Raw genomic sequence first — 72,089 nt, 5'->3', positions numbered from 1 at the left:
ATATAGTACTGGAAGTTCTAGCCAGAGCAATCAGGCAAGAAAAAGAAATAAAGGGTATTCAAATAGGAAAGGTGGAAGCCAAATTGTCTCTATTTGCAGATGACATGATAGTATACCTAGAAGACCCCATCGCCTCTGCCCAAAAACTCCTGAAACTGATAAGCAACTTCAGCAAAGTCTCAGGATATAAAATCAATGTGCAAAAATCACAAGCATTCCTATACACCAATAACAGACTTAAAGAAAGCCAAATCAAGAGCGAACTGCCATTCGCAATTGCTACAAAAAGAATAAAATACCTTGGAATACAACTCACAAGGAACGTAAGAGACCTCTTCAAGGAGAACTACAAACCACTGCTCAACGAAATCAGAGAGGACACAAACAGATGGAGAAACATTCCATGTTCATGGTTAGGAAGAATTAATATCGTGAAAATGGCTATACTGCCCAAAGTAATTTACAGAATCAATGCTATCCCCATCAAGCTACCACTGACTTTCTTCACAGAACTGGAAAAAACCACCATGAACTTCATATGGAACCAAAAGAGAGCCCGCATAGCCAAGTCAATTCTAAGCAAAAAGAACACAGCGGGGGGCATCACACTACCGGATTTCAAACTATACTACAAGGCTACAGTAATCAAAACAGCATGGTACTGGTACCAAAACAGAGATATAGACCAATGGAACAAAACAGAGGCACCGGAGGCAACACAACATATATACAACTATACAATCTTTGATAAACCTGACAAAAACCAGCAAGGGGGAAAGGATTCCCTGTTTAACAAATGGTGTTGGGAAAACTGGCTAGCCATGTGCAGAAAGCAGAAACTGGACCCCTTCCTGACACCTTACACTAAAATTAACTCCAGATGGATTAAAGACTTAAACATAAGACCTGGCACCATAAAAACCCTAGAAGGAAATCTAGGCAAAACTATCCAGGACATAGGAGTAGGCAAGGACTTCATGAACAAAACACCAAAAGCATTGGCAACAAAAGCCAAAATAGACAAATGGGACCTAATCAAACTCCACAGCTTCTGCACGGCAAAAGAAACAGTCACTAGAGTGGATCGGCAACCAACAGAATGGGAAAAAATTTTTGCAGTTTACCCATCTGACAAAGGGCTGATATCCAGAATTTACAAAGAACTCAAACAGATTTACAGGAAAAAAACAAACAAGCCCATTCAAAAGTGGGCAAAGGATATGAACAGATACTTTACGAAAGAAGACATATATGAGGCCAACAATCATATGAAAAAATGCTCATCGTCACTGATCATCAGAGAGATGCAAATCAAAACCACATTGAGATACCATCTCACGCCAGTTAGAATGGCGATCATTAAAAAATCTGGAGACAACAGATGCTGGAGAGGGTGTGGAGAAAAAGGAACACTTTTACACTGTTGGTGGGAGTGTAAATTAGTTCAACCATTGTGGAAGACAGTGTGGCGATTCCTCAAGGCCTTAGAAATAGAAATTCCATTTGACCCAGCAATCCCATTACTGGGTATATATCCAAAAGACTATAAATCGTTCTACTATAAGGACACATGTACACGAATGTTCATTGCAGCACTGTTTACAATAGCAAAGACCTGGAATCAACCCAAATGCCCATTGATAATAGACTGGATTGGAAAAATGTGGCACATATACACCATGGAATATTATGCAGCAATCAGAAATGATGAGTTTGTGTCGTTTGTAGGGACATGGATGAATCTGGAGAACGTCATCCTCAGCAAACTGACACAAGAACAGAAAATGAAACACTGCATATTCTCACTCATAGGCGGGTGATGAACAATGAGAACACATGGACACAGAAAGGGGAGTACTAAACACTGGGGTCTATTGGGGGGAAAAGGGGAGGGCCAGTGGGAGGGGGAGGTGGGGAGGGATAGCCTGGGGAGAAAAGCCAAATGTGGGTGAAGGGGAGAAGAAAAGAAAGTACACTGCCATGTGTGTACCTACGCAACTGTCTTGCATGCTCTGCTCATGTACCCCAAAACCTATAATCCAATAAAAAATTAAAAAAAAAAAAAAAAAGAAATACCCAAGACTGGGTAATAAAAAAAAAAAAAAAAGAAAAAGCAAGACCCAAAAGTATGCTGTCTTTAAAGGTATGCTGCTCTCTCAGAGACAATGACACCCATGGGCTCAGAATAAAAGAATAGAGAAAAATCTACCAAGCAAATGGAAATCAGAAAAAAGCAAGGGTTGCAACCCTAATTTCAAACCAAACATACTTTAAAACAGCAAAGATCCAAAAAGAGAAAGAAGGACATTATATAATGGTAAAGAGTTAAATTCAACAAGGAGACTTAATTATTCTAAATATGTAATGCACTCAACACATGAGCACCCAGATCATAAAGCAAGTTCTGAGAGACCTATAAAGGAACTTAGACTCCCAAACAGTAAGAGCAGGAGACTTCAACACTCTACTGATAGTACTAGACAGATCATTGAAACAGAAAATTTACGAAGATATTCAGGACCTGAACTCAACATGAACAAAACGGACCTGATAGACCTCTACAGAACTCTCTTCCCAAATCAACAAAATAAACATTCTTCTAATCCTCACGTGGCACATAGTCTAAAATTGACCACACAATCAGATATAAAACAATCCTCAGCAAATAAAAAAGAACTGAAGTCATACCAAACACAATTGCTTAAGCAAGAGTATTTCTCAACCTCACAGAGTATAAGAATCACCTAGGGTATTTGTTAAGATCATGTTTGGAGGTAGACACAAGAGAATTGCTTGAGCCCAGAAGTTTGAGAACAGCCTGGGCAATATAGTGAGACTCCATCTTTATAAATAATAATAATAACAATAATAATAAATTATCTGGGTGTAGTAGCATGAGCCTGTATGGGAGGGTAAGGTGGAAGAGTTGCTTGAACTTGGGATGCAGAGGCTGCAGTGAGCTCTGATCACGCCATCCAACTCTAGCCTGGGTAACAAAGAGAGGCCTTGTCTCAGAAAGGACAAAACAAAAAACAAAATGTCATGGATTCTCAGGACTCTCAAGACTACTTAAAGAAAGATACTAATTTATACATCTAAGGTGAGTTCATGAAATCTGTGTTTTATGAAGTGACATAGGTTATTTTTATCATCAAAAACTTGAGAAACACTTCTTAAAGTTTCTGAGAATACTGCAATAAGGAAACCTTTTTACTTTTATTTAACTCAGTATTTGTCAAATATATTTACATATGTATATCTTTTTTATCTGGATCTAATTCTTCTTAAAAAAACACTTTAATAAATGCTGTCTCATATTATTTCCTTTGCATGATTTTCCCCCCAATCTAGAAAAATTCCGGGACATCCTTCACCACCCAGCTTAAAGCAGCTTTCTCCATTATATCTCCTACAGAGCCCTAGTGTCATCATTACAGCATTTATCTAATCACATTATATTATTATTTTAGCAAGTTGATTTCTTTCCCCTAGTTTTTGACTGGAAGGAAAGGAACATGCCTGAGTCATCAATATGTATCAAAGTGCAGACACATAGACACATACTTTACATAATTAATGCATATAAATGAATAAATTTATGAATAACTCCACAAATGAATGGTGAGATATCATTAGGCCTTCTAGAAAATTATGAAACAATTATTGAAATATAATAAGAATCACTGGAATAGTCAAATTTCAATTATTTTTTTGAGATTGAGTTTTGCTTTTGTCACCCCAGCTGGAGTGCAGTGGTGCATCTTGACTCATTGCAACCTCTGCCTCTTGAGTTCAAGCAATTCTCCTGCCTCAGCCTCCCAAGTAGCTAGGATTAGAGGTGGACACCACCACACCTCGCTAATTTTTGTATTTTTAGTAGAGACAGGATTCTACCATCATGGCCAAGGTGGTCTTAAACTCCTGACCTAAGGTGATCCACCCTCCACGGGCTCCCAAAGTGCTAGGATTACAGGCGTGAGCCACCACAATCAGCCCCCAGTTTTGTTCTTTGTACCAACATTGCATATGACTATGGCATATGTTATTTAAAAATAATCTTCACATGTAACCTTAGAAAAATTATTCTCAATTTATGAACCATCACCTCTAGTTATGTCAAATATTTTTTTAAGTTTTTTCACTTTGATGAACTTTTTCTGTAATGCTTTATCACCAAGAAGCAGCAACAGAATCAACACTTTCTTCCATTCTTTTTTTTTGGAAATTGACCACATTCCTTTTGATTTTATACCTTAAGTATACTTTTAGCTTTCATAACAGAGAAGGAAACATCTATGAAGTATTTGCTTAGACAGATGTTTTACATAAAGTACAGAAAAGTATGATTACTCTAATAGTTTCTTAAGGACCTCATATAAACTTGAATTGGTCCCAGTACTTTTAAAAATTTAAATCTCCAGTTTGTTTTCATATTCTTATATAAACATTTACTGAATACCTCTTAGTACAAGTGAAGAAAAAAAGACCTAAAAATGAATATTAATTAAAATGCTGTGAAGATTCTTAGCAAAAGAGAAAACTAAAATGTGCAGTGAAATCAAGTATTCTTGTGGGGTCTTTTTCCCATTATAGTTTCCACAAAGTTATTCCCAAAAATATGCAAGCATAATTGTATTTTTTCTAGTCTGCAGACATGTACCTTAATAACATATTGTTAAATTTTCAATTTAAAATATATTTCAGGAAAAAAATGCAGTATGATCAGTGAATGTAGTCAACTGTACTGATATTCATGAAAATAATTCATTTAAGTTTGAAGACTTTTTCAAAATAATTTCAGGATTTTCTTTTGAGAAATTAACTCTGCCACATGGAGTCTCAAAAATGCCACATTGTCCTTTAATGCAATGTGTGGCTATGTTATCAATAGTTCACACATTTAATAACTTTGTGAAACATATTATCATTTCTCTAAGTTACTATATTACCTGATTTTGATGGAAAAGGCACTCTTATCTGTTTGTATCTTGCAGAATTCAAGTTACAACAGAGCTTTGCATGTAGAAAACAATAAACCTTTTGATTGGTTATCTTTATGCCTCATTTAACTTTCTATTAAGTCACCTATGTGAAACATATGATATTCAACAGAAGAGTTATCCTGATTATGATAAAGAAAATAAATGATGTGATAAAAGGTTTAAATGGTTAAAAAAGTCAAGAGCTAAGAAGCTAAATATAGAAGATTCTGCATAAACAGCAAAAATCTCTGGATTCCTTCCAAATAGTCCAAGGGATTCTTCTGGCTAGAAATTCATAGTATTGGTTCAAACAAAAATGTGACTTACTTGTATATCTTTAATACTATTGCATTTGTGATATGCCACTTATGAGTGATGGTAGCGAACACCCTCACAAGGAAGCCACAGACAAAGAAAGGAAAAAGTCACATTCCATTATACAAATACATGCCTTATTGGCCTGGTTCCTATAGCAATGTGGGTACACACTGAAGGAGGCTTGCAGAGGTCTGTGCCCCTACCCCAACTCCTGTTATTTTTTAACTGGTTGCAGGGAACCACCTGCTGTTGGTTGCAAGGTTATGGGAAGTCACTGGTGGTATTCATATCAGCGTACTTTAGGTTGCTGAATCTCTGATTCCAGCTCCTATTCCTCTATTGTGCAAGACAGGTGTGGTCAGTTTCCTTTGGTTTTGATTCATTGGTTCTTATCTATGAAAAACTCCCTGGTGTTTTCTCCAAAGAAAGGGTAGAAATTCGATAAAATTTTAGCTTTTTAATTTGTTGTTAAGTGGCATGCGATGTCACAGCAAATTATATTATTGAATTCTTGAACTTCCTAGTTCCTTTTCTTTTCTTCAGATTATTTTATGTTAAGCCTGTACTCTGCGGAATAAAATTATTATGTATTTCACACTTGTAAGTGGATATACTCATACAAATACATATTATATGCTCTGTTAGGCATACTAAGAAACCATAAGAAAATTTTTTATGTCTCCTAAGAAACCATAAAAAAATTTTCTTGCTATTTACTGTTCGAAAATAATTGACACAAATTAAAAGTAACTTTGAGTTGAAATTCATTTTTGAGTGGTATTTTAAAAAATACCAAGAGATTTAATAATTTCCACAAAAATTTTATTAATGGTGATTAGAAACTTAAGGTATTTTCCTTTTTTACAAATTCTCATTTTGTATTTTCATGCTTTATATTCTGCCTCTGTGCTTTTTCTATGGTCTTTCTTAATACTCTAATGCGTCATCTAATTTGAAACAGACTGCTGCTGTTTTCAACTATATTCAGTTTGTGGGTTAAACATATGAGATAGAAATAACTGTTCAAAATGTGAATTGCTAAGGCTAGACATTCCAAGTAGGCCTTTGCACTCAGGAATGTGAGTGAGTCTGGGCAGAATTATATCCCTGGGTTATTTTAAAGTAATAATAAATGGGTGGGTATCCCGAAATTAGAAATTCATCTATTTAATTTATATGAAAGGTTGTGTTTGAAGAAGAGTGGACTTGGAGACTTTTGGATTAAATGAACCCATGCACAAATAGTTTCAGTGTATGACATTAAGGCCAGACACACCAAAAGTAAGTGATGCAGAAGGAAATGTGGCTCGACTTCCTCCATCCTTAACCAGCTGCTACTCTCTAGTGTCAGCCACTTTATTTTAGTTGGGAAGGAAACAGGAAATTAAAATGAATGAACGCATACATTTGTTGAAGTAGGACTATGAAACAGAAGTACATGCTGTGGTTGATAATAGCAAAACAATAGGTTTACAATTCCTGACCAGACAAACTCACATTTCTTATCTGAAAAGCCTACTTGGAATGTCTCCTACCCATAAAGCTGAAGGCACAATGATAGACATGGGCAGAAGAATGGCTTCCACCTGCTTTCACTATGGTGAAAGTTTCAGGTGACAGATTAATACCATTAGCCACCTTCATAATTTGGGTGTAGCACCACAAGAGATACACCCTTCACAAATCTAAGTCTATCATTTAAGGTGAAAAAATGGTCAAACAACAAAATTGAATTGGTGTGGTAACAAGAAGTCAAGGAAGCACATTCAGTAGCATATGTATACATTCTAAACAGTAGTAAAGACATGAATATATGGTGGAATAACCAAATAAACTACAGTGCAAAAAATTCTCTAAAGCCATTTCTTCCACTGCTTCAAAGAACAAACTAGTTGTTGGGATACATGAAATAAATGGCAATGCTACTGTTACATGTTCTCTAACATCAGGCAAACAAATATCCAAATGATGCTTCTCAAATCCAATTTATGCTGTAATACAATACCCAGAATAAAAACATACTGCAGAATGAAGCAAATTTGGGCCACTCAGGCTTATGTTATTCTACTTCAGAGAGACAAGAGAGTTTAAGGTCAAATATTTGGCCTAATAAATCAGTCCATATTTCAAACTATATGCTGTGTGTCTTTTCAATCAAAGAGATTCGCCTTTCTAAATTTAGATTCCTGTGGTAAGAAAAGGTAGATTGACTAACCCTGCCTCAGCTCTTCTCTTTTCCTCAGATGCAGAGAAATTAAGTAATATATCCAAGCTTATGCAGAGATGTGAAGATCTGAGAGGATAATTCAGGATATTTACTCCAAAATCTGTATTCTTTCCCCCATCTCATTTATTCCTAAAGTTGTGATTCAATTCCAATTCAGCACTGACCAAACTAATGTAAATCACATCTTCTTTAGGGCTCCCCCATTAATCTCTCAACTCTCACTAGACCAAGGATGGGCCAAAATATTAAATTTACTTGTGATTGGCCACAAAAGCCCTATGCTGGAATGTTGGCAGTCTGAAGTCTGGTTTTAAATTCTATGAATTTACTTATTCCTACAACTATAGCTCATTAAATCTACTATGAGACATAAAATCAAAGTGAACAAACCATCACATCTACCCTCAAAGAGTTCACAGATTTATGACTTTAAAAAACCATTAAAATTAGTTGCCCTAATATAAAAACTATTTACAGAAAAGGTAAGGATAAAATCCCAAATAAAGCTAATGCTTAATGTAAAGCAGATAAAGAGTAATCAGGGAAAACCACTGGAAAGAAGTCTCCAGAAGAATGTAGAGAGCCTGAGTTAGCTGCCACTCTTTCTGTTTCCTTTTCTCTATCTATAAAATAGAAGAATGTGAAAGCTCAGTGGATATGTCACATCCATGTGTTAATAGAGACCCAATGCCTAACAAAGTGATCAACACTGTATTTTTAGTTACTCTTGTTCTATAAAATAATGTCCATATAACAGATTATTATTCAATATTATTATTATTATACAATAATTGGGAAATTGTATTCAGCAAAATGCTTAGACCCTTGCCACAAATTTTATGTTAGAAAACAAAACAGTCAGCCTGTCAATATATTATTTTTAAAATTATATGTGTATGTATAAATATAAAGTTAAGACTATTCCTAAGTAGCTGTCTGTATTTTTTTCTTAAATAGATCACAATTAATAGATTCTGAATTTTCAAGGAATTTTGTTCTATAGCTTTGAATTTCCCTTCCTAGAGTTGTAGAAACTCAAATACCGTACTTGTTACTTGGGATGTAGATCTGGTCATAATACCTAATAATACCTCAATATCCCCTCATTTATCTTTCCACTGTTTCCAGATGGCCAATGGCTCTGTACAACAAAAGAGGGATATTGGAGATTTGGACTCTATTCCCATTTCTGTTAATACTTACCTAAAATCCTGGACAATCCTTGATTCAAGCCCTATATTTATACCACAAGCAATAGCTGAAAGCAAGGTGCTATGTTGGACATTAAGAGTTTAAAAACTGATAAGCTGTGGTATTATCATTTAATAAGTTGGCAGTGTAGCAGGGAAGAAAATATTAGCATAACAATAATACAACCTATATATTAAATGTGATAAACCTTATATACGTAAAATATTATGGTAACCTTTTTAGGAGAAATATGACTTTCAGTGGCAGATACCTGGAAAAGCATGTTAGAGTACAAAATAAGAATACTTCTCTTCACTGCCAAAATGCATTACTGAATTCCTTTAGTGATGATAGAGTTGTAGGTAATGCTATAGAAAGTAGAATATGATTGTTATTTTTAACGGCAATAACTCTAGAAAATTGTAGAAATTGCTGTAAAATTTACTTTTGTTCTTTAAGCTTTTGGGAAGCACTGAACAATGAATGTTAGATATCATGAAATAGTGTTGATTTCATAGGCATTTAAGTACGTAATCTCCTGTATACCCTAGTATTTCACATTTAACAGCTTATAATTTTTGACCAAAGTATGCATATTTTCAAATTACAGCTTGTAAAATAACACTTCACCTATTTATGACAATATTAGGATACCCCAGCTAACTATATCCTAGACCAAATTTCTATGCCATTTTTGCCACTTGAAAATAAGGCAGCTACCTTTTCAGCCCTGAAAGCATACTTTCTTTTAAAGCTATAAGGCTTCTGTATTAATAGAATCCCAAACATTCCATAGTGCTGGCTCAACATGCTGAAATGTGAGTTCAGAAAGCCCATTTTGATCTAAACTGTTTACTCTGATTTTCAGCAGGGGATACTGAACAAGGGGCCACAGTTCAATTCTTGAAACTGTGGTCCACTTAAGGAACCGCAGTGAGGTTAACTGGCAACTTTCAGAATGCCAGGGAGACAGGGCAAAGGGTTGTTCCTGACATTTTTCACATGACTTTCTAAACAAAATGCTTCTATTAGAGTTTTTGAAAGGGTGTTTCAGCAGTTACAGAGTAAGATTCGTGAGTCAGGAGTCTGCTAGTAACATGGTGGAGAAATGCATTTGGGGAGAGGATCAAGAATGAGAAGGAAAAAGAAGAAAGTGGGACAAATAAGGATATAGACTAGTGAAAAATGACGAATACCATTTTTTATCAAAGTTTTTTGCTTAAGAGTTTATATAAAAATCCAAAAGCACCCTGTTAATAACATAGGCTTTTTCAGATGGAAAAGAAAAAATATGTCGTTAGCCAAAATATCGAATTTTACCCAAGAAAATAGCAATCATATTTCAATAGGAAAAGCTGCCATATTTAAAAAATAGGACAAGAGAATATTTGGTTAGCACAACACCAGTCTCTGGAAAAGCTCTATTAACTACCCTTCAATAATACCTTCTTTTCATAGATTAGCAATGGTGTTGAATTAAAAATGAGAATTTAATTGTGTTTTCCGGGGAGATTTGTACTGAAATGACTTTTGTAAAAAAAATAACTGATTCTTTGAACGGCAACAGGCATACGCACAGAAATCGGTTCTTCCCTTATGGAAACTGTCTGTCTATCTCACTTACCACAAGGGAAGTTTCTTATTTTTATTTTTACTTTTAATTAAAAAAATTTTTTTTTTTGCCGCTGTCTCCTTAGACATACATCATTGTCACTTAATGTCAGTAGCAGAACTGGACAAAGTTTTCACCACCGAGGGAAGTTTATTCAGAGAAGATCCTGTACTTAATCCACTTTAGATACCGGGCATTTACCATGATATCCAATAGATATCATGGACGTACGTCATTAAGTGAGACAAATGAAATTGAAGTGTCCATACTGCAGCAGAAATTTTTTCTATGCAATAGCCACCAATGATGAACGTGAAAATCAACACCTTATCTGAAATGCAGAGGAGTCACAGCTTAAATATAGCCCTTTGAGGATCTTTCTGGAGAATGTCTTTCTTCTCAGTTATATCACAAGTCATGAAATTCAGCTTGAGAAAAATCACAACTGAAACATGTTCCCTGCTAATTCAACAATGGAAAGAAAACGTGGCGATGGAGTTTTAGAAAGCAAAGGTTCTTTTACCTACCTGATCAATATAGAATTATCAGTTGACAAACTTATTTCCACATGGTTATTAACTTACTCAAGCAAATGAAAATTTCATTAGTACCTAGAAGTCATGGCAGATGTTAACAAAGTTTGACAAATATATTTAAAATGTATTATGTACCAGTTTCTTATTTCTTATTACAAACTGTTTTCGCTCTACTGACATTAACTGCAGAAATTGTCATGGTTTTTTCTCTTGGCTGTTTGTATCAGTATAAGCTACAAAATAGCTTATTACTTCCTGTTTTTGCCAACTTTGATAAGGTGAAAATATTTACTTGGCTTAAGTATGGTGGAAGAGAATAAGTACCTTTATACTGTATTTCTCTACAAATAGAATTGCTCAAGCAGGCCAAAAATGAATTGAGAATCATATAAAGTGTTCTATATTAAATTATTATTTTTCTTTTTTTTATTGCATTTTAGGTTTCAGGGTACATGTGCAGAACATGCAAGATAGTTGCATAGGTACACACATGGCAGTGTATTTTGCTGCCTTCCTCCCCTTCACACACATTTGGCTTTTCTCCCCAGGCTATCCCTCCCCAGTGCCCATCCCTGCCGCTGTCCCTCCCCTATTCCCCCATAGACCCCAGTGTGTAGTACTCCCTTCCCTGTGTCCATGTGTTCTCATTTTTCATCACCCATCTATGAGTGAGAATATGTGATATTTCATTTTCTATTCTTGTGTCAGTTTGCTGAGAATGATGTTCTCCTGATTCACCCATGTCCCTACAAAAAACATGAACTCATCATTTTTGATTGCTGCATAATATTCCATGGTGTATATGTGCCACATTATCCCAGTCCAGTCTATCATCAATGGGCATTTGGGTTGGTTCCAGGGCTTTGCTATTGTAAACAGTGCTGCAATGAACATTCGTGTGCATGTGTCCTTATAGTAGAACGATTTATAGTCCTTTGGATATATACCCAGTAATGGGATTGCTGGGTTAAGTGGAATTTCTATTTCTAAGGCCTTGAGGAATCGCCACACTGTCTTCCACAACGGTTGAACTAATTTACACTTCCACCAACAGTGTAAAAGTGTTCCTATTTCTCCACATCCTCTCCAGCATTTGCTGTCTCCAGATTTTTTAATGATCGCCATTCTAACTGGTGTTAGATGGTATCTCAATGTGGTTTTGAGTTGCATCTCTCTAATGACCAGTGATGATGAGCATTTTCTCATGTGTTTGTTGGCCTCATGTATGTCTTCTTTTGTAAAGTGTCTGCTCATATCCTTTGCCCATTTTTGAATGGGCTTGTTTGTTTTTTTCCTGTAAATCTGTTTGAGTTCTTTGTAAATTCTGGATATCAGCCCTTTGCCAGATGGGTAAACTGCAAACATTTTTTCCCATTCTGTTGGTTGCTGATTCACTCTGGTGACTGTTTCTTTTGCTGTGCAGAAGCTGTGGAGTTTCATTAGGTCCCATTTGTCTATTTTTGCTTTTGTTGCCAATGCTTTTGGTGTTTTGGTCATGAAGTCCTTGCCTACTCCTATGTCCTGAATGGTTTTGCCTAGATTTTCTTCTACGGTTTTTATGGTGCCAGGTCTTATGTTTAAGTCTTTAATCCATCTGGAGTTAATTTTAGTATAAGGTGTCAGGAAGGGGTCCAGTTTCTACTTTCTGCACATGGCTAGCCAGTTTTCCCAACACCATTTATTAAACAGGGAATCCTTTCCCCCTTGCTTGTTTTTGTCAGGTTTATCAAAGATTGTATGGTGGTAGATATGTTGTGTTGCCTCCAATGCCGCTGTTCTGTTCCATTGGTCTATATCTCTGTTTTGGTACCAGTACCATGCTGTTTTGATTACTGTAGCCTTGTAGTATAGTTTGAAATCCGGTAGTGTGATGTCCCCCGCTGTGTTCTTTTTGCTTAGAATTGACTTGGCTATGCGGGCTGTCTTTTGGTTCCATATGAAGTTCATGGTGGTTTTTTCCAGTTCTGTGAAGAAAGTCAATGGTAGCTTGATGGGGATAGCATTGATTCTGTAAATTCCTTTGGGCAGTATAGCCATTTTCACAATATTGATTCTTCCTAACCATGAACATGGAATATTTCTCCATCTGTTTGTGTCCTCTCTTATTTCATTGAGCAGTGGTTTGTAGTTTTCCTTGAAGAGGTCCCTTACATTCCTTGTAAGTTGTATTCCAAGGTATTTTATTCTTTTTGTAGCAATTGTGAATGGCAGTTCATTCTTGATTTGGCTCTTTTTAAGTCTGTTATTGGTGTATAGGAATTCTTGTGATTTTTGCACATTGATTTTTTATCCTGAGACTTTGCTGAAGTTGCTTATCAGTTTCAGGAGATTTTGGGCTGAGACGATGGGGTCTTGTAGGTATACTATCATGTCGTCTGTAAATAGAGACAATTTGGCTTTCACCTTTTCTATTTGAATACCCTTTATTTCTTTTTCTTGCCTGATTGCGCTGGCTAGAACTTCTAGTACTATATTGAATAGGAGTGGTGAAAGAGCGCATCCTTGTCTAGTGCCGGATTTCAAGGGAATGCTTCCAGTTTTTGCCCATTCAGAATGATATTAGCTGTTGATTTGTCATAAATAGCTTTTATTACTTTGAGATATGTTCCGTCAATACCGAGTTTGTTGAGGGTTTTTAGCATAAAAGGCTGTTGAATTCTGTCAAATGCCTTCTCTGCATCAATTGAAATAATCATGTGGCTTTTGTTTTTGGTTCTGTTTATGTGGTGAATTACGTTTATACACTTGTGTATGTTGAACCACCCTTGCATCCCCAGGATGAATCCTACTTGATCATGGTGGATAACCTTTTTGATGTGCTGTTGCAATCGGTTTGTCAGTATTTTATTGAAGATTTTTGCGCCTATGTTCGTCATGGATATTGGCCTGAAGTTTTCTTTTTTGTTGAATCTCTGCCGGGTTTTGGTATCAGGATGCTGTTGGTCTCATAAAATGATTTGGGAAGGATTCCCTCTTTTTAGATTATTTGGAATAGTTTCAGAAGGAATGGTACCAGCTCCTCTTTGTGTGTCTGGTAGAATTCGGCTATGAACACATCTGGACCTGGGCCTTTTTTGAGTGGTACGCTCTTAATTGCTTCCTTGACTTCAGACCTTGTTATTGGTCTATTCATAGTTTTGGCTTCCTCCTGGTTTAGGCTTGGGAGGACACAGATGTCCAGGAATTTATCAATTTCTTCCAGGTTTACTAGTTTATGTGCATAGAGTTGTTTGTAATATTCTCTGATGATGGTTTGAATTTCTGTGGAATCTGTGGTGATTTCCCCTTTATCGTTTTTTATTGCATCTATTTGGTTGTTCTCTCTTTTCTTTTTTATCAGCCCAGCTAGTGGTCTGTCTCTTTTTTTGATCTTTTCAAAACAACAGCTCTTGGATTTATTGATTTTCTGAAGGGTTTTTCGTGTTTCTGTCTCCTTCGGTTCCACTCTGATCTTAGTTATTTCTTGTCTTCTGCTAGGTTTTCAGTTTTTTTGATCTTGCTCCTCTACCTCTTTCAATTTTGATGGTAGGGTGTCAATTTTGGATCTCTCCACTTTTCTCATATGGGCACTTATTGCTATATTTTCCTCTAGAGACTGCTTTAAATGTGTCACAGAGATTTTGGTATGTTGTGTCTTCGTTCTTGTTGGTTTCAAAGAACTTCTTTATTTCTGCCTTCATTTCATTCTTTATCCAATCAACATTCAAGAGCCAGTTGTTCAGTTTCCATGAAGTGGTGCAGTTCTGAGTTAGTTTCTGAATTCTGAGTTCTAGCTTGATTGCACTATGGTCTGAGAGACTGTTTGTTATTATGTCAATTGTTTTCCATTTGCTGAGGAGTGCCTTACTTCCAATTATGTGGTCAGTTTTAGAGTAGGTGTGATGTGGTGCTGAGAAGAATGTATATTCTGTGGATTTGGGGTGGAGAGTTCTGTAAATGTCTATCAGGTTGCTTGTCCCAGGTCTGAGTTCAAGCCCTGGATATCCTTGTTAAATTTCTGTCTGGTTGATCTGTCTAATATTGACAGTGGAGTGTTAAAGTCTCCCACTATTATTGTGTGGGAGTCTAAGTCTTTTTGTAAGTCATTAAGAACTTGCCTTATAGATCTGGGTGCTCCTGTATTGGGTCCATATATATTTAGGATCATTAGCTCTTCTTGTTTTATCGATCCTTTTACTATTACGTAATGACGTTCTTTGTCTCTTTTCATCTTTGTTGCTTTAAAGTCTATTTTATCAGAGATGAGAATTGCAACTGCTGCTATTTTTGCTGTCCATTTGCTTGGTAAATCTTCCTCCATCCCTTTATTTTGAGCCTTTGTGTATCCTTGTATGTGAGATGGGTTTCCTGGATACAGTACACCGAGCGGTTTTGGTTTTTTTATCCAATTAGCCAGTCTGTGTCTTTTGATTGGTGCATTTAGCCCATTTACATTTAGGATTAATATTGTTATGTGTGCATTTGATACTGCCATTTTGATGCTAGCTGGCTGTTCTGCCCATTAGTTGGTGCAGATTCTTCATTTTGTTGATGCTCTTTAGCATTTGGTATGCTTTTTGAATGCCTGGTACTGGTTGTTCCTTTCTATGTGTAGTGCCTTTCAGGATCTCTTGTAAAGCAGGCCTGGTGGTGACAAAATCTCTGAGTATTTGCTTGTTTGCAAAGTATTTTATTTTTCCTTCACTTGTGAAGCTCAGTTTGGCTGGATATAAAACTCTGGGTTGAACGTTCTTTTCTTTAAGGATGTTAAATATTGGCCTCCACTCTTCTTTGGGCTTGTAGCGTTTCTGCCGAGAGACCTGCTGTGAGTCTGATGGGCTTCCCTTTGTGGGTGACCCGACCTTTCTCTTTGGCTGCCATTAGTATTTTCTCCTTCATTTCATCCCTGGTGAATCTGACGATTATGTGCCTTGGGGTTGCTCTTCTTGCAGAATATCTTTGTGGTGTTCTCTGTATTTCCTGGACTTGAATATTGGCCTGCCTTGGTATGTTGGGAAAATTTTCCTGGATAATATCCTGAAGAGTATTTTCCAGCTTGGATTCATTCTCATCGTCACATTCAGGTACACCTATCAAACGTAGGTTAGGTCTCTTCACATAGTCCACATTTCTTGGAGACTTTGTTCATTCCTTTTTGCGCTTTTTCCTCTAATCTTGGTTTCTCATTTTATTTCGTTGAGTTGATTTTCAACTTCTGATATTCTTTTTTCTGTTTGGTCAATTCAGCTGTTGAAACTTGTGAATGCTTTGCGAAGTTCTCGTGTTGTGTTTTTCAGCTCCTTCAATTCATTCATATTCCTCTCTATTTTGTCCATTCTTGTTTTCATTTCTTTCAATCTTTTTCCAAGGTTCTTAGTTTCTTTGCATTGATTTAGAACATGTTCTTTTAGCTCACGGAAGCTTCTCATTACCCACCTTCTGAAGTCTGATTCCGTCATTTTGTCACACTCATTCTCCATCCAGCTTTGTTTCCTTGCTGGTGAGGAGTTTTGGTCCTTTGTAGGAGGCGAGGTGTTTTGGTTTCAGATGTTTTCCTCCTCTTTGCGCTGGTTTCTTCCTATCATTGTGGATTTATCCAACTTTCATCTGAGTAGTTGCTGACTTTTTGATTGGGTCTCTCAGTGGACACCCAGATTGTTGATGATGAAGTATTTCTTTTTCTTAGTTTTTCTTCTAACAGTCTAGCCCCTCTGCTGTATGACTGATGAGGTCCACTCTATGCCCTGCTTGTCTGTGGTACACCTGTAGCAGCTGCAGAACAGTGAGGGATGCTACCAGTTTCTTCTTCTGCTATCCTTGTCCCAGAATGATGCCTGCCAAATGTCAGTCTGATCAGTCCTTTTTGAGGTGACTTTTTGGATATACAGGGGTCAGGGAGCTGCTTGAGGAGACAGTCTGTACTTTATAAAATCTTAAGTGCTGAGCTGTGAGCTCCGTTGTTCATTCAGGGCTGTTAGGCAGGTATGTTTAAGTCTGGTGCAGCAGAACTCATAAAACCCCTTTTTTTCCTCAGATGCTCTGTCTCGGGGAGTTAGGGCTTTTTTTATGAGTATCCATTGCACTGTCCTGCCCAGCTAGGAGGCAGTCTAGTCACTATTTGCCTGCTGAGGCTCTGCCCTTCTGCCGTGGGGTCCTCTCTGTTGCCATTGGCTTTGCCCTGCTGCCGTGGGCTCCGCTCTGTTGCCATGTGCTCTGCCCTACTGTCGTGGGCTCCGCCATGTTGCTGTGGGCTCCACCCTGCTGTTGTGGACTCCACCCTGTTTCCATGGGCTCTGCCCTGCTGCCGAGTGTAATTCCCTGTAGTCCTGTTTATATGGGTGTGGTTTAAACTGCTGTGGTGATGGTGGCCCTCCTCTGTATTGGCAGAGTCTCTCTGTTATGGCAGGTTGCCTCAGCAATGGCAGGCTGCGTCAGCAATGGGAGTGTACCTCAGTATGGGCGGAATGCCTCGGTAATGGCAGACAACCCTCCCTCACCAAGCTGCACAGTCCTGGGTTCAGCTGTGCCTACAGCAAAACTCTTAATCCCGAGCATTTCAAATCGCCGTTTTGTTTGTCCCTGTGTGAGTAGGACCTGCCGAGCCTGATCATCTGGTTCCCTGCCTCAGAGCCCTTTTTTTTTTTTTTAAGTTGAACAGTTGACTCTCTCCCAGGTGTTTCAGTCGCCTGCTGATAGGGCACCGGGATCTGTGTGATTTCCCATGCAGCGACCCACTGTGCCAGCTAAAACATCACTTCCCAGGAATCTCCTGGTCTGGCTCACTGTCCAAGTCCCGTTTAATCAGTTGGATATGCTAATCTGCCCTCCCAAATCTCAGATAGTTGGTTTAACAGGGCACCCAGACCAGTGCGTTTTGTGCAGAGTGCCACTGGGCTGCGGTGCTGGCTGAAATGGCCGCACCAGCCAAAACAGCTGCACTGGTGTCTTGTGTCTCTCCTACACCTGGGAATTTCCCTGTTCTGTGGGCAACAAAGATCTGTCTGGAAATGCAGCTTGCACTCACCCTCTGCACCTTCACTGAGAGCTGCAATCCTGAGTTGCTCCTACTGTGCCATCTTCTTTTTACCTCACTATATTAAATTATTAATAGTTAACCTTTATCTTGTGATCTCTGGTATAAGAAGGAAGTGGATATTATCTTTGTCTTTTAAAGTAAGGATAAGATACACATTTAGTCAATTCTAATCAAAACAAAGAAGTATTATTTTCTAAATTATTTTGCTTTTCTTTTCCTTAGTTTCTTTCTTTTTCTTTTTCTTTTTTTTGGGGGGGGTGTGGACAGGGGGACAGGGTCTCACTCTGTCACCCAGACCAGAGTGCAGTGGTGTAATCTTGGCTCACTGCTGTCTCCGCCTCCCAGGCTCAAATAATTCTCCTGCCTCAGCCTCCTGAGTAGCTGGGACTACAGACATGTTCCACTACCACCCAGCTAATTTTTTTTTCTTTTTCTTTAGTAGAGATGGGGTTTCACTATGTTGTCCAGGCTGGTCTCGAACACCTGCCCTCAAATGACCCAACCCCTTGGCCTCCCAAAGTGCTGGGATCACAGGTGTGAAGCACTACACCCAGCTCCCTTGGTTTCTTATGTTCATGCACAATCTCTGAGACAGGCAAGGTTAAGGGTTGAAGATGGAGCAAAGGAATCAGGGTTTGAATACATTTGAACAAACATACAGTGAATATTTCTGAGCATCTAATGTGGATAATCACAGGGGACATAGCTTTTAATAAAAATCAACTCCATTGTCTATAGTTTAAAATGAAAAACAAACGTCAAATGTTCTAGCTTCAGATTTTCATATTACCTTTTATACACTGGTGTAATTGAATTCAAGGAGATCATAAGCCTTCAACATGGATATGATATCTCTACAATTGATAGCTTCCAGTTACTAGCTATCCTTATCCAATAGAAAGGCTTCACAAACTAAAACTAATGTTGTGGTCTTGGGTTCTTGAATTGAACAGAGATTGTACAAAAAATATAGCAACACTATCTTCAAGAAACTGAGATTTGAGTTAAATTTCTAGAAGTATATATTTCTATTTATTGAATGGAAAACAAACCAAACTAATAAAGTGTGTCCATTATTGTGTAAAAGAACAAGTAATCAAGTTCTCCTAAAGGTAGCTCTGCTATAATTGGTATCTACATTTTTATATGTTTACTTCTAATGTTATAGCCATTTGTTATGTAATTTGATACAATCTATAATGAGTTTTTTTTTATATTTCTTAGGCGAAAAAAGCTCTTTATCATTTTCCTCATGATCTTTCCCTCCTGTGTTCACACCTTTGTATGATTTCCTCCCCTGTAGTGTGCACAAACCTGGTTGTGTCTAATCCACTGAATCAGCAAAGCTTATGGAATGCCACTCTTGTGATTACCTCACAATATGGAAGACTGTCTTGATAGGAGACTCTCTCCAGAGATTCTCTTGCTTCCTTGATGAAATATGAGATTGTGCAGAAAATGTTCATGTGGCAAGGAACTTAGGTGGCTTCTAGGGACTTCAGGAGGCCTCCAGTTGCTAAGGAGGGGGATTGTAGCTGACAAGCAGAAAGAAGGCTAAGATTGCAGACTCACAACCAGGAAATGAATTCTGCAAGCAACATGAATGAACTTGGAAGTAGGTTATTCTCTTGAAACCTCCAAGCAAAATTCCAGATTGAAATCTTGTGGAATCCTTTGAAGAAGACTCAGCTAAGTTGTGTCTGGGCTATTGACTCACAGACATTTTGAGATAATAAATGCATGCTGTTTTAAGCTGCTAAATTTGTAGAAATTTAATATGTATCCATAGATAACTAACTAACCAATTATTCTGCAATAACTTTCTTAAAGCCTAAGTAATTTCTATAGAGGAGGCAATAATTTGTTTTTACATTCAACAAATATTTATTTAGCAACAATACTGTTCTCATTACTAGGGACATGGTAATAAATACAAAAGACAAAATTTATAAGCCCTCATGGGAGACATGTTAATGATATTTAAAATTGTCATAGAATAATTACATAATTACAGGTGTAAATAATTACATAATTACAAGTATTAAGTGAACAACAGATGATCAGCCTGCTTTGGGGGAATGAGAAAAAAGCTATCTCAGTGGTGTGCTGGTGTGTATTTAACAATGGGCTCTTGGCAGCAGGAAGGGAAGTGAGTCCTCCTGTGTTTCATTCGCTTGTTTCTGTGACAACTACCCCGCAATGGTCAATTTTAAGACACTAATATGATATAACTAATGTGATATCATTGAATGCAGAGTTGGAAAGAAAAGAACACAATCAACTTTTGCAGCTTGGTGCAGACAGGCCCGCACACCACTAGGCTTCTCTAAATATGCAACAGTGAAACTGAGAACAGACAGATGACTCTAACTCAACTAACCACAATGAGAATGAAAAGCTTTTCAGTAGAGCAGGCAAAATATCATAGGTCCTGAACCAAGAAGAGTTTGCTTGTTTGAAGAACCAAAAGAAGTAGAATGTGACTGAAATTTAACGGCTAAAGGAACAGAAATTCAAAGGGGAGAAGAGCAAATCAGGAAGATGGTCAGACCGTATTTTAAGCCTTAAGAATCCAAGAATAAATCATAGACGCAAAGTTCCTTCCTCATGGTGCTCCCACGGTCCTGTATGTAATGCTAAGAATTTTAGAGTTTGGCCTAATTGCAGAGAGAAACAGTATTATTACTGTCTAGAAAATAGTTTGTATTTTTTAAAAATGACTCTTTGGATAAATTGATTTTTAGAAGTATATGACTATGGGAAAACCAGTTCAGAGAATATTATTCACCTGAGTATCAATTCTTTTATCTATAAAATAAAAATAATAGGCCGGGCATGGTGGCTCACGCCTGTAATCCTAGCACTTCGGGAGGCCAAGGTGGCGGCAGATCAAGAGGTCAAGAGATTGAGACCATCCTGGCCAAAATGGTGAAAATCTCTCTCTACTAAAAACACAAAAAATTAGCTGGGCATGGTGGCATGCACCTGTTGTCCCAGCTACTTAGGAGGCTGAGGCAGGAGAATCACTTGAACCGGGAGGTGGAGGTTGCAGTGAGCTGAGATGGCACCAGTACACTCCAGCCTGGCAAAAGAGGGAGACTGTGTCTCAAAATAATAATAATAACACTACCTTCATCATGATTGTTTTGAGAATAATTTAATAAATACAAGCTGTCTAGAGAAGTGATTAGAACACAGTACATGTTCAAGAAATTTTAAGAACTTTTTTATTTTCCTTCTATACTGCCTTCTTCTTTATTATTAGTATATAAAGTACAGGAAGGAAGTTTGTTGCAGATATGCAAATCTGAAAGTGGTCATCATATGTCTACTATGATTTCCAACATCATACGATGTTTGAATCCCTAGTAGACAATAGTGTTAGGGAGTCAATGATATAAGAGAACGAGGAAGAAGACCCAGATTAAAGCTATGTGGAGCCCCAAAATTTAAAGTTTGACTGTAAGTGAAGAAACCTCTTCCTTTGGCAGAAACTTTTGTCATAAAGTCTGGGAATGAAAGGTTCTGTCTGCAGAATTATGTTGAGCTCACACCTGGATTATAGAACTCATTTCTAAGGTCGTCGTTATTAGAAGTATGCAGAAAAACTGGATAGAGTTCAGGGAAAAGTAATGAGAATGATTAAAGACTTGAGGTTGATGGATTTATGAGAAAAGAATAGAAACCAGAACGTGTTTCAACATAGGCTATGGGGAGATAAATATAATTAACCTTCTACAGTTTTGAAAGAATAGGGAAAAATATTTTCCTAAGATTGAAAAAGAAAAAGAAAAAAAAATTAGTCTATTAGCCCAAATAAAAGAGGAGACCCTGAGATCAAAAATATTTATTTTGTGAAGTTTTATACAATGTTTATGTGAATAAATATCACCCAACTATATAATAAAAAAATCTCTGGAAGTCTTTACTTTTAGATAAAATAAAATCTTTACCAGTGCAGAGATTTGGATCTTTTTTACTGATACATCACCAATATCTGGAGCAATGCTTGACACAGAGAAATTGCTTAATGAATATGTGCAAAACTTTTAAAAAAGAAAACAACATCCTTAAGATTTAAACCTAAAGGCTACTCATAGTATCAGGAGTAAGTCTTTGACTGATCTAAGGATAATAGATGCTACCAAATGGAGGTAAATTCAACTGTGGATTACAATATACTCAAGCTCCAACCCCCCACTTATTTTAGCAGACATTCTGTAGAGAAAAAAACTAGGCTACATTATATAGAATTATAGGTTCACATCCTTATCTCTTAATATTATCAAATATTAACTTTCTAAATATTAACAAAATGTCTCACAGAAATTTAGGGTCATAACAAAGACAAAAATTCAATAAAATAATTAAAAGCAATTTCTTCTAAATAGCCACTTGCAAGTGTTATAATGTTGGTTTTTGATGGAAAAAACTATAAGAAAAAATGCAATCAAATATTTGCTTTCAGTTTTAACAAATTAGCTTTTTCAAGTTAATTCCTTAATTTACCTTTCTTGCTGTTGTAATGTCAATAAAATATGAATTCTATTAAATTAACAAAATTTTCAAAGTCATAAGATCTGTATGGTTAAAACCATATGATTTTAGAGAATGGACTTCATAGGATTACAGATCATTTTACAATAATAAAAATCCTATAGAAGGTAAAAACTGTGAGTATTTTGATAATACCAGCAATAAATAAAATCTTAAAACTATCCTCATAGCAGTGATAATAGCACAAATTTTGTAGAAATAGCCTGTGCTAAGTTTCTTTCTAATAACCAGAAATATATAACCAGAAAAGATAGCATCTTTGGGAATTAATTGCTGAAAATGCCTTATAAATTTAAAAACGTGTCATCTTCTATTAATGTACTGAACTGTGTGCTAATGTCAAAAAATGTCAGAATCAGAATTAGTAAGTCGGTGATAAAATAGAGTAATCATGCTGATTTTAGGAAAACTCTGTCAACAATTAGATGTGCCACTTTGGACTAATTTGCACAGCAGGACATCAGAAAAGCGAGAACTCTTCAGAGGAGTAGCTCCAGAAGTCTGCATTGAGATTCACTAGGAGTACGTGATCCAGATGAGATTGCCCATGTACAAGGTGAGGATATGTGTTTAGCAGATCTGATCCAGGGCTAAGAATTAGGTGGTGATACCAGATATCATGCAGTACCAGGAAACATTGAAGATCTTGTCCTCCCAATGTGGAGAGATGTTGCTGAGCATCATAGGCATTCAGTCAAAAATCTAGAAATACTATTCACCTTTGGACTAAGGAAACATTCTAGAGTAGGATACACATTCTAGAACTAAGTGCAAAATAGAAATAACAATGACCTACCAAAGATTAAAATAAATCTTGTTACAGCCAGGAAATCCACAGCAATTAAACCTTCAACCAGCTCAAAAATCAATACCCATTAGAGAAAAACAACATAATCTAGATGTCCAACAATGTATAGTTTACAATGGCCAACCTGAAATAAAATAATTAGTAGACATACAGTAAACCAGAAAGGTATTTTTTTCTTAATGAAGAAAAAAAGTCAATAGAATTAGACTGGGAGATGAGCAAGCTGTTGGAATTAGCAGACCAACATGCCAAAAAATTATTGTATAAATATGTAATTAAATGTATTTATATATGATATAGCAGTATTATTCTTAATAGTAAAAACCTGAAACTGTACATGTGCAAAAACAGGAAAATGTATAAACTGTTATGTGTTCACACAATGCAATATTACACAGCAATAAAATAATGTAACAGACAAATAAAATCATTTTAAAAACATATGGAGTGAAAGAAACTAGATTTTAAAACAGTACATATTAGAGTATTTCATTTATAGGAAATTTATCTGTTTTTAACAGACAAAACTAATTTTTAGTTATATAAATCAGAATAGAAGTTTTTATTTTTAGATAAGGGATCAGAATTGACTAAAAGAGGACATGCAAAAAAATTTTTGGTCATAGAAATACTCTGATTCTTACCTGGGGTATTACAAAAAGAGTCATAGTGGTGTGCTGGAGTTGTCTCTTCTTGGTTTGTGAAAGATGATCATTAAAGATTCAGAAATTTCGTGAACTGCCTGCTAAAACATTGATAACCTGCAGTCAGATATAGTGAGGTTTGCACCTGAAAGCAGGTAAATACTACAAATCAAGGGTTTATTTGCTTCTTTGTTCAGTTTTATTTCTTCTAGAGAGCAGATTTACAAACATACCACTTCATGAGTGTATGAATTTATAAAATTTATTGAATACATTGTGGATTTTATTATTGAAAGTTTGATATGCATACTTTCAGAACTCTACTTTCATGTAATAAATTTGGCTTACTTTCTGTTTTGTTCAAATATATTTATATGCGTAAATAGTTTGGTTCGCTATACATTTCATTTTGTGCATATATTGTGTTTGCTTTGTTTCAACAAAAATGGATTCTACCATATGGTGATATTATATAACGTATACTCTGAAATCCTGCTAATTGGACTTCAATATCAGCACCATGTCTTACTAGCTTTAATATCTCAAATAATTTATCTTACTTCTCTAAGTTTCAGTTCTTTCTTCTGTAACTTATAGATAAAAATGCCGTCTACTTCAGGTTGTTATGGAAACCAAATAGCGTAATACATGTACAGGGTTTAAATCAAGCTCCAAAACATGTTTATCACCCCAAAATGTTAGTTCATGTACATTACCATCTGATAACTTGCTTTGAACAATTATTAACATAGCCTAGGTATTAATCATACTGTTATATATGTTATGTGCCTGGAACAAAGCCTAATTATAGAATTTCAATAAATATTTATGAATTAAAGTAATGAATTATTGCTAAAATAATTCCTGTTATTCTATTGAAAGCCTGTATTTTAATCATATAATTTACAGGTATTTTAACTATATAAATTCTTTCACTTATTCATGCATCCTTAGTTTTTCTCCTGTTGTATTTGCTTGCAACCATTCTGATAACTAAACATTAAAATAAATTTAGACCTTGTATTTTATATGTATATATATATATATATATATATATATATGTAATATAACTGCTAAGCAGAAAGAAATACATTGTGATTCTAAAGGTACATATTGTGGCAATAATCCTGATATGCATATGGCATAATGCAATTAATATAAGTTGCCTACTAATATAACTTGTCTCATAAGATAATACTTTTCTTTTTTATTAAATCAAGAAAGATTCTTTAGGTAGTACTAAACTACAAAATGGCTTCTGTCTTTCCCAAAATCAAATTAAAAAATAAAAATCGCAGTCATCCCAGCCTAAAAAACGGCACAGCTGCATAAAATGAATCCAGACACACCTGCAAATAATACGCAGCTGGGAAAATAATTGATATAGCTGCTGCACATTATGATATAGCACATAACGTGTTTTGTGGCCTCCAGATGAAAGCTATATCAACTATTTTCCCACCTGTATATTATTTCTTCCCCTACAGATGATCTATTATAGTAGCACGAGGAGACGTGCCTAGAGTTTGAAAACGCAATTGAGGGAGACATACTCCTTAGAAACTTTAATTTTCATGCTAGATATTTTAAATTTTCTACTCCATATCTGTACTTTACCTTTTTCTACCCTTCTCTATGCCTTGGGAGACTGATTATGGAACTAGCTGGATAAATCCTTTTGCATTCTTGCAGCTTTGAATTAAACCAGGGCATGAACTAACAAAAAATTGGAGGGTATAAGGAAAGTGCTGGGTTCCCGTGGGTCAGCTGCATGTGTTTACTAAGGTTATTGTCTTGTAAATTATTCTTTCTTATAGCTACAGTTGCTGCTTCTTAGAGTTACAGTTGCAGCCTCTCTTTACGTCTTCACGGCTAGGAATAGCAACAGTTCTTCACTGTCAATATCGCAGGGTGCTTGAACATCCTGGCTGATAATCCCTTAACACTGGCTCCTATATGTAAATGGTCCCTTAATTAAATTCTCTTTAGTTATCTCTTCTAATAATGCTATTTCTTTTCTGGGGGAATCCTGACTGATACAATTGCAGGCAGGAAGATGGAATTTGTGGCAGTTCATTAATCATCCTTGTTGCAGATACATGCACAGCACAAATCAGAGAAAAATACATGTAGGCATGGTTAGTAGAAGGCAAACTAGTAAGTGAAATAAAATTATGGTAACATTAATATACACACTATAGCTGGAACAGAGAAAGTTCATATAGTCTTACAAAAAATGCCTAATAATATTGAATCCATACTGTAATTATGTCAATATTTTTAATAAAAACATTAAATCATATGATTTATACACATGTAATATCTATATATTAGGTAAACAATATAGAACACACCATTCCTGCTGTAAAATATGTTCAATTTTTTTTATCTGCTCTGAGGTTCTCTAAAATGTAGTCTGTTGTCAACGGAGCAACCAAAGATCCTTTTATAAGTAAGCCAGATCATATCACTTATCTACTCTAAACCTCACATCTAATTAGCAGTAATAGTCAAAGTCCAGAGAACCAAAGTCCTAATTTCTATGATTCTTGCTCTTATTTCATCTACTATCACCCTCCCTTATTCTGCTCCAGCCACAAGTAACCAACATGCTAGCCAATGGAACAGAAATGCTTTCACAGGATTTGGGTTTTTGGTACCTATTGGGACAGTCCTCCTCCAAAGAGATTTACACCCCCCACCCTCATCTACTTCAAGTCTAATGCTAAATGTTACCTTTTAGTTAAGGCTTTCCCAGAATACCCTGTTTAAATTTTCAAACTTCTCATTGTAGTCACCTCTACTACCCTCTCCCGGTTTCCTCCTGAGCACTTAACCATCATTGAACACGCTTATGTATTTTACTTAAAAAGTTGTTTCTTATTGCTTCCCCTCTACCAGAACATAGGTTCTATGAAGATGGATATTTTCATTTATTTTATTTACTAGTAGATTTTTAGCACTCAGAATAGTGCCTGTCACATTCATTTATTGTTAGTGAATGGGTTTTTGTATAAGATAAACTGATTTTTAAGTCAAAATTGTGGTACTCGTTATAGATTGGTTTTGAATAAGAAAAGTGCTACTAATTATAAAAGAGCCTATTTTCAATAATTTGACTTTTTGATTATTACTTATGCAAATGATCCTAGGTTTCAGACAATAATATTAATATATGCTTGTCAGAAAAAATTTTAAATGTCAGAAATTATAATGATAAATTTATATTACACATGTGTCAGAACAGTTTTGGTGTATCTTATTCTACTAGCATACAACTACTTTATATAGTAATGTATATACTTTTTAATTTATATTGTGGGTATATCTTTACATGAATTCTAATATCTTTAAAGTTTTTAACATGTACATAAATATTGTAAATATTTTAATGGCTTCAAAACATTCAATCTTATAAATATTTAAAATCATTTCCAAGGGATCCTCTTGTTTATACTTTTTTATTATTATAATTAATAATGCAATTTAAAATAAAATAGGGTTTAAAAACCTTGTAATTATGTTTTCATGAAGTAAGAGAATGAAATAATTCCATGATACTTCCAAATAATTTATTGAAATAAAAAGTTTGTTCTTCTAAATGGACACAAACCACCACATAGGAAAAAGTGGCCCTTTGTTGTGCCAAAACACATTGTGTGGTCACTGTACTTTTATAACCATGAAATATCCCAAAAAACAATTTACACAGGTGAGCCTGACAGCAATTTAGCCAAGTGGAGACTAAATTTATGAGGAATTGAATGTGAAAGGAGGGAGCTAGACTTTGGGATGTTAAGAATATGAGAAATGCTAACAAAGCCTGAATGGATGTAAGCGAAAATAATCAAGAAGTAAATGATATCAGGAGGTCTATAACTGATGATAGTCTGTGGTGAAAGAGTAGCATGTACTTAAGAGAAAGATGGTACACAAAAGCGTTCCTGTATGTAATGCTGCATTTTCTCATTACAAATAATTTTTTCAAGGAACTGCAATATTTGTTCACTGCTGTGTCCTCAGAACCTTAGGAGAGTCATGGCATATTAGAATAAACAATAATTAATTTTTAACTGGCTGATTCTATGTATATAATAAATATGTAAACACTGGTTCATAAATAATTTCTACTAATGCTCTACTCACCTCCCAGAAAAAAACATTGACAGCTATGTCAAATGAAGAAATATGAAATATTAGAGAAAAGTAAAGTAATTTTATTTTTGTGCTATTAAGCTTTATAAACAAAACAGTAAATTTCTACATAAAAACAGACAAGGAAAATAAGGAATCAGATTGTTGATTTCTACAATTTTAGATAAATAAAGATTTGCTCAAGATTCATGTTATTTGCTTGTATAAATGCAATCATGGCTATTGATGAAGGAATTTTGAATTGCTTTGAGAAATAAGTCAGTGATTTCCATAAAACTGATTTTGGATTTGGTCTATGCTTTACTGTCAAAGGGTTATGTATTATAAATGCAGTTTGCATACAGTACATTTTTCTTCTAATATTTTAATAAATTGAAATGTATTTCTCATGTTGAGTTATCCCTAAAGCATCTCACTTTGACACTTGTAAATTCATTGTAATTTGTTTATTGATTCAACAGGTTATTTTTTTCTCTCACTGGATCATTACAGTTAAAATATTTAATGTATTGAATATAATATATATTTTTATAAAATTAAATATCATGCTTTTCTATACAATGCTTTAAATATTTGAACAAGTTAAGTATGAAAATGATCTGTATTTATTCAATAAATTTTGTTTAAACTTGCTTAGTAAAAGACACATGGCTGGTTTTAGAAATAACAAAAATATTTGTTTAACTTTGTAGATCCTGGATATTAGCTCTTTGTAAGATGGGTAGGTTGCAAAATTTTTTTCCCATTATGTTGGTAGCAGTTCACTCTAATGATAGTTTCTTTTGCTGTGCAGAAGCTTTTAAATTTAATTAGATCCCGTTTGTCTGTTTTGGCTTTTGTTGCCATTGCTTTTGGTGTTTTAGTCATGAAGTCCTTGCCTATACCTATGTCCTGAACGGTATTGCCTAGGTTTTCTTCTAGGATTTTTATGGTGTTAGGACTTATGTTTAAATCTTTAATCCATCTTGAGTTAATTTTTGTGTTAGGTGTAAAAAAGGGGTCCAGTTTCAGCTTTCTGCATATGACTAGCCAATTTTCCCAACACCATTTATTAAATAGGGAATCCTTTCCCCATTACTTGTTTTTGTCAGGTTTGTCAAAGATCAGATGGTTGTACATGTGTGGCATTGCCTCCAAGGCCCCTGTTCTGTTCCATTGGTGTATATCTCTGTTTTGGTACCAGTACCATTTTGATTACTGTAGCCTTGTAGCATAGTATGAACTCAGGTAGTGTTATGTCTCCAGCTTTGTTTTCTTTGCTTAGGATTGTCTTGGCTATGTAGACTCTTTTTTGGTTCCATATGAAGTTTAAGGTGGTTTTTTCCAGTTCTGTGAAGAAGGTCAATGGTAGCTTGATGGAGATAGCATATGGCCATTTTCATAATATTGATTCTTTCTAACCATGATCATGGAATATTTCTCCATCTGTTTGTGTCCTCTCTTATTTCCTTGAGCTGTGGTTTGCAATTCTCCTTGAAGAGGTCCTTCACATCCCTTGTTAGTCGTATATCTAGGTATTTTATTTTTTTTGTAGCAATTGTGAATGGGAGTTTGCTCATGATTTGGCTGTTTGTCTGTTTTTGCTGTATAGGAATGCAATGTGCAATTTTGCACATTTATTTTGCTGAAGTTGCTTATCAGCTTAAGGATATTTAGGGCTGAGATGATGGGGTCTTCTAAATATACAGTCATGTCATCTGCAAATAAAGACAATTTGACTTCCTGTTTTCCTAATTGAATACTCTTTATTTCTTTTCTTGCCCGATTGCGCTGGCTAGAACTTCCAATACTATGTTGAAGAGTAGTGCTGAGAAGTCACCGTTGTCTTGTGCCAGAATTCAAAGGAAATACTTCCAGTTTTTCCCCATTCATTCAGTATGATATTGGCTGTGGGTTTGTCATAAATAATTTTTATTATTTTGAGATATGTCCCAGCGATACACAGTTTATTCAGAGTTTTTAGCATAAATCCTATTGAGTTTTGTGGAAGGCCTTCTTTGCATCTATTGAGATAATCATGTGGTTTTTTTCTTTGGTTCCATGTGGTGAATTACATTTATAGATTTGTGTATGTTGAACCAGCCTTGCATCCCTGGGATGAAGCCTACTTGGTCATGATAGATAAGCTTTTTGATGTGCTGTTGAATTCAGTTTGCCAGTATTTTATTGAAGATTTTTACATCAATTTTCATCTTGGATATTGGCCTGAAATTTCCTTTTTTAGTTGTGTCTCTACCAGGTTTTGGTATCAGCATGATGTTGATCTCATAAAATGAGTTAGGGAGGATTCCTTCTTTTTGTATTGTTTGGAATAGTTTCAGAAAGAATGGTACCAGCTCCTCTTTGTACTTCTGGTAGAATTCAGCTGTGAACCCATCTGGTCCTGGACTTTTTTTGTTGGTAGGCTGTTAATTGCTGCCTCAACTTCAGATCTTGTTATTAGTCTATTCAGGAATTCAACTTCTTCCTGGTTTAGACTTAGGAGGGTGTAAGTGTCCAGAAATTTATCCATTTCTTCTAAATTTACTGGTTTATGTGCATAGAGGTGTTTGTGGTAGTCTCTGATCGTAGTTTGCATTTCTGTGGAATAGGTGGTGATATCCCCTTTATCATTTTTTATTGCATTTATTTGATTCTTCTCCCTTTTCTTTATTAATCTGGCTAGTGATGTTTTTGTTGATCTTTTCAAAAACCAGTTCTTGGATTTATTGATTTTTTGAAGAGTATTTTGTGTCTCTATCTCCTTTGGTTCTGCTCTGATCTTAGTTATTTCTTGTCTTCTGATAGCTTTTGAATTTGTTTGATCTTGCTCCTCTAGTTCTTTTAATTGTGACCCTAGGGTGTTGATTTTAGATCTTTCCTCACTTCTCATGTGTGCATTTGGTGCTGTAAATTTCCCTCTGGACACTGATTTAAATGTGTCCCAGAGATTCTGGTACATCGTGTCTTTGTTCTCATTGGTTTCAAAGAACATCTTTATTTCTGCCTTCATTTCATTGTTTATCCAGAAGTCATTCAGGAGCAGTTGTTCAGTTTCCATGTAGTTGTGTGGTTTCTAGTGAGTTTCTTAATCCTGACTTCTAATTTGATTGCACTGTGGTCTCAGAGATGGTTTGTTATGATTTCTGTTCTTTTGCATTTGCTGAGAATTTATTTACTTCCAATTAAGTGGTCAGTTTTAGAGTAGGTGTGATGTGGTGCTGAGAAGAATGTGTATTCTGTGGATTTGGGGAGAGAGTTCTGTAGATGTGAATTAGGTCTGATTGGTCCAGATCTGAGTTCAAGTCCTGGATATTCTTGTTAATTTTCTGTCTCGTTGATCTGTCTAATATTGACAGTGGAGTGTTTAAGTCTCGCACTATTATTTTGTGGTAGTTGATGTCTCCTTGTAGGTCATTAAGAATTTTCTTTCCATATCTGGGTGCTCCTCTATTGGGTATATAAATATTTAGGACAGTAAGCCCTTCTTGTTGCAAAGAACTTAAACAAATTTATAAGAAAAAAACAAACAACCCCATCAAAATGTGAGCAAAGAATATAAACAGACAATTTTCAAATCAGGACATTTATGCAGCCAACAAACATATAATAAAAAGCTCATCATTACTGGTCGTTAGAGAAATGCAAATCAAAACCATCTTGAGGTACCATCTCATGCCATTTAGAATGACAATCATTAAAAAATCTGGAGAAAACAGATGCTGGAGAGAATGTGGAAAAATAGGAACACTTTTACACTGTTGTTGAAAGTGTAAATTAATTTGACCATTGTGAAAGACACTGTGGCATTTCCTCAAGGATCTAGAAATAGAAATATCATTTGACCTAGCAATCCCATTGTGGGGTATGTACCCAAAGAATTATAAATCAGTATGTTATAAAGACATGCACAGGTATGTTCATTGCAGCACTGTTTACAATAGCAAAGATTTGGAACCAACCCAAATGCCCATCAGTGATAAACTGGATAAAGAAAATGTGGCACATATACACTATAGGGTGGCAGCCATAAAAAAGGATGAGTTCATTTCCTTTTCAGGGACATGGATGAAGCTGAAAACCATCATTCTCAGCAAACTGACACAAGAGCAGAAAACCAAACACCACATGTTCTCACTCATAATTGGACGTTGAACAATGAGAACACATGGACATAGGGAGGGGAACATCACACACTGGGGCCTGTTGGGGGGTGAGGGGATAGGGGAGGAATAGCAGGGGGTGGGGGGATTGGGGTAGGATAACTTTAGGAGAAATACCTAATGTAGGTGACGGTGGGATGGATGCAGCAAACTACCATGGCATGTGTATACCTATGAAACAATCCTGCATGATCTGCACATGTACCCCTGAACTTAAAATACAATAATAAAAAAAGATTAGAATACAAATAAATAGTATAGTAAATAAACCAAAAAAAGAAATAACAAAAATAATCCAATGAGTTTATAATTAATTATTTTGTCAAGCAAACTAGAATAACTTCATGCCACGGGACAATTTAAAAATTGGTACCTGTAAATTATCATCATTCTATGGGTGGTATTACTTTAATTCATATATCAATGATTTACATACAGAGCCAACTTGCAATGAAGATACTCATTTTAAAACCATTAAAAGATAACTTTTGAAAAAGAAACCAAGACCAAAATCTACACTTACATAGTTACTGTAATAAGAAAGGGGGAGGCCAAAGAAAGGAAAATGAGGCTGGTTGATTTAAGACAGGAAGACAAGATCAAAGGATAATAATACACTAATATTTAGATAGAATTTTAAAAATTATTTTAACCCCCTACATTTACTATTCAAATCAAAGTATATATTATCGTTCCTATTTTATATGAGGGAACAGAGGCTTAGAGAAGAGATCACAAAGTTACCTAATTGTAAATAGCATGATTGAGACTGAAAAACAATCCGTTTTTTTTAAACTTCAAGCCCAGTTCTCTTTTTATCTATTCTACTAGGTAGAATATGATATTAGTTTCAAATCAATATTGTATCTTGGCATCTTTGAATTTTCCTGGCCTTCCCTGTGGGATGACAGAGACACACTGAAATCTCCTTCTCAAGATTTGCACAGTATTCAGTGTTTCATTTTGTGAATCTAAGGAGAACTGGGGTACAGATGTCTCAAGGGTTTATACCTTTAATGTTAGTTGGCACTAAAGCCTCATCACAGCTTGTTTAAAGGGAAATTGTTTAAAAATAATTCCCTGAGCTAGCAGGAGCTGATTCCATTGCAAATAGTAACATTTAGATGGCCTGACACCTATTATTAGCTAAAAGTAGTAGGCCCAGCTGCAACTATGAAGATGATAGACCACAAATATGGGAAACAGAGTGACAGAGCCAGCTTAACCTGAGCACACAGTGTTGGACTGAACATTTTTTTCTTACCTTGGCTGAGAGAAATATAAGTACTACATGTAAATCCAAATTAAAGCTTTCTGCTCTGATGAGCATTTGTCTATGCCTATACCATGGACTTGGCAGGATGCTTCTGTGACCATAAGAGCTTGCTGTTAGGCCTAAGAACTTCTCTCTACCCTCTTCCATAACCATGTAAAAAATAAAGCAAGGTCACATCATGTAATACTGTTCTTTAGATTGTACTTAAGGCTTTGTGTTGAACGTAAAATGTCCACTTTAAATTCCCACCCATTAAAGCTATATTTTGCATCATACTAAATTTGGTAATGATTTAAACAAATAACGAAACAACAGACACTAAAAAACTTTAAAGGCTCCATTCTAAATCAAGTGGACCTTTAGTTTTTATTAGCTAATTAATGTTTTTTAATGATTATTCAACATCAGGTTTGTACTTCTATTTCCTTAGAAATTTTGGCATGTCTCAAAAAACAAAAACTATAGTATTCTAAGGTCATTGTAGAGATCAACATAATTTCATAAGATAATTTTATTCTCCTACTCCAAGTAAAATGAGAAAATAGCAACAATGTTAGGGACTATGTGAGTTTTCTCTAGATTTAATATAATTTTAATATAAAAAGATTTTATCTTGTATATATTTACTGCTTGCAAACTGTTAATTAATTAAGAAATAAATGATTCAATTTAACTATTTCTTTACTACACACTGTATGTCAACTTTTACATAATGTTTATGAGATTTTTATTAATCCACTTTAATGACTTTTTTACATTAATGGCAATTACCAGTGGATTAACTCGACACGATTTATAAAACTATTTCTGGACTGGGGGGACTGCCAAGATGGTGCAGTAGGAGCAAATCAGAATTGCAGCTCTAAGTGAAGACACAGAGGGTGAGTTCAATCCGCATTTCCAGACGGATCTTTGTTGCCTACAGAATGGGGAAATTCCCAGGTGTAGGAGAGACACGGGAAACCAGCGCAGCTGTATCGGCTTGCGCAGCCTTTTTGGCTGGCACCACAGCGCAGCGGCACTCTGCACAGAACGCACTGGTCTGGGTGCCCTGTTAAACTGGCAATCTGAGATTTGGGAGGGCAGATTAGCATATCCATCTAATTAAATGGGACTTGGACAGTGAGCCAGACCAGGAGATTCCCGGGAACAGAGGTTTGAGCTGGCTCAGTGGGTCACTGCACAGGAAATCACACAGATCCCGGTGCCCTATCAGCAGCCAACTGAAACACCTGGGAGAGAGTCAACTGTTCAACTTAAAAAAAAAAAAAGAGGGCTCTGAGGCAAGGAGCCAGGTGATCAGGCTCGGCGGGTCCCAGCCCCACACGGACAAACAAAATGGTGATTTGAAATGCTCAGGGTTGAGAGTTTCACTGCTGGCACAGCAGAACCCAGGACAGTGCAGCTTGGTGGGGGAGGGGCGTCCGCCACTACTGAGGTACACTCCCATTGCTGACGCAGCCTGCCATTGCCGAGGCAACCTGCCATAACAGAGAGACTCCGCCAACAGGGCAGAGTGCGTGACAGCAGGGCAGAGCCCATGGCAACAAGGCAAACCCCACAGCAGCAGGGCAGAGCCCACGGCAGCAGGGCAGAGCCCACAGCAACAAGGCGGACTGCATGGCAGCAGGGCGAAGCCTCAGCAAGAAAATAGTGACTAGACTGCCTCCTAGCTGGGCAGGAAGGTGCAATGGATACTCATAAAGAAAGCCCTAACTCCCCGAGACAGAGCATCTGAGGAAAAAAAGGGGTTTTATGAGTTATGCTGCAGCAGCCATAAACGTATAGGCCTAACAGCCATGAATAATCAATGGAGCTCACAGCTCAGCACTTGAGCTCCTGTAAAGTACAGACCACCTCCTGAAGCAGCTCCCTGACCCCTGTATATCCAAAGAGTCACCTCAAAAAGGACGTTTGGTGGGCATCATTCTGGTACAAAGATAGCAGAAGAAGAAACTCTTAGCAACCCTCACTGTTCCGCAGCTGCTACAGGTATACCCCAGACAAGCAGGACCTGGAGTGGACCTCAACAGTCCTACAGCAGAGGGGCTAGACTGTTAGAAGGAAAACTAAGTAACAGAAGTACTTCATCATCACCAATCTGAGCTCCCACTCAGAGACCCAATTGAAAAGTCAGCAACTACTCAGACGACAGGTGGATAAACCCACAAAGATGGGAAGAAACCAGTGCAAAAAAAAAAGGAAAACACCCGAAACCAAAACACCTTGCCTCCTACAAAGGACCAAAACTCCTCACCAGCAAGGGAACAAAGCTGGATGGAGAATGAATGTGATGAAATGACAGAATCAGACTTCAGAAGGTGGGCAATGAGAAACTTCTGTGAGCTAAAAGAACATGTTCTAAATCAATGTTAAGAAACTAAGAACTTTGAAAAAATATTTGAAAAAAGTTTGAGGAAATGATAACAAGAATGGACAACTTAGAGAGGAATATAAATGAATTTAAGGAGCTGAAAAACACAACATGAAAACTTCCCAAAGCATGCACAAGTTTCAACAGCCAAATTGACCAAGCAGAAGAAAGGATATCAGAAGTCGCAGATCAACTCAATGAAATAAAACGAGAAACCAAAATTAGAGAAAAAAACACAAAAAAAAAAAAAAAAAATGAACAAAGTCTCCAAGAAATGTGGGACTATGTGAAGAGACCTAACCTACATTTGGTAGGTGTACCAGAATGCGATGAAGAGAATGAATCCAAGCTGGAAAATACTCTTCAGAATATTGTTCAGGAAAATTTCCCCAACCTAGCAATGCAGGCCAATATTTAAGTCCAGGAAATACAGAGAACACCTCGATGATATTCCGCAAGAAGAGCAACCCCAAGGCACATAATCGTCAGATTCACCAGGATTGAAATGAAGGAGAAAATACTAAGGGCAGCAGGAGAGAAAGGTCGGGTCACCCACAAAGGGAAGCCCATCAGACTCACAGCAGATCTCTCAGCAGAAACGCTACAAGCCAGAAGAGAGTGGGGGCCGATATTCAACATCCTTAAAGAAAAATCTTTCAATTCAGAATTTCATATCCAGCCAAACTGAGCTTCATAAGTGAAGGAAAAATAAAATCCTTTGCAAACAAGCAAGTACTCAAAGATTTTGTCACCACCAGGACTGCTTTACAAGAGCTCCTGAAAGAGGCACTACACATAAAAAGGAAAAACCAGCACCAGCCATTCCAGAAACATACCAAATGCTAAAAAGCATCAACAAAATAAAAAATCTGCATCAACTAATAGGCAAAACATCCAGCTAGCATCGAAATCGCAGGATCAAATTCACACATAACAATATCATCCCTAAATGCACCAATCAAAAGACACAGACTGGAAAATTGGATAAAAAAACAAAACCCATCAGTGTGCTGTATCCAGGAAACCCATCTCACATGAAAGGATACACAAAGGCTCAAAATAAAGGGATGGAGGAAGATTTACCCAGCAAATGGAGAGCAACAAAAAGCAGGAGTTGCAATTCTTGTCTCTGATAAAATAGACTTTAAAGCAACAAAGATCAAAAGAGACAAAGAACGTCATTACATAATGGTTAAAAGATCGATACAACAAGAAGAGCTAACAATCCTAAATATATATGGACCCAATACAGGAGCACCCAGATCTATAAGGCAAGTTTTTAATGACTTACAAAAAGACTTAGACTCCCACACAATAATAGTGGGAGACTTTAACACTCCACTGTCAATATTAGACAGATCAACCAGACAGAAATTTAACAAGGATATCCAGGGCTTGAACTCAGACCTGGAACAAGCAACCTGATAGACATTTACAGAACTCTCCACCCCAAATCCACAGAATATACATTCTTCTCAGCACCACATCACACCTACTCTAAAACTGACCACATAATTGGAAGTAAAGCACTCCTCAGCAAATGGAAAACAATCGACATAATAACAAACAGTCTCTCAGACCATAGTGCAATCAAACTAGAACTCAGAATTCAGAAACTAACTCAGAACTGCACCGCTTCATGGAAACTGAACAACTGGCTCTTGAATGTTGATTGGATAAAGAATGAAATGAAGGCAGAAATAAAGAAGTTCTTTGAAACCAACAAGAACGAAGACACAACATACCAAAATCTCTGCGACACATTTAAAGCAGTCTCTAGAGGAAAATATAGCAATAAGTGCCCATATGAGAAAAGTGGAGAGATCCAAAATTGACACCCTACCATCAAAATTGAAAGAGGTAGAGGAGCAAGATCAAAAAAACTGAAAACCTAGCAGAAGACAAGAAATAACTAAGATCAGAGTGGAACGGAAGGAGATAGAAACACGAAAAACCCTTCAGAAAATCAATAAATCCAAGAGCTGTTTTTTTGAAAAGATCAACAAAAGAGACAGACCACTAGCTGGACTGATAAAAAAGAAAAGAGAGAACAACCAAATAGATGCAATAAAAAACAATAAAGGGGAAATCACCACAGATTCCATAGAAATTCAAACCATCATCAGAGAATATTACAAACAACTCCATGCACATAAACTAGTAAATCTGGAAAAAACAGATAAATTCCTGGACATCTGTGTCCTCCCAAGCCTAAACCAGGAGGAAAACAAAACTATGAATAGACCAATAACAAGGTCTGAAGTCGAGGCAGCAATTAAGAGCCTACCACTCAAAAAAAGCCCAGGTCCAGATGTGTTCACAGCCGAATTCTACCAGACACACAAAGAGGAGCTGGTACCATTCCTTCTGAAACTATTCCAAATAACCCAAAAATAGGGAATCCTTCCCAAATCATTTTATGAGACCAACAGCATCCTGATACCAAAACCCGACAGAGACTCAACAAAAAAAGAAAACTTCAGGCCAATATCCATGATGAACATAGACGCAAAAATCTTCAATAAAATACTGACAAACCGATTGCAACAGCACATCAAAAAGTTATCCACCCTGATCAAGTAGGATTCATCCTGGGGATGCAAGGCTGGTTCAACATATGCAAGTCTATAAATGTAATTCACCACATAAACAGAACCAAAAACAAAAGCCACATGATTATCTCAATTGATACAGAGAAGGCGTTTGACAGAACTCAACAGCCTTTTATGCTAAAAAACCCTTAATAAACTCGGTATTGACGGAACATATCTCAAAGTAATAAAATCTATTTATGAGAAATCAACAGCCAATATCATTCTGAATGGGCAAAAACTGGAAGCATTCCCTTTGAAATCCAGCACTAGACAATGATGCGCTCTTTCACTACTCCTATTCAATATAGTACTGGAAGTTCTAGCCAGCGCAATCAGGCAAGAAAAAGAAATAAAGGGTATTCAAATAGAAAAGGTGAAAGCCAAATTGTCTCTATTTACAGATGACATGATAGTATACCTAGAAGACCCCATCGTCTCAGCCCAAAATCTCCTGAAACTGATAAGCAACTTCAGCAAAGTCTCAGGATAAAAAATCAATGTGCAAAAATCACAAGAATTCCTATACACCAATAACAGACTTAAAAAGAGCCAAATCAAGAATGAACGGCCATTCACAATTGCTACAAAAAGAATAAAATACCTAGGAATACAACTTACAAGGAATGTAAGGGACCTCTTCAAGGGAAACTAAAACCACTGCTCAATGAAATAAGAGAGGACACAAACAGATGGAGAACTATTCCATGTTCATGGTTAGGAAGAATCAATATTGTGAAAATGGCTATACTGCCCAAAGGAATTTACAGAATCAATGCTATCCCCATCAAGCTACCATTGACTTTCTTCACAGAAATGGAAAAACCACCATGAACTCATATGGAACCAAAAGAGAGCCCACACAGCCAAGTCAATTCTAAGCAAAAAGAACACAGCGGGAGCCATCACACTACTGGACTTCAAACTATACTACAAGGCTACAGTAATCAAAACAGCATGGTACTAGTACCAAAACAGAGATATAGACCAATGGAACAGAACAGCGGCATCAGAGGCAACACAACATATCTACCACCATACAATCTTTGATAAACCTGACAAAAACAAGCAATGGGGAAAGGATTCCCTGTTTAATAAACGGTGTTGGGAAAACTGGCTAGCCATGTGCAGAAAGCAGAAACTGGACCCCTTCCTGACACCTTACACTAAAATTAACTCCAGATGGATTAAAGACTTAAACAAAAGACCTGGCACCATAAAAACCCTAGAAGAAAATCTAGGCAAAACCATTCAGGACATAGGAGTAGGCAAGGACTTCATGAACAAAACACCAAAAGCATTGGCAACAAAAGCCAAAATAGACAAATGGGACCTAATGAAACTCCACAGCTTCTGCACAGCAAAAGAAACAGTAACTAGAGTGAATAGGCAACCAACAGAATGGGAAAAAATTTTTGCAGTTTACCCATCTGGCAAAGGGCTGATATCCAGAATTTACAAAGAACTCAAACAGATTTACAGGAAAAAAACAAACAAGTCCATTCAAAAATGCGCAAAGGATATGAACAGACACTTTACAAAAGAAGACATACATGAGGCCAACAAACACATGAGAAAATGCTCATTATCACTGGTCATTAGAGAGATGCAACTCAAAACTACATTGAGATACCATCTAACACCAGTTAGAATGGCGATCATTAAAAAATCTGGAGACAACAGATGCTGGAGAGGATGTGGAGAAAAAGGAACACTTTTACACTGTTGATGGAAGGGTAAATTAGTTCAGCCGTTGTGGAAGACAGTGTGGTGATTCCTCAAGGCCTTAGAAATAGAAATTCCAATTGACCCAGCAATCCCATTACTGGGTATATATCCAAAGGACTATAAATCGTTCTACTATAAGGACACATGCACACGAATGTTCATTGCAGCACTGTTTACAATAGCAAAGCCCTGGAACGAACCCAAATGCCCATCGACGATAGACTGGACTGGGAAAATGTGGCACATATACACCATGGAATATTATGCAGCAATCAAAAATGATGAGTTCATGTCCTTTGTAGGGACATGGATGAATCTGGAGAACATCATTCTTCGCAAACTGACACAAGAACAGAAAATGAAATACCGCATGTTCTCACTCATACGTGGGTGTTGAAAAATGAGAACACATGGACACAGTTAAGGGAGTACTACACACTTGGGTCTATTGGGGGGAATAGGGGCGGGACAGTGGGTGGGGGAGCTGGGGAGGCATAGCCTGGGGAGAATGACAAATTGTGGGTGAAGAGGAGGAAGGCAGCAGAACACACTGCCATGTGTGTACCTGTGCAACTATCTTGCATGTTCTGCACATGTACCCCAAAACCTAAAATGCAATTTAAAAAAAGAATAAAAAAGTCTGTACAAGAAAAAAAAAAGATAAACCTAAAGAAGCAAATATGGACATGTCCAACAAAAACCTGTGTCTTATCTTAGAACTGATGACTTTAAGACCAATGTGGACGGTATTTACACAACCTTTTTGTATCCTATTTCTTAATAAAATAAGCATGAGATTAAATCTACAAAAAAAAAACTATTTCTGAAAACTAATGAGTATACAGATGGTGGTGCTTAATTTAAATATTAGATTACTTAGCAAAAAGAGTTTTTAAAACATAATGGATTCTTTCTCCCAACAATTTAAACAAACGTGATTTTAGTCTACCAAATTTATAATAAAAAGCTTTCAATTTGTCATGTATTTTTCTATGATTATTTTTTCATATGCCATAAGATTTACCATTTTAAAGTGTACCAGTTAGTGGTTTTAGTACATTCACAAGATTGTGCAGCTATTGCTTCTAACTAATTAAGAATATTTTCATCACTTGAGAAAGAAACCTCACATGCAACAGCAGTCACTCCAGTCTCCCTATACTCCAGCTCCCGGCACCCACTAATCTATTTCTTGTCTTTATGGATTTGCCTACTCTGGATATTTCATATTAATGAAATTCTACAGTATGTGGCCTCTGTTTCTGGCTTCTTTCAATATAATGTACTATTAATCCATTCCTTTTTATAGATGAATGTCTTCTTGTATGGATACTTCACATTTTGTTTATCCATTCATTTGTTGATAATGATTTGGGTTATTTCTATTTTTACAAATATTTACATACAAATTTTTGTTTAGACTTCCGTTTTCAATTCTCTTGTGTATATCCTTAAGAGTCAAAGACCCAGGTCATATGGAAACTTCACATTTTAAATTTTCAAAAAACTGCTAATCTCTTTTCTAAAGGGGCTGTACATGTTATATTCCCACCAGCATCTGTGTCTCAGCTCTTTGCCAACACTTGTTATTTTCCATTTTTTGATGATAGCCTCTGATTAAATTTTTACCTTCATCACTTTCTACCAAGAAATGATATAATTTGCATATGGCAAGAAGGGAGAAGTCAAAGATGACTCTAATGTAAGTGACTGGAAGAAAGAGTGCTCTTGTCATTACTGAAAGCGGAGCAGCCAGCAAATGTGATTGGAGAGAGGAGGCTCATTATGAGACTACAGAAGACCGTTCATCATTTGTAAGAGTAGGATGAGAGCTTAGAAATAAAATCAGAGTTTATGATGAGTGATTTTCAGCAATGATAGAATTAATGCAGGGATTTCTGGAGCCACTGGTCTGGGTGTGTACCCAGTCTCCATCTGTCTGTATGACCTTCAGCGTGTGACACACCTTTTTTGTCTACAGCTTCACCATTGATGAAATGAGTGTGATAATGATGTGTGTCTCAAAAGATCGCTGTGATAATTAAGTTAGTATCATACATGTAAAGTGATTATAATGTGCCTGTCACATAATAAATGTTAGCTGTTTTTAAGGTGATTGCACAATTTATTGTCTAAGGCAGAGCACTGTCACTCTCAAGTATGTCCTGTTTCAGAGATCAAATAAGCATTGTCTCAGCCAAACTGGGATGTGTGGCCTCTTTTCCTATTATTATTTTGAACCTTTGATGCTTTCATTCAACCCTGAAACAACCTTGGCAGAATGCTAGAATAGATTAAATGAAGAATACTATGGTATTCCTCTTGCTTCAGCCAAAGTTTTGAAACAGTTAAAAAAATTGCTAAATAGGAACATTATGCTTATTTATTAGGTTAATTAATCAAAAATAATATAATCATAGAAATAATAACAATTAGAAAGTATTTGTCTTGAATCTTAATTCTGCATCTTACTGTGTGTATGTTTTGGTACATTTTTCTCTGCAACTTAGTCTTTTCATCATGAGTCGTATACTTCAGAGGCCCAAAGGAAGCCCTGCTCTTCATAAATGTTTATATATCATAGAAAATTCTACATTGCTTGTATAATAGCTGCCATTACCAAAAGACTGAAAATTATTTAAAATCATGCATAATCCTTAGTATAAGTAGTAACCAATGTTAACCAGAGAAAGTAGGAGTATTCACTCCTAGAAGAGACCAATCTGTTGGCATATCGCAACAACCAAAACATCTAAAACAATAAAAACAACCACAGCATCAACATAAAACATGGCATATGCTGGAACTAGTCCAGTGAAATTCTTCTTAGTTGATCCAGATAAAGATGTCACCAAGCGTCTTTTAGCATGTGAGCTTGCTGAGCATGTTTCTCTGATGTTTCACCTCAGTGACCAGCTGTGATATAGTACTGTCATGTCACCCTTTTTCCAATGCCCTTACACACCACTTACTACATAGTTCTCTCTCTTCTGAACTCTCCCTCCATGAAATCTTTCATTCCTTCTCAAAAATATTAATCGGAGCCTACAACATTTCTTCCTTAATTTGCTATCTACTAATTGAAGTGAAGTTGAGCTTTTCTCATTCATGCTTTGTCACTTTCTAGGAAATATGTGGCCACATTCAGCTACAGTGATGTCTACCTGAACAACTGGACAGGTTCTGAGCAATTTACTTTAGTTGATTCCATTGTTATGTGAATATTAAAAAATGTCCCTGCACAAATCTGGATGTCATAGCCTACTACACACCTAGGTACATGGCCTATTGTTCCTAGGCTACGAACCTGTGCAGCATGTTACTGTACTAAACACTGTAAGCAACAGTTACACAATGGTAAGTATTTGTGTATTGAAATATATCTAAACATAGAAAAGGTACAGTTGTCTATGTTTATACCTAAACATAGAAAATGTATTATAATCTTATGGTGTCACCGTCATATATATGTATATATATATATATATATGCAGCCTATTGTGGACTAAATAGAGGTTATACTGTGCATTGCTCTATTTTTTCAATACATTAATATATTAGCAAATAATAATAAATTAAAAGCTTTTTAAAAAAATTAGTGCCATTTGCTATAGAGAGTGAAGTTATCAAGAGACATATTTTAACAGTAATATGTCCACCTGTATTGGTAAAGAGTGTCAGCAGAAATTAGTAATAGTTACATGGTACACTATATTGCCTAATAGATCTGTAAATGCATAACAGATGCAAACAGGAAGAAATTTTAATAAAGCAGCATTTGGAATTGCTTATGTATTCTACCCACATTGAATGCCAAAACTTAAAGTTCTAATGCTCTTATCTAAAAGAATTCTTCATTTTGTATTTCTCTAAAAATAAAATGAATAAACATGCATTAGAGAATAAACTCTATACACACTGCTTAACAGTTAAATATAATTCTCAGTTTTCTTGACTGCAATTGCAAAGTATTTAAACATAAATCTTCATTGAATTTAGTTACATATTCTGTGATCTTAGAGGCTTTAACTTTTATAGAGACGTAAGAAATATAAAAACCAGAAGCGTTTCTCTTTCTTCCCATTTGCACTGTCTGCAAAATGCAGATGTTATTGTTCTCTGTTCTTCCTAAACATGCCTCATTTTCATGCCTCCCAAGTATATGTCTCTTTCTCCATTTCTCTCTCTCGAGCATTAGAAAGGAACTTAATGATCTTGACCTTTTAGAGGGAAAAAAACAGCTACTATTTTAACACATACCCAATCAAGTAACCCTGTGTTTATGTGAAATCATTTGAATAATGGTAGTAATATCTGGGATGAAATAAAAAATACAAATACATATAGTTGGGACATGGCCTACTGCATGTTAAACAAGTATATACGAAGTATTTATCACATTAAATAAATATAGTCAGTCTAGCACTGTTGCAGACTGAGTCAGGTAATTAGTTACAGCTTGCTGCTGCCTTGAAGGTCTTCTAAGACAGTGAAAGAGTCAAATATTGAGTAGAAATATATAGGAAAAAAGAAATAATTGAGAGTGCAGGCCAAGATGAAGTGAATTCTAAAATAAATTAGTCCACAGGACTAAATGCAACTTGGAGGTAAAGGCCTGACACTGAGATCATATATCTATATTGGGATGGATAATTAGCAGATCATTGATACCCTCTGGAGAATAGATCTATCAGATGGATGGAAGTAGATGCCAGAAATCAAGTCATTTGCTGAATGAGTTGATAGCAGACAAAGAAAGACAGTTAATAAGGATTACTTTACTCGAAAGTCAGCCCACAAAAGACAGATTAACATTTTATTACAATTAACAGTGTATCAATTGCTAGAACCGGGATCTAATAAATGTAGAAAAGAAGAGGGAGACTCATGCAGAAAGTTTCACCTTGGTGTTAAGTGGAGAAAGTCAAATGTTTCTGAAGCTGGGAGCTAAAAGGAAAAAGAAAGGAAGATAAACATTGTGATCAAATTTTAAAAAAGACTTGAAGGGCCTAAGCTAGAGGATTTCCATCTCCTAGAACTGTGGGAGGAGAGAGTTCTAGAAAGAAAAAGGGGCGAGGAGAAAATTAAAGCCTTAGGATGAGTGAGAAGCATTTTTATTAATTGCTGTAGGAAATACAACAAGCTTATAATTTGAGATGAACACAAGTTTTCCAGGTAGCTATGAGACCTAGCTGAGACTGAGCTGAAGAAGATAGTTAGATATCATCCTGAGTGTCTCTTCCCCAGGTAAGTCCTTATTGATGAAACTTCTGGGAGATGGTTTAATTATTCCTGTTGTATCTTCTCACTGTGTCCTGCATTTGCATAATTTTTTTTTGGATTTGTGACTTCCTCTCTATAAAGCAAGCCTTCTAAAGTCTCCTTTTTATTCATTTGTGTATATACATTCAAGATCTGCAACATAGAGGATATCTAACATTTTTTGTTATTAACAAATGTCTTTTATTTCCTAGAAGCACTGTGTGTTTGAGTAGTGTCAACCCTCGTTGAATTTAATTCTAGTTGAAATATCCTATTCCATCTCAAGCAAAGTCAGTTTGGTTACGACTAAACTAGTAAATTATTTTTCCCCCTTCTGTCTTACATTTCCTTGCATGTTCCTCCTTCATCTGTCCTGCTCTATATATCTCATTTTTTTCTTTTCTGTGGGCTGTAATTACCTTTTCTTAAACATTGCAGCGCTTCTTTTTTACTGATCCTTTGCAGTTATCCTTAGATGCAATTTTGCTATTGATGGGCAGCCTGTTCTGATTCCTTCCTGCCCCCATGTGATTTAAATTGCCCTGGAGAAGCTCTGCTCAAGGAAAGGCAGCCTGCTTGGTTAACTCTTCTACTGTATCCACACTGGGTCTGGCAACAAGGATAACAAATGAGTAAGGAATAAGACAATTAAATTATGCAGCTTATTAAAAGCCAGGAATTACCCGCTTTGGCACAGGAGAAATTCTAGAAGGTGAAGTGGTCAAGAGTTATATAAAGTTGGCTAGAAATTAAAGAGATGTCAAAAGGTAAGTGATCTTTTACAAGAATGTAAGTGGAGGACCTAATTGTTACTCCATTTAAACATTTACTGAACAACCACTGAAATCCATGAGGAAATCAAATTTCAGATAAAGGGAGAAGCTTTTCGTTTAGATTTGAAATTTTTACACTATTAAAAAAAGTTCAGTTCAATATACATTTATTGAAGATAAATTAAAATCTTACAATATTTGTTATTTTTGCATGATAGAAAACCTATATGTCAAGTAGGATGCATGTGTCCTTATTTCATCATTTTTAATTATGTACACAAGAGTCTATACAGACTAACTCTTCTGTGATCATTTAGAGATCATTCCACGGTCAATTTTATTTTATAAGTTCTTGTCCAGTACTTACTGTGTGTCAGCCACTCTTCTAAGTGTTCTAGGTTAACTCATTAAATCTTATGATAGCATTTAAATTTACCTTGTTTGGTAATTTATGTGAGCATTCTAAATAGTGACTCTCCTAGCACACATCAGTTAATAATTTAATTTAAATTAAACATATTATGAATAAATACATTTAAGTGGTAATCAGATGCTAATAGGGTAGATCCATCAATATTTACCTTTAATATCAAACTGTTTTAATCACTCTTAGTAGAAAAACTAAACATTTAAATAGATTCAGTCATTCATTTATTCAACCATACATATAAACCTTAACTCATTTAGTAAACTTCTACTGAGTGTTTGCTGTATACAAGCAATGTGTGACTATAAAAGAAGACTGGACATTGTATTCACATTCAAGGATTTTATAAACTAGAGAGGTATATTGTGGCAAACAATTCAAATAAGAAAGCAAATATTGACATGCAATACATGGAAGCTTAAAAAAATAAGTTTCATAATAAACATAAAAACAAAGTCCTGGGTAGATGGTGTAAGACTGCAGAGAAGAGAGCCTTTAATTTGAATATGTTTCTTTTGGTGATAGAAGTCTTATACTAACCAACAAGTCAAAGGTGTAGAAATATGGATGGACTTCAGCTGGATCAAGCTTTATCCCGGCTAAAGTGATACATTAACAAATGTTAGGGGAAATCATTTACAAAACTATTGAGACAATGCAGTCTCTCCAGTAAAAGGAAATTTTCTCTACTAGTTTCCAGAGCAAAATAATCTACCAGTCCTACATTTTTTGTTTGTTTTTACTGTTTCTGAACTTTGATTGCTGTAAGAACTAGGAATATCTTTCATCTCCAGCTGGCGGTAAAACTATACCCCATTTTCCAAGTTGGATTTCTATAATCCTCCTTAATGAGTCTACCATAGTTCACTCTCTGGGGCCTCCAACTGGATCAGAAAATAATCCTTAGCCAAAGAAGCTGCAGAATACCATGGTCTCTTCATCCTGATGCAATGCTTTTTTTCAATTGTGGCTTCTTAATTTTTTTTGGCAAGTAAGAGCTGTTTTGAAACATTAAAAGATGAGCCTTGAAAACTCATGAAACTTGTATTCTTCTATTGAAATAAAAATTATACTAACTGTTTTCCCAGGGTTGTAAAAAAATGGGAGGTTCCACAATACTGGTCTGTTATAATCAGGAAAAAAACAATCATATTTTTACAGATGATATTATGTAACATCTTCTTAGACTAAAGGGAAATTTGTGGGTCTCAATTATTAGAACTACTAATAAATGAATTATTGAATTAGGAAGTGGTAAATAATTAGCTGGATTGCAAGTTCTGAAACTTTGTAACATCTGCACTTTTATAACAATAACATATGAATGAGAAACTTTCTTCTCTGCTTTCAGGAATGTTGTTAATCTTGCATTCCATACAGGCAAGTCTGGTATTAACAAAATTACAAAATAGACTGAAAATGTCATTTAAATAAATATCTCATGAAAATCTAGTTAAAATAGATAAACTGCTTAATTTTAAGAAAAACAAAACAGTGGTTGAATTTGTTTGCATTTATCATAATTGAATGAACTTCCATATAGTTAATGGCAGTAGAAGTGAATTCACATGTTCATTGAGTATAATTCTTTATATATATATATTTTTAGTGAGGCCTTCAATATAAATGTCTGTTGTCAAATTATGACATTGGTATTACCTGTAGCTAAATGGGTACAGAAAGAAGGCTAGAAACATTAGATAAAAGCTGGACATTGATATGTAAATGAAATTTTGTCCTGGAGCAGTACATGTCTGGCTTCTGATTTTTTCACAGACTTTGTATTCATTTTACTTCTGTGTTAATACTGAAATTATGTAGAAACTCTGGGTGTTCATGGTGGTTTGAAAGAATAAAAAAGCAAGTTGTAAAGAGGTGTTTTAAAATTTTTTTATGCATTAGAACAAATGTAAAAGATAAATGTTCCAAAGCTCACTTCAGGAATGTCAACAAACTTGGGCAATCTTACACTTTAAATCAAGCCTGGGAAAGCTCACGTTATTTACTAAAACATAACAAAACAAACAAGCAAAATAAACCAAATTAGCCTGAATTTCACGGGAAATCCCCAAGACCAAAATTATACTAATTAAATTTAAATCGGTACGTGAATGGTCAACTGACAAAGTTTCAATGGACACAAAATTACAGTTTTAAGTCACGCCTTTTACAGCTTTTGAAATTTCAAGCATACTTATACAGATACAGCTTATTAGGTGTAGCCAAACTGAATAGGCACATCTTTAGTGTTTTAAATCAGTATCTAAAACATTTTCAAAATGTTATGAGATACGACAATTTCCTTATAACAAAAAAAAGTGTTTTCCTGACTGGTTTTGTTTTGTATGTGTTAAATTTGATCAGCTTATTTTCTTCAAATTTATTATCACCAGTTAGACAGTAGCCCATCAAATATGTAAGATTCAGACCGAGTGAATTTTTCAAGGCTACTTAGTTACTAATCATTATAATATATTATACATCATTCTTAAATCGTTTGGGTAAAAATGATGGACAAGAGAATAATTCACAAAGAAAGAAGGGAAGGAAGAAAGAGATGGATGGAGGAAGGAAGGAAGGAAGAAGACAAGGAGAAAAACAAGAAAGGAAAACAGGAGTGTATCAGAGCATTCTAAGATCTTTATGGACAAGTGCAATTTAATCCTGTATTAAAAGGCCTGGTAATGACTCTTCAGGTACTCTGTATGTGGTAAAGCAGTAAACCAGGGGTAGAATTCAGATTCAGGAGGAATATAACATTTTTATTAGACATTTACAATATTTTGGTCACCATCAACTCAACTCCCTTTTTATGTTTGGTAATTTTTCACCTTATAAGTCTTGGTAGGGGCAAAAGGTCAACTCCCTTCAGAAACGCTGAAAATTCTGGCTTTCCTAGCTAGGGAATAGCCATGTGACCCTAGCTCCACGAATCAGAAGCACTGAAATTAGGCTTAACTTTTGGCCATGGAGCAGTCTTTCTCTCTCTCTCTGTCTCTCTCTCTGTCTCTCTCTCTCTCTCTCTCTCTTTCTCTCTCTCTCTCTCCCCCCGCCCGCTCTCCCTCTGTCTCTCTGTCTCTCTCTCTGTCTCTGTGTGTGTGTGTGTGTGTGTGTGTGTGTGTGTGTGTGTGTGTGTCTGCCTGCCTGCCTCTCTTTCTAGTGGCTGCAGTAGCAATTTCTGCAAGACCAAGTTCTCCATGCAGAAGGTTTTGTGATTTATTTTTTAGTTGGGAGCTCACATTCTTTGGATCTTTGTGGGAATTCTTTGAGGCCTGGGTAAAGGATGTGTTTCTCTGAAAGGTTATAACACAGACTATTTCCACAGGCACAGTCTTTGTCATAATAATGTGGGAACTGCCAAGAAATCAGTTTGACTAATCTGTTAAATAGTGCCTTAAATAGACTTGTATTTAAAGAGCCATTAGCATGTTTTCTTGGCATTTGTCCTGCTGGTCAGTGATCCTTATTAAAGGTCTAGGATTAGACTTGCTTAATAGCACTTCAGAGGGGGGAACAAAAAATATTAGGCAAGGGGGAACTATAGTTGCCAATATGCACTTTCTGATGTTTAATGACATTTGTTGCCTAGCTGAAGCCTTTTCCACATTTGCTATACTTATAATTTTTTCTAATTCAGCATGACTTTCCAAAATAAATTAATATGTAAATTCTATTTGACAATATTTTCACATTGATTATGTATCAGAAACCACAAATTTATGTTGCATTCACTTTTGAGAAACACATTTTTGTGTTTTTTTGTGAATATATGTCAGAATTTATTTTGGGTATTTCCTTATGATTGAATTGCTAGGTCATATGATATCTTATTGGAAACTGTTTCCAAAAGGGTGGGCGTAAACATTTACATCCTGAGTACTGGATGATGTCAAGGACATACCACATCTTTGGCAATATTAAACTTTTCAATCTTTTTCATTTTAAACATTGTTATTTAAATTTGCATTTCCCTGATGACTTATGAGGTTGAGCACTCATATGCTTATTGGACTTTTGGATAACTTCATTTATAAAGTGCTTGTTCATTTATTTGCCTAATTTTAATCGGATTATATGTATGTTTCTATTTGGGGTTAGCTCTTTAGATACTGGATACAAATTCTCTACTGATCATATATACTGCAGAAAAAAATTATATTTTGTGGCTAGCCATTAATGAGCAAAATGTTACCATTTTATTTTGCCAAAATGTTTGAAATATCTTTTAAGTTTAGAGCTTTTGCATTTTTATCTAAGAAATTTTGCTTACTGAAATAGTAAAAATATTCTCTCACAATCTACCATTAATTGATTTTTTTCAGGTGTATAGGAGAGGTAAAGATTCATTTTATTCTGTATATACATCCAGTTAACTCAGGATCACTTTTTGACTAAAAACCCAGCATATCTACATTGCTTTTCAGTGCCACTCTTATCATAAATCAAATACTGTTCTATGTGTGTTTCTGTCCTTTCTGTTCTAGTCTATCTATATATTTGTGTATATCACAATGCCTTAATTTTTGGAGTATTATATTTAATAAATCTCGTATCTGTAACCATAAGAATTCTAAATTTGTTCTGTAAGATTTTCTTTGCATTTGAATAGTCATTTTAGAATCACCTTCTCAATGTTTGACAAGTTGGTGGAATTTTGATGAGTATTTTATTGAATATTTAGATCAATTTTTGTAAGACTTGCATCATAAAATTAGGCTATGGCATGTTAAATCTTGATTTTGGTGAGTTTTTAAATTTATCTCAAAAATGCTATAAAGTTTTTGGTATAGAAGTCTTATATATGTTTTCTTAAAGTTATTTTTGTGTATTTCTTTCATGACTCTATTATAAATTAATTTTATTTTAAAAATTGGTTTTCCAAATGGCTTCTCTCATTATGTAGAAATATGATTAACTTTTATGTAGCATTCTACAATCTAGTGGTCTTGTTACTTCCAGATATTAATTCTAATAGTTAATCTAAATAACTTTTTAAATTTTCATTAAACATAATCAAGTCATTTGCTACAAACCAATATTACAGTTTTTTTGTCCTTCACTTACACTTTTATTTCTTTTTCCCGCCTAAGTGTACTTGTTAGGACCTTCATTACAAGATTGAATAAAACTAGTAGCAGCTAATATCTCTATATAGTTTCTGATATTACATATATGATTCAATGTCTAAACATTAAATACGATTTTTGTAAATGCTGTTTTCAGAATAGGATATTCCTTTCTAGTCCTAGATTAGTAAGAGTTGTTAGTCTGAAAAAGTGAATTATGTTCAAATGTTTTTTCTACTTCTATTAAGATACAGATATATTTTTCTTTATTAATTTGATAAAGTGATTGACTTTTAAAATGTTAATTTAACATTGCATTATTAAAATAAGTTGTACATTTTTATAATATATTACCATTTTAATAGTATTGAATTTCATTTGTTAACATTTTGCTTAAGATTTTTGTATCTATATATATGAGAGAGATGAATTACTCATTTTTGTAATGTTTATATGAAGTTTAGGACCAAGTTAATATTAACTTATTAAAATTAGTTGGAAAGTGTTTTTTTCCAACTGTCTTATTTCTGTCTTATTTCCTAGGAGATATTAGGTAAAATAAATTAGATTATTTCAGTGTTTAAAAATTTACCAGTGACACCATATGAGCCTGGAGATTTTTGTTAAGAAGGTTTTTAATTAGAATTATATTGCTTTGATGTATTTAATAGACACACTATTTTTACTCATGTCAGATTACGTTTTGCATTTTGGAGGCAATCTGCAACTTCCTATAAATCTTCTAAATCATTCAATAAAATACGTCTATAATATCCTTTCATTATCTATGTAATGCTAAGAAGATTTGCAATAATGCTAATTTCTCATTTACTTTTATTATTTATGCCTTTATCTTGCCAGGGGTTTCTAATATGTATTAAGTGCTATAATCTGGGTGTTTGTCCCTGCAGATCTCATGTTAAAATATGGTCCCAATATTGGAGATGGGGACCTAATTGGAGGTGTTTGGGTCTTGGGGGCAGACCCTATCATGAATAGATTAATTCCCTTCTTGAGAGGCACAGGGGAATGGGTGAGAGAGTAAGTTCTCTATTTATTTCCACAAGAGCTTGTTCTTAAAAAGAGTCTGGCACCTGCCCTCTCTATCTTACTGCTTCTCTCACTATGTGATCTCTGCACACGATGGCTCCACTGTGTCTTCTTCCAGGAGTGGAAGCAGCATGAAGCCCTCATCAGAAGCAGATGCTGACTCCATGCTTCTTGCACAATATGCAGAATCATGAGCCAAATAAACCTCTTTTCTTTACAAGTTACTCCCACTCAGTTATCCCTTTATAGCATACAAAATAGACTTAGACAATTGGTACTAAAAAGTGTGGTGTCACTACAAAGATACATGAACATGTGGAAAGAGCTCTGGAACTGGGTAATGGGCAGAAGTTGGAAGAGTTTGGAGAACTTAAAAGAAGTCAACAACACAAGGAAAAGTTTAGAACTTCTTAGATATTGGTTAAGTGGTTATAACCAATGTGCTGATAGAAAGCTAGATATTAAAGGCCATGCTAACTAGGTTTCAGATGGAAAAAGTATCCCATTGAGAATGGAGGCAGACATCACTCATTGCCTCCATGCCTATGGCTTGGTAGAAAGCCAAACTTAGGAGTGATGACCTAAAGTAAACTGGCAGAAGAAACTTCTGAACAGTAAAGAATTTAGGAAGTGGTATGCTGCTTTTAACAACTTATGGTTAGATATAGCAGCAAAAGAGTGACCTATAGGTGGAAATTACAGTTAAAGGGAAGCCCAGTATAAACATTTGGAAAATTAACAGCCTGGCAGGTGGTAGATAAGGAAAGAGTGTTTTCAGGAGGGGAATCTAAGGGTGCTATAGAACAACCACTTGCTAAAGAGATTTGTGTGACTCAAAAAGAGCAATATGCAAATACTCATAACAATGGGAAATAGGTACCAAAGGCATTTCAGAAATCTTGAATGCAAACCCTCCCTTCACAGGCCCAGATGCCTAAGAGAACAGAATGGTGCCTCTTGCTACCTCAAGATGCTATTCACCACATCCTACCCACTCTGGCTCCAGCAGAGACTCATCAAGTTCCATGTACTGCTTGGAGTATTGCTCTCACCAATCTGGAGAGAGCAAATAGCAAATTTTTGCAGCTTCTACGTGGTGTTAAGTTTGTAGGCATGTAGAATGGAAGAGTGGAGTAGACTTACTGGCTTTCAACTAAATTTTAGAGGATGTATCAGAAATTCTAAGAGTCCAGGGAGAAGTCTGAAGCAGAGGCAGAGCTACAGAGAACTTCTACTAGGGAAGTGCCTAGTAGAACTGTGGTAGCAGGGCCATTGGCCTCCAGATTCCAGAGTGACACAGCCAATGGTAACATGTACCTTCAGGCTAGAGAATTCACAAGCATTCAGCTTCAGCCTGTGAGAGCAGCCATGTGGTCTGCACTCAGCAAAGCCATGAGGCCATGACTCCCCTAGGCCTTAGGAGCCTATCCCTCCAACCAGTGTGACTAGGATGTGGGACATGAAGTCAAAGGGGATAATTCTCAGACTTTAAGAGTGAATGTCTGCCCTGCTGATTTTGACTTGTATGGGGCCTCTTACCCTTTCCTTCTGGAAAAGTTCTCCCTTTTAGGAAGGAAATCTGTACTGAATGATTATACAACCATTGTACCTTAGAATAATAATTTCTAAGATTTTGACTTTACAGACTCATAGGTAGAGGAAATGTATTATACCTTGAGTTTCAGATGAGACTTTGGACTTTTGACTTTTGAGTTGATGCTGGAACAAGTTTTGAGAACTATAACAATGGAATAATTATGTTTTGTATGTGAGAAAGACATATGCTTTGGGGGACCAGGGAAAGAATGTTATGGTTTGGATATTTGTTTACCAAAATCTTCTGTTGAAATTTGATCCCTAATATTGGAGGTAGCAGTCTGTGGGAAGTGTTTCAGTCATGGGGAAAACTCTATATGAATAGATTAATGTCCTCCCTGGGGAGTGAATTCTTCTTCCACTGCAAGAGGTGGTTGTTCAAAGAAAAAGCCTGGCACCTCCCCCACCTTCTTGCTGCTGCTTTTGTCATGTGGTCTCTGCAAATGGCGGTTCTGCTTTGCCTTCCTCCATGATTGGAAGCAGCCAGAGGCCCTCACCAGAAGCAGAGGACAGGAAATGCTTCTTACACAGCCTGCAGAACAATGAGCCAAAGAAACCTCTTTTCTTTATAAATTTATCAGATTCAGCTATTTCTTTATAGCAACAAAAAATAGACTAATAGGTTAATTGGACACTTGTTAAAGAATGTTTTCTGTATAATTTTAGGGCTTTGATATTTATTGCTACTTTATGGTGAAGCATATTGCTGACTTTAATACAATACATATTTTATGTATACTCAAAAATTATATGTAATCTTCAATGTATGCAAGCAATTCTATTTCAAACAGTCTAAAATATAGTCAAATTATCTCAGTGTTATTTAAACCCTTAATATCCTTATTGATTTTGTGCCCACATGATTTATCAGTTATATGAAGATGTTTAAAATCTGTAATACTAATTGTATATTTGTCTATTTCTCCTTTTAGCCCAATTTTTCATATATATTGAAGCCATAATTAAGTGTATGCATGTTTAGATTGTTATGTCATTACAGAAATTGATATATTCATTATTATGAACTACTCCATTACTTCCAATGGTCATATTGAGCTTTTTATAAAACTAGAGAAAACTTATTTTGGTCAGTGTTATGCTATGTTTTTCTCTTATCCTTTTATTTTCAATATTTTAAAGTTAATTAATATCTGTTTTATGAGTTCAATTTAGGGAGTATTAGAGACTCAGGGACTACTCTCACCTCCTTGTTTTCCAAGATGAGTTTGTTGCTTTTAAATAAAATGCCTCATTAAAATAATTTTAAACAATTACACATGTGTACTAAAATGTTCAGTTAGGATGATGGCCCTACTAGAAGGAAGTAACCATAACCTTATTGATAACTGTGATAAGGACCTACAGGACACATAGAAAATAATCTGCTAAACAAAATAAAACAAAAACCCAAGTGATACAAGAAGAGAGGCAATTGTATTGCAATATTTGACTAAAGATTTTGAAAAATTTCTTAGGTAGGAAGATAACAAATGGAAAATTAGCATAAGAACCTTACTATATACAGAACTTTTAAATTATGCAGTTGTTTCTTAATAGCAAATTATATATAGACTTTATTCCATAGTGTTGGCATAGTCATTTACAAATAATCATTTCACTGTCACCATAAGTTAAATATTGATGAACCAAAGCAAATTGATGGGGGCATGAGAAGAAAAAAAAACTAATATAAGTAAGATTGAAAAACATTTTGACTACATTCTGTAAGTTAAAGAGAGAAAAAACTATACACAACTGCTATAAACAATGTAATATGCACTTGCATTTATAAAACATGCAATGTTCTCACCATGTCCTCCACAGATGGAGAAAACACAGCTTGGTTTTAGACTGTGAGAAGCAGATTACAACCCTGGGAAAATGAAGAAATTGCTTCAGAAAACTCAATTAGAAATTAAAGTAGGAAAAATATATATACTGGATTTGGCAAATGTGACAGATGATATCAGTGTTTCAACAGTGGAGTGAGAAAAGCACACTTACAGTTGAGGAAGAGTATGTGAAATTTGCAGAAGTCGACACAATGAGATGAATCAAGAAGCTCAAGAATCATGACAGTAAGATTAAGGACAAAGGTTGTATAGAAACCGGAAAGCAGCACAGAGTCGAGGGAAATCTTTGGGTTTTTTCTTTCATTTGGGGGCTCAATTATAAATATATATAAATATATGACATTTATTTATATTATATATATTTGAATATATGATATATATGTTTATATATAAACATGTTTATATGTGGCATATATTAACACTAATATATATTATATATTCATATACATGAATAATATGTTTAACATATTTATATTACATAATAATTTATAAATATAAATGTATAGTAAGAAGAGTAAATTAATAGAATGATAAAAGGGAAGAAAGAAACTGTTGAAGTCAGATAAACAGAGGGAGGCAAGATACTGCTTTAGGAAGAAGAAGGAGGCACATACGAAATGATGGATGTGGGGACTGTTTCTAAATCTTGAGGATAAATAAGGGAGCAAGAAGGAGGTAAGAAATTTCTCCCTGAATTGCCTCAATTTTCTTGGTGAGGTAAGGGCAAAGGTCATCCAATGAAAGCAAAAAGAGAACAGAAATGAAGATGACAAAGGTTTGAAATACCTTTTGAGAAAATGGAAGTTTAAGCTGAATAAGGACAAAGGCAAGAATTACATTGCAATGTTAGACGTACAAGTGAGGTTGAAAACAAAAATTCTAAGCAAAGTAACATTCTTCAAGATCATATGATTTCCCCCTTGGAATGCAAGAGTACCAACAAGGTAGACAATAAATAAAATGATATGGAAGAGAAAGAACTTTGGTATTATATGTATATAAAAATTCATTGAGCTACAGGCTTAGATTTGTTCACTTGGCAGTTAGTAAACACTATCTCAATATGCAAGGAAATAAGACAAAGTAAACAGTGAATGAACCACTTCAGGTTGGCTACAGTCTAGATTGGGTGGATGCTATTTACTATTGTAGTCTAGCATCTTGTACCCATAGTAGTTATCAGACTCTTGAACTCAGTATTTCTCAGACTTTGAGGAGCATGCAATACACCTGGCCACCATGTTAAAACACAAACCTGAATCTCAGTAGATCTGAGATAAAATCCAAGATTCTGAAAAAAAAGTAACTTTTTTTCCTAGTTAAATTATTGTTTTTCCTACCTACTAAATTATGTGATTTTTTAAAACTCAAATTTCTTTCAATTATTAAGGTCACATTATTTTCCTGTGGATATTTGTAATTAGGTTATATGGCTCCATATCAAAGGCAGCACTGACCCAGGCATATAGCCCTCATGCTGTGTAAAAGTACTGTTGGATGGAGTACTTTTTCAGTACTCCTAGGAGAGGAGTTAGCTTCTGTCTCTTCCACCTTTCCTTACGTTACATACTCTCCCAGGATACTAGATGGAATTAGGTTAAACAATTGGTCAGAGCTGAGCCAATATAGAACACGTATAGATTTATTCTGGCAAATAAGAAACCAGTTTAATCAAAAATTTATTTGTATGGTGCTTTTATTTACACACTTGTGAAAAGATAGGACAAGTTTGGAAAATTCCTTAACACAGCAGCTCTGCAGCCATGCCCCCTACACCTAACTAAAGCTAAGACTCAAAGATGCTGAAGTTCTTTCTATTTTATGTAGTACCTCTTGGGTCAACTGGAAAAGTTCTGACTGAACTGGTAGAGGTACTTTATTTATATGCAATATTTTGAAAGATTTGAAATTTCAGTAATTAGAGAGTGGGGTAATCTACAACTTGCATTTTATACTTACTTGGGTTCAGAAATTAAATTTCCTGTTGATTATGGTTTATGAATATTCATATTTCACATAAAATGGACACCAACACATAGAGACAATGGAAAGTGACTTAAACATTTTTTATACTTCTTGATGAAAGTAGCCTTAGTGGAGAATTTGTTACAAAACAAATAGTAATTTCAGCAGGCATCCACATGCTTAAAAAACATTTAATGTCTTAAAAATATGAAAGAAATGCCAAATGGAGAATTGTTTCATTTATTCACTAGATTATTTTACTCATTTCAAAATACAAAAGGAGGTAGACAGGCATTTAGAATAGAGGAACATCATTTTTGAAATCATTTACCTGCAAAGATTGCTCTGGATCTTAATAACAGTGGTTTATAGATCTGATCATATCAAGTAACTACAATAAACAACTAAATACGAATGCTTATCATTGTGTGTCTAGAATGTTTTAGACACTCTACATATATTATTTTGTTGACTTCTCTCAATAAAATTAAGTAGATAGGTAGATTTTATCTTAGAGTCAAGAAACGAAGCCAATATGTAGCAGCATCAGAATTAAAACTCAGGTTTCTCTCAACCTAAAACTTATAAATATTTCACTTTATGATACCCCCATACAATAGAAATTATGTTCTATACTCAAGCATTTAAATTCTGGTGTTTAAAGGGGCCTTAAAATATGAGGTACTTAAAACATTTCCCCATTTTTTGATACTGTAAAACTAGTATTTATCTATTAATTCATTGTCATTAATCACTGCCTGAACATGCTGAGTTTTTCTACTGTAACACATTCAACTTCTACCACTATATTTAAAGAATTATGTTTATGTTTGAAATTTTTTTTATCAATGTGGTTATTGTGATGTAGTTAACCAAAACATAAGACCAAGTTATTGATGGCTCAATACTCTGATGACAGGGTAAACTTAGCCGCAAAACTGTAGTTGGGGCAATAGAACCCAAGATATGATGCATATACACATGAAATTCTGTCAACCACACTTTTCAGAAAAAAGAGCCACAGAAAGTTGTCATAAAAGGAACACCCGGTAGTTTCTTTATAAGTTTCTGTTCTCATCAAGCTATCCATTGAAATTATACTCTATAGTTAGAGTAGTAAGTTTAACAGATTTCTCCTTCACTTGAATTTACATATGTGTGTGTGTGTGTATTTTTTGAAAAAGTGTTTAATTGTATTTTATACAAATTAGCTAAATGTGTTTTCCTTTTAGAAGATTATATTTTTTCAAGTAAAATACTAAAGTACAGAAATGAATATTCTAAGGTACTTCTAAGACTTTGAGATACTTAAATAAGTGGTCCCAAAAAACAAGCAACTTAACCACAATCAATTTGAATAAATTCGCCTAAAACAAAAATTTGTATGTACAATACAATGCATGGAACTATTTTTAATTATTTATAAATATAATATTAAGTATTATATTTTATTTTTATCTAAATTCTCCTACATATTGTTTCATTCACACATAATTTTAGTAACATTCATTTGTAGAAACAATATTATTAATGTAGTTAATTAAAAATGAATATGTTCTTGTATTGCAAAATTATATTTATTGACCATAACTTTCACTTTCCTTTTCAAAAGCAATATCCAATATGTATCTACTTAGTTACTTTAGTCAACTTAAATTCCAATTTTTCTATAGGGCTTTATAGAACTATCTGTGTACAACTCTGGGTTGTTAAAGTGTTAATTCATCACTGTTCTTTTTCTAATTTAGTCTTTTGTTTACTGAATCTATTTTTAAAGTTTTGTTAAATATTAGGGTAGGTCCATAAATTATCTGTACCTAATTATTAAGCAGAGTCAGATCTTGATAATTGATAAAGAATATTAATTGATCAGATACATGTCTGCATCAGTTTTGGATATCTATGCTGATTTCATGTAGAGAAGACAGAAAGTAGCAAATAATCTACTGTATTGGAATGGGGAAATCTTCTGAGACAAGAAAAGCATGAGGATCCACCCCTGAGTCAAACAGGAACCTTTATCTGGAAAGTCCAGGTAACATAGTCTGCAAAAATAAACCTAAGTGAAAAATAAATCAATAAAACAAATCAAAAGAAAATCAAGCAACAAAACAAAACAACCAGCACAGTAACAAAAAAACACCTAAAGATTCTGTGTCCAAAAAATGTAACCAAACTTGCTAGCAAGTTAGCATCTGCAATAATAGGAACAGAATTTCTTGATGAATTTCCTAAGAGACATGGGATTAAGGTCTTGAGATAGGATCCACTTTCTTAGACCTAACTTACTGACAAACCACTCAAAGAAAGCCCATAGCTGGAACTAGAGGCATCAACCTGAGACTGGTAACCAGCATGTATTTCCTTTTGTATACCTGGTAAAACATACAAACAAACAAATAGAAAAAAATCAAAGACAGGAAGTAGACATGCACATCTTACTCTCCAGACTTAGTATAAGCCTCTAAGACACTATTCCAACTGGGCTTATCATAACAAGGTCTGTGCACACCCTCGTAGGCCAGCCAACACAGAATTGCTTCTGATGTCTTAGGGCTCTGTCTTCTTCCAGCTAGCACATTTCCTACCTTGGCTGACAATAACAGATATTGGTTTGGATTGCTGCCCACAGGGGAGCAATCTTATATCCAATACCCCTAGTATACAAGAATGAGAAGAAAGATTATTTCTGTTACACTGCTGACAGATGGACAACAAAAGAATTAGTAAAAACCTAACAAGTTGAAAATGACTTTAAGCTTAAAGCTATTTGCTTTTCTATTCCTAACGTAAGACTTCAGACAAAAATTTGTTCACTATATAACTGGTGCTAGCTATAGATTTTAGGTACAGAGAATTCAGCAGTAAAAAAAAAGAGAGGCAAATCCCTGTTTTCATAAAATGTATATTCTGATCACCTTGTCTTGCTATAGGCTTGTTTTATACAAGGATGTTGCTATCTATTTTTAAAGCTTAATTGAGACATATTTTACATGCTGTACAATTCACCCATGTAAAGTGGTCAATTGAATCGTTTTTAGTATATTCACAGTTCTGGGATCATCAGAAACTTATTTTAGAACATTTTAGTCACCCTCAGAAGAAACCTGGCCTGGCGTGGTGGCTCATGCTTTTAATCCCAGCACTTTGGGAGTCAGAGGTGGGTGGATCACTGGAGGTTAGGACTTTGAAACTAGCCTGACCAACATGGTGAAACCCCATCTTTTCTAAAAATACAAAACTTAGCCAGGCATGGTGGTGGGTGCCTGTAATCCCAGCTTCTCGGGAGAATCACTTGAACCTGGGAGGAAGAGGTTGCAGTGGGCTGAAATAGTGCCTCTGCACTCCAGCCTGGACAACAGAGTGAGATTCCCTCTCAAAAAAAAAAAGGGAAACCTCATACCCAATACAAGTATTCCTCTCTCCATCCTTCTAGTTCTAGGTAACCAGTGTTATACTTTATGCAATTTATGTACATATAGTACATAAATTTTGTGTGCTAATTTTGGACATTTTATAATTTTACATAAATGGAATCATATAATATGTAATCCTTTTGTTCCTTGACTTAGCACATTTTTAAGATTTATCCATATTGTAGCATGAATCAGTATGTCGTTCCTTTTTGAGGCTATCTGCTTACTTGTACAGTTAATTTAAAATGAGATCTGTCCTAGTTTATGCATTTTTCGATTTTCCCACACTGTAGAAAATTTGTTTTAATTGAGCACAAACTTTGAACAAGATGGTTTAATTATAGAGCTAGACAATGCTTGGAGACTTCTAGTCAATTTACACATAAAGCGACAGATATCTACAAAAAGAAGTGGTTTACTGAAAGCCTCACAGCAGAGATAGACACTTTTGGCTTGATTCTTTATCACAATGCTTACTCGGTGTAGATTTTGATAGCCTTGTATTTATCTTCAGGATTCTGCAACCTCTTTAAATTGAAGAAAATGATTCTAATTCCTGTCAGTTTATAGACTATTGGATTTTTCTATGAGAACAGGTTTTTGTTTCTTTTATGTAATATGAAAAAGGCTATATAAGGCAAGCAAATAAGAATTATTGTGATCACAACATAATGCCTGCTCAATATTATTCTTATAAAAAGTATTGCAAAAAATTACTCATAAAATTATATACCCTATAATTTTCACTGGTATCTTCTCTTTCTCTCAATTTAACGTACCATTCATTATATAAAATTTTAAAAAGTCATCAGTCAGTAAAATCATATGTATTATCAGTATCTATCCATCTATTTTTCTAGACTGCCTGAAGTCATACAGAACATATCTTTTTAAAAACCATAGTGAGCAGTGCTTGAGATTTTAATGTTGGAAAACAAGATGAAAATTTTCCAGTCTTTTCAGAATTTACAAATAAGCTCTTTGGCTTCCAGATTAAATGAATAAAGCAGGGTACATGTCATCTAAACAGCACCCACCACAGTTTATTGAAAGTATTCAGCCTCCACTTAAGCCTACATTCCTAAAGTAAAAAGATCCATTTAAACAATTATATATCAAATTACTTGGAAGTTCCTAATGAGATGTCTTTAAATTTTCTTGAACTTTATTTAACTCTTATCCCAAAGATTTTTTATGGTCCTCATATTTATTTTATATTTTAATTTCTGCATGACTTCTGGTGTTGTAGGATTTTACTGTCATTTAATGTTAGTAAAATGACTAAAACCTCTCTTCTCTTTTTCCCAACAATACCAACAAATAGAATCCTTAGGATTATGTGTTATGTTTAATGTTCCTCTGATTACTGTAATATAAGTGCAGGTGCCATGCTCAGAGTTTGTATTTCAAAATTATACCTACTTCTCCAGAGTAGGTATCTGCCTCAACATATACTTAGAATTATTTATGTAGTATTCATTTTCTTTTTTATTTATTTATTTTTTTATTCAGTCTCCATAGAGACAGTCCAAAATTGCCAACGCCAACTGTATTTCAAGTCGTCATGGTGGGGTATTGGGAAAAGTTTTCTTTCTTTTTTTTTTTTTGAGACGGAGTTTCGCTCTTGTTACCCAGGCTGGAATGCAATGGCGCGATCTCGGCTCACCTCAACCTCCACCTCCTGGGTTCAGGCAATTCTCCTGCCTCAGCCTCCTTAGTAGCTGGGATTACAGGCACGTGCCACCATGCCCAGCGTGACTGAAAGGGGCCTAGGTACAGCTCAGGCCATGGCTTCAGAGGGTGCAAGCCCCAAGCCTTGGATGCTTCCATGTGGTGTTGAGTCTGCTGGTGTACAGAAGTCAAGAACTGAGGTTTGGGAACTTCTGCCTAGATTTCAGAGGATGTATAGAAATGCCTGGATGCCCAGGCAGAAGTTTGCTACAGGAGCAGGGCTCTCATGGAGAACCTCTACTAGGGCAGTCCAGAAGGGAAATGTGGGGTCAGAGCCCTCACATACAGTCCCTACTGGGGCACCACCTAGTGGAGCTGTGACAAGAGGGCCATCATCCTCCAGACCCCAGAATGGTAGCTCCATTGACAGGTTGCACTGTGAGTCTGGAAAAGCTGCAGACACTCAACACAAGCCCATGAAAGCAGCTTGGAGAGAGGCTGTACTCTGCAATGCCACAGAGACAGAGCTGCCAAGAATCACGGGAACCTACCTCTTGCACCAGCGTAACCTAGATGCAAGACATGGAGACAAAGGAGATCATTTTGGAGCTTTAAGATTTGACTGCCCTGCTGGATTTCAGACTTGCATGAGGCCCCTTTGCTTTGGCCAATTTCTCCCATTTGGAATGACTGTATTTACTCAATGCCTGTACTCACATTGTTTTTAGGAAGTAACTAACTTGCTTTTGATTTTACAGGCTCTTAGGCAGAAGGGACTTGCCTTGTCTCAGATAAGACTTTGAACTGTGGGCTTTTGGGTTAATGCTGAAATGAGTTAAGACTTTGGGGGACTGTAGGGAAGGCATTATTAGTTTTGAAATAAGGACATGGGATTTGGAGGGGTTGGGGTGAAACGGTATGGTTTGGCTGTGTCCCCATTCAAATTTCAACATCAATTTTATCTTCCAGAAATCCCAGGTGTTATGGGAGGGATGCAGGTGAGGTAATTGTATCATCTGGGCCAGTCTTTCCCTTGCTATTCTCATGAGAGTGAATAAGTCTTATGAGATCTGATGGGTTTATCAGGGGTTTCCGCTTTTGTTTCTTCCTCATTTTTCTCTTGCCACTGCCATGTAAGAAGTGCTTTTGACCTCTTGCCATGATTCTGAGGCCTTCCCAGCCATTTGGAACTGAAAGTCTAATTAACACTCTTTTGTTCCTGGTTTCAGGTATGTCTTTATCAGTAGCATGAAAAATGAACTAATACAATAAGTGATAAGTAGAGTGGTCACACTCTTGGTTTGCATGTTCTCCTAGAGTGATTATCAGCACCATAACCTTTCTGTCTTAGTCTATTTTTGTGTTGCTATCAAGGAACACATAAGGGTGGATAATTATAAAGAAAATAAGTTTATTTGATTCATGGTTCTACAGATTGTACAAAAAGTGTGGTGCTGTCATCTGCCTCTGGTGAGGCCCTCATGCTGTTCCTCCTCATGGCTGAAGGTGAATCACATGGAGTGAGAAACAGAAGGGGGAAAGGTACCAGGCTCTTTTTAATAATCAGCATAATCAGCTCTTTTGGGAACTAATAGAGTGAGAACTTACTCATTACTTTGAGCACTGCACCAAGCCATTCATAAGGGATTTGTCCCCATGACTCAAATACCTCTCATTAGCCCTCGTTTCCAACATTGAGAATCAAATTTCAACAAGATTTGTAGGGATCAAACAAGTCATATTGAAACTCTAGCACTTTCATACCTGAAAACGTTCTGATTTGAACAATTATATGGTTAACAATATGTATTTATGCATTTGTCTCCCCCAACGTTCTAAAGCTTAGTTGTGCAGAGGCACTTTTTTATGGTTTTTCCTCTTGTGAGACTTTATTGATTTGAGCTGTAGGAACTATACAGTGTCATTGAGTGCTTCATTTACAAGCACTCAAAAAACCCAGAGTATATGCTTGACTTGTACAATGTGATACTTTGATATACATATACATTGTGAAATAATTACCATAATCAAGTTAATTGGCATATCCATTACCTCTATATAGTTAACATTTTGTGTGTGTCTATATATGTGTTGTGTCTGTTGAGAAGACTTAAAAATCTATCTTCTTATCAAATTACAGATACATAATACAGTATTGTTAACTATCATCACCATGGCAAGGTACTCTTAAACACTCCCCAAATAGATCTCCCTGTCAGGTCAATAGTGAAGCATTTTTGGTTGCTTTCATAAAATCCATTATCTCCTTTTCCTGACAGTACCGCCTTATGTTTCTTTGGAATGAAAAATTCAACCTTTCCCTGCTGTCAGTCATGTGGTCCCAGCTCCAAGAGCCCCCTAATTGGAATAAACCAATAAGAGGTTGTCTTAAAATGGACCGGTAACCAACCAGAGCCAATGAGATGTGGTAAGTCATCTGTGGGATTTCTGGGAAAGAGAAGTCTTCTGTATTTCTTTGAATTGGTCATTGTGATAATGTATGCCTAGAGCAACTGTAAGTCTGACAATGGAGGCACAATAGAGAATGGAGTCCAAAGAGATGCTTCAAACAATAGCATTTGAGCCCCGTATCCAACCAACCTTTTAAATAATATGAAGTAATAGATTAATTTTGGTTTAATTTAGTAGACCTCAATTGCAGGTAATTTCATCCCCCAGGGAATATTGGGACATGCTATGAGACATTTTTTATTTTCACAGCTGGGGGTCGGGGTGGGGCGAGGTAGGCAGTGTAGGAGGTTGTTATTGGTATCTAGTGAGTAATGATCAGGGATGCTGCTAAACTTCCTACAGTGCACAGGACAAGCCCATACAACAAAGAAATACTTGTCCCAAAGTGTCAATAGTGCTGAAGCTGAGAAATTCCAGTTTAAACCACTTTGAGCTAAATTATCTGTCATTTACAAAATTAAAGATCCTACATAATACAAAAACTCTCTGTAAAGTCCCACCTGCTAGTCATTGATTCCATTAACTTTTTAGATTAAAAAATAGTCAGATCACATCAATTCTGTGTTCTAAAACACCCAGTGGTTTCACATTCCCTCAGTATAAAATCTAAAATACTTGCTATTTCCTATATCAAGAATTGGCAAACTTGTTCTGTAAAAGGCTTGTTATTAAATATGTTCTATAGCAACGACCAAACTTTGTTCTTGTAGCATGAAAACAGCTGTAGATAATGTAAGAATAAGAGAACATGCTGTATTCTGATAAAACTTTATGAATGCTGAAATTTGAATTTCATACAATTTTCATGTGTTACAAAATACGGTTTTGCTTTTTATATTTTATCCCAAACATTTAAAATTGAAAAAGCTCTTTGAATTCAGAAGCCACATAGAAACAGCTGGTGGGTCAAACGTGGGCCACAGGCTGTAGTTTGGTAACTCCCGATTTGCACGATCTGTACTTTCCTGCACAGATTTCATTCACTCTACCACATTTGCTCTCTTGAAGGACCACCATTTACTCTGCCCTCCTTGCTGTTCTTTGCACACACAATCACAATGCCTTTGCACAAGCTGTGCTTTTCACCTAGAATGTGCTTTCTCCTAATCTTTGTATAGGAGATTCATTCGTTGATTTCTCTCCCATCTCCTCTTAAGAGAATGTAACCTTCATGAGGGAAGATACTTTCTGTTTCTTTTATTAAACAATGGCTGGCATAAAATATGTACTCCATGAACATTTTTTTGCATCAATGGACTATTTATATTTTTCAAAATTCCTATTTATTTTGGCCTCATCTCAAATAACATTTTGAGGCTTTACATGATTGGGAGCTGGTTGTTGATTTTGCTCCTTTCAGAGTTTCTTTAATCTGTAATATTTTCTACATTGTTCCACAACATGATTGTTGCACAAATCTCCTCTCTGCTAATAGTGAGACTCTTCAAACTAGCTGAGCTGCATTCAGTATCATTTTAACTATTAGTAAACATCGATAACTCAGAAGCTAAGGTGATCCCCCTTGTGTATTATAGAACAGTGGTGCCCCAGATAGATAATATAATATTTTTTATATTATCTATCATGTTTGGTTAAGAACAGAAATATTTATAATGATATTAAAACAAATTCATAATATTCTATGACTGTATAAGTTTTTCATTGATTTTTAACTTACTTGACCTAAGACTTTTATGTATTTTATAGTGAATAGAATTTGGTGGAATGAGCACTAATGTTTCTTGAGCATTTGTGCTCCACTATGCATTAATTACTCTAGGGTCTCATATTGTTATCCAGTTCCTTCCCACCACACTCTAGGAAACCCATAAGTTAACCAATTTGAGACACAGAAAGACTCAGTGACTGTAATGCAGCCCCACTAAAACATCGGTAACTGAGAAAAAGCAGTCTTCATCTCTGGTACTCACTCTTTTATCCCGAGAACCTAGAACAATAACAGGAAAATAGAGGATCCTCATCAAATAAATATTGAATAAATGAATGAGAATATATGACTTTATGTAATATAACACAATTAATCAGAATAAAATCCAATGTTATTAACGCTGCTTACAAGGCCCTATCTTGAGCTCATCTCCTTGCAGGTGGACTCTAGGCTGCCCTGAAGGATAAGCTTTAAGAGTCTATGGCCACCGAATGCAGGGTGCTGAACATAGTGGGTATCAAATCATTGAATTTCCAATGAGCTTATCAATGGGTCACAAATAAAAGAGAAATTTAGACAAATTGGGAAAAAAGTTTAGATTTTTTTTATTTCACTTTCATGAATAAATTACTTTGCTCAGAGGAATTATGTAAATGAAAGCTCTGATTTCATAATATACGCAAACTTCTATTTTTCAGGAGTTGATCAGATTCATTTATTGCATAATTTTCCTATTTACCAGATTGTGTAGTTTTTATGCTGGCTGTAACACAAGAAAAAAAAATAATAAACCACCATGCTATCAAGTGACTACATTTACAAGTAGCTTACAGGGAAACATAAAAATAAAACCCAGATGCAGTCATATTTTGAAGCAATGCTATGTAATTACCAATGGGTACAAAAAAAGAGACAGTTTCTCTGACATACATTAAGACATAAAAAACTAAGTTCTGTCTGGAAATTCCATTTTATTATGCAATAAATTTCTAGGGGAAGTGGGAAGAAGATAAATATACAGTATACATACAGGCGCTATATAAATGGAATTTTCATTACTGTGAAATCATTGTGTTAGCACTTTTGTGCTTAAAAAATAATGAAACAAAAATATAGCATCTAAAGTTCATTATTTTTTAAATTTCTGAAATTCATTTTATTTTTAAATTTAATCTCTTCTAAAGGCATTTAAGTACACAGAAACATAATTCATTGCTTTACAAATGCTAAGCTAATTTATTGTCAATGTTAGTGCTACTCTTAATTTTTTTGAAAGTAACAATATTTACAAGTTATTCAGATAATAACTTATTTTTTTAACACACATCAAGGTTGAGTGTGTAGGCTAGATGTCCAACTGAAAGAATTAATCTAAGCCAAAATAGATACTTTAATGCTTAAACCTTTCATGGTTTTTTTGGGGAAGTGGGGGTTATCTCCTTTTTTACAATTGTTTGCACCTGCCAAAGGGAATTTTCTTCACTGATCTTTCTGTATTAAAAGCCAATGTGGTCAGTTCCTAGCTTCCTATTTTTTTGCCTCCTTTTATTAAAGTTGACCCAAGGACTTGAATTAATGAATATGGTTCTACATACTACTATCCTGCCCAGTTAACTTCACATTGTTGGTGACAGAAAGCACAGAAGACAAGAAGCAAAACCTTCAAGACTGTCATGCCCATGGATATTAAACAGACCTCTTTTCCCCCACCTTCATTACTATTAATTTTTTCCCTTTAACTCACAAATAAATTCTGTTGACATCTAAAGGAAAATGTTTTTGTTCTTGGTTGGCTGAAAACAGAGAAGGCATGTTTGGACAAATAATATAACCCACAATCTTGAAAAAAATACTTGATACACCAGATGGCTGAATCTGCATTCGCAAAACTCAAAAGAATAGAGAGGTGTACTGAATTCAGCAAAAAGACATCTCATAGTGCTAAACATTGCAGGAAGAGGCAGACAGGGATGTGCTTAGTAGCCATCTATTTACGCACATACTGAGAAGCTCTTCTGTACCAGACACCTGAGATTCCATATCCTTATAGAGTTCATATTCTACAGGGAAAAAATGACTAACAACAGTTAGTTAACAATACTTGAGAATAACAGTAAGAAAGGTCATAGTAATGTAGAAATAATAACTGCCATTTTTAAGCTCCTGCCTTGTCAAGCATTGTGACAAAATATTGTCAAGCATATTTTCAATCTTATTGATCTCACAGCACACATTGGAGAAAATTATACACAAATGAGACAGGGGCATAAGAAAAGTTGCATAGTTTTCCAAAGACGTGGAAAGTTGTCAGTGGTGAAGTCAGAGTTTGAATCTTGGTCTGTTTGTCTAAAACGTAGGCCTTTTAACTTTCTTACGTTGCCTTTCAAAAAATAGCCAACAATTTAAGGTGGAAAATAAATCCCTTGCTAAAAAAGAAAAACACAAGTTTCTTTTCTAGAAATATAATATCTACAGGCAGGATGACATTCATACACTGTGAGACTTAATAGCATTGTGGTTAATAGCAAAAATTCTGTAGTCAGACATTCTGAGCTCTAGCTCCACCACTAACTAGTTGTCTAATCTTGGGCCAATTACTTACCCCTTTTTGGCCTCTTTTTTTTCCCATCCGTAAAACGGATTGTAACAGTACTTCCTTCTTCGGCTCCATATGAACATTGTATACATGTATAGTGCTGATAACAGTGCCTAACTGTAAGCAGTCAATGAATGTTAACTATTGTTACTGTTATAACTGTATTCTCTGGACTGAAAGGAACAGATTGAAATGGACACCTAACTTTTAAGAAAATCTGTTAATAATCCTATCTCTCTCCAAAAATTTCAGTTTTCCATATTCCTGTGTTTCCTCCACTCCTAGTAAATACTGGCTACTCATCTGTATATCTCTTTCTCCTTCATTTCAATGCCTTCTCTCTACTTTTTAATCTTCTCTTCTTATTCTCCTCCTATTCTATTCTTTCATATAATATGAATCTTATATTTCACTCTTTCTGTTTCCTTTGTCTCCATTTCAAACTTGAAATTAAATTCCATTTCAAAGTTGAGTTATAATTTACACTATAAGTTTTACATCATTTTTTCTTACACTGACCCTACTTCACAACTCCTGCTGTTCCATAAGTATTTTATAATGTTACTTTCCTCCCTTCTTGAGATACTAGTGCAGTATTTAATGCCGCGTTGTGAACACAGGCAAACAATGCATATTTGATGATTAGGCGAATGAGCCTTTTCCACTAACATTTTGCAAATTTACATTCTCTATTGAAGGTGAAGAAGAGTAGGATTCCCCTTGTTTCCCACCTTTTTTTCTGTTTTTCCATTTACTTTTGGATTCGGCCCTTTTCTATAAGAGCCTTAGTGTACTGTGTTATGTTAAGTCATATCATATTATATATACTGTATGTTCTCTTGTTTTAGAAAATGTTTACTTTGATTTGTAAGAACCATTTCCATCTTAAATATCTCTTGTGTTAACTGTCCTTTGGATGCATTACAACTGAATATGAGCATTTTCCAAACTATAAGCCAGTGCCAAGGTGGAGTGGGTTCTTCTGACCACTACATTGTTATAAACAAAACTCACACCGTAATTTTCCCTCAAATTACATCACAGGATTTTATATCCAAAGCATGAATATCTTTGGATAAAAGAGGCAACCAGAAGTGAAAATAGATGTAGGAAATTGTATATTATACTTTGTAAGGTTTATACTCAGCACATTTTGAGCCAACATCTACCCCATAGATGTAGTCACACATTTCTATGGATATTTAATGGTTGGGTATCCAAGCACAAAATACTTTGAAACAATTAATTTATAATCAAAACCCTTTGAAATTCCATAGAAATGAACAATGCTTAATCCAAATGCAATCAGCTTATGATAATTTACTTTCAAAATGGAATAAAAGTATATTTAATATACCATCTAGGTGGTATATACGATTATAAGGAAAACATCTTCCTCCAAAGTCAACATGAAAATCTTCTCTAGAACTAAAGCCATTCTTAAGTGTCAGCTTAAATGTGTCATTCTATAAGTATTAACCATCATCTCAATGATATCCCAAAAAGCCATGAGGTGAAAACAAACAAAAAAACGAGCAGAACCTCCGCAGGTTGTCTCTTGGCTTGATACTTGAAGCATGGTTCTCAGAACAGAAGCAGAAGCATCCCTTCTGGACAAGCACTTCTCAAACTTGAGTATGCTTATGATTTAACCTTGATTCAAGAGAGGTGGGGTGAGGCTGAGATTTTACATTTCTAATAAGCTCCCAGTTGGTACTAAGGCTGCTGCCCCCATCTAGCAAAGGTTCTAGAAAATCAAGAATAACCACTGTTTATGTTGTACCATAACATCCTACAGATAATGATATCATTTTATGATAGCACAAACTTCAATAAATATATCTGTGAAGTACTTTGAAAATAGCAAATATTTGTTGGACACACATTTATAATTTAAAAGTAACTACTTTCACAAAATGGAAGTTAAATAACTGATAAACATTTCTGAAGCACAAAAATCTCTATGGAAAAAAAGTCAGAGAAAATTTTTCAGACTATTAAAAGGAAATATATGTATTCACTGAAAAATAACACCCATGTTGAGGCCATGATTTAATTCAGTGTTTCACCTGATAGACACTTCCTGCTGTGATCCAATTTTTAAAATGAATTTTTGG

General features: G+C 35.5%; 1 long non-coding RNA gene and 1 other non-coding gene across 2 annotated transcripts; one reads left to right on the top strand and one right to left on the bottom strand.

Annotated features, from left to right (window-relative positions):
- Positions 1-10,406: 10,406 nt before the first annotated feature.
- Positions 10,407-10,475, bottom strand: LOC118143465 (small nucleolar RNA SNORD38). The gene has a single exon (XR_004727677.1). It is a non-coding gene; the product is annotated as a small nucleolar RNA SNORD38 (small nucleolar RNA).
- An 8,826-nt stretch (positions 10,476-19,301) lies between these two features.
- On the top strand, positions 19,302-69,131 carry LOC118143061 (uncharacterized). Its single transcript, XR_004727144.3, has 4 exons — positions 19,302-19,496; positions 22,892-22,994; positions 65,515-65,663; positions 68,931-69,131. It is a non-coding gene; the product is annotated as an uncharacterized LOC118143061 (long non-coding RNA).
- The last annotated feature ends 2,958 nt before the right edge of the window (positions 69,132-72,089 follow it).

Source organism: Callithrix jacchus, chromosome 7 (genome assembly GCF_049354715.1).
Source record: "Callithrix jacchus isolate 240 chromosome 7, calJac240_pri, whole genome shotgun sequence".
NCBI classification, from domain to species: Eukaryota; Metazoa; Chordata; class Mammalia; order Primates; family Cebidae; genus Callithrix; species Callithrix jacchus.
The sequence above is the reverse complement of the archived record's forward strand: the minus strand, read 5'-3'. Positions and strand labels throughout refer to the sequence as shown.